Source organism: Bidens hawaiensis, unplaced genomic scaffold (genome assembly GCF_021521415.1).
Source record: "Bidens hawaiensis isolate Kalapana, Puna unplaced genomic scaffold, B.hawaiensis_p1.1 tig00003956_1, whole genome shotgun sequence".
Lineage (NCBI taxonomy): Eukaryota > Viridiplantae > Streptophyta > Magnoliopsida > Asterales > Asteraceae > Bidens > Bidens hawaiensis.
The window spans coordinates 926995-999083 of record NW_027491227.1 but is presented as its reverse complement, the minus strand read 5'-3'; the positions used below and the strand labels follow the sequence as shown (position 1 = coordinate 999083).

At 37.5% G+C, this 72089-nt stretch overlaps 1 protein-coding gene across 1 annotated transcript; it reads left to right on the top strand.

Annotated features, from left to right (window-relative positions):
- The first annotated feature begins 21420 nt into the window (after nt 1-21420).
- On the top strand, nt 21421-26617 carry LOC143624694 (putative serine/threonine-protein kinase PBL12). Its single transcript, XM_077095260.1, has 4 exons — nt 21421-21526; nt 21897-23053; nt 25678-26124; nt 26201-26617. Exons 2-4 carry the CDS (start codon nt 21899-21901, stop codon nt 26450-26452), a joined length of 1854 nt encoding a protein of 617 aa, XP_076951375.1. The 5' UTR covers nt 21421-21526; nt 21897-21898; the 3' UTR covers nt 26453-26617.
- The last annotated feature ends 45472 nt before the right edge of the window (nt 26618-72089 follow it).

Here is a 72089-nt window from a genome sequence, read left to right as displayed (position 1 = left end):
AGGAGGTGTATGTGACTCAACCTCCAGGCTTTGAGGATCCTCAGTATCCTAACAGGAACAAAGCTCTGTATGGATTACATTAAGCTCCAAGATCTTGGTACGATGAGTTATCAAACCACCTGATTGTAAATGGTTTTCAATGGGGAGCCATTGACAAGACCCTCTTCTACAAGAAAAGAGGAAAAGATTTACTCCTACTACAAGTGTATGTAGATGATATTATTTTTGGTTCAACCAATGAACATATGTGTCTTGAGTGTGAAGAAGTGATGAAGTCCAAGTATTGCATGAGCTTAATGGGAGAAATGAACTTCTTTCTTATATTGCAATTTCAACAAAAGAATGATGGAATTTTTATTTGCCAATCAAAGTATGTGCAAAACATTTTAAACAAGTTCAAGTGCCAAGACTTGAAGACGGCTTCTACTCCAATGGATACTCATGAAAAGATGGTAGCAGATGAAAAGGGGGAGCATGTTGATGAACATGAATACAAAGTAAAGATTGGATCATTGATGTACCTGACTGCTTCTAGGCATGATATCATGTTTGTTGTGCGTGTGTGTGTGTGCAAGATTTCAATCAATTCCAAAGGTGTCTCACATGACTGCAGTCAAGAGGATCTTTAGATATTTGAAAGGGAAACCTGATTTGGGGATATGGTATCCAAAGAACCATGCTTTTTTGATCTGCTTGCTTACACTGATAGGACTATGATGGCTGCAACATGAGTAGAAAGTCTACATCAGGAGGATGTCAATTCTTGGGAGACAGGCTAGTGTCATGGCAATGCAAGAAGCAAACAACTGTGTCATTCTCAACTGCTGAAGCTGAGTACATTGATGCATCTACCTGCTGTGCACAAGTTCTTTGGATTCAGAATTAACTGCTGGATTATGGTCTGAATTACTTAAACACTCATATTTTCATTGATAATATTGCTGCTTTATTTAATGTTAAGAACCCAGTCCAACACTCAAAGACCAAGTACGTTGAAATTAGACATCATTTTATTAGAGATTGCAATGAAAAAGGTCTTACTGAAATGAAAAGAGTTGACACTAGTGACAACTTGGCTGACCTATTCACCAAGCCACTAGATAAGACTAGATTCCACTTTCTTCTGAAATCCTTGGGAATGATTAACTCTGAAGAAGTCTGATTAATGACGTGTCCTCATTGTACTAACTGACTATCTTTAGGAAGGTCTTGTTGAGTGATTTTATGTTTGATGTGTGAATCTGTGTTTGATCTTAACTGATATGTGCTTTAAATGACAATTTGTGTAACTTGGGAGTCTTTGATGCTAAGATTGGGCCGAATCCAACATGCATATATTTTACATAGTTATATAGATATCGAAAATTTCAAATAAAAACTCAAAGACTAAACAAATCAAATCTTTCTATTTTTGTATTGGATCCACAATGACCTATGGATCCTTAGGATTGAGATATTCTTTTAGATCATGTAGTTTCCCTGAATCGAGACAGGTATCACAACTCTTTCTACCCATCCTGCATATTGTCCTTTTTTCCGTATTCGTATTGTAATAGAAACTTAAATTATTATTAGTTATAAGACGAGATTTTACGAAAAAATTGTTCGTAGGTTTGTGGAGAGAACAAATCCTTTTTTCAATACTCACACTTCATATGTTTTGATGTCAGCAAATGTGTGTGATATCAGGATAAGTGTGTGTACTTATGGTTTGAAATGATCTATTTGTGTGCTTATCTGATGTCTTGATTATGTGGATAATCTGAAATGATGATATGATTAGGATTGGATAGACTATGCATAATATGTCTTGGATGTACATTATGTGAAGTCTGCTTGTGTTGATAGTGTCATGCATGTTATGATTTTCCTTAAATATGTTACTTTCTGTTTGTGTCAAAGTATGTATTTGTGTTAAAATTTCATGCTCAATGAATAACTTTAAAGAAAATTTTTCTGAAAACATTTTTGACAAAACAAAGCAAGTTGTAATGGTGTTGAGATATGATAAGATTATTCAGTTCAAAGCTTTGTAGAAGCTTAAAAGTTTTTCAATGAAAATTGATCCAACCTTATGGGAAATGATAGTACATTGGTTATTTATGACAATCATACGGATTTAGTTGGCTAAAAGACTATTAGTGCAGTCATTGATATGTATGGTTGCTTTCCATGATGTGTAAAAGCTGAGGTGATATAAACATAAAGCAACTGCAAAGCTTAATGTGGAGATACATTTTTTAATATACATGTTTCAAGATAAATCTCTCCGAATGATAGGCAGAAAAGTGATTATCCAGTCATACACGAGCCTGTTGGTATTTGGTCAACCAAAAATGAAACATATTATGAATATGACAAAGAACAAAAATGAGCAAAATGATAATAAATCAACCAAAAGTTGATAAAAGTTCAAAAGTTTTTAAGTATTATCAAACAAAGAGGGTTTAAACTAGAACTACAAAGGTGGGGGCATAAATTAAGTCCTATCACATCTTGAATGAAAGGCCTGTAATTCCGGATGGCATGTAAGTCCAACGTTCAACCTCACGAGTTTGAAAAAGTATATCAAAAATTCTAAATAAGTTCTATCATAAAAAAAATTTTGACCAAATATCAGGGGGTTGAAGTCAAATTGGGGTGATCTGGAGAAAGCCAAATAAGCCTTGAGAAGAGATATGGGACATCATAGCACAATAAGTGTTATCCATTTCCGATTTATGCAATTAATTGAACCTTAAGCATATCACAAATGCAATGTAATTCATGCTAAGTCTAGACCTGCTATTAACATGCCTAATATGTCATAATAATGCTGAGAATGAAGTATTGAAAGGTAACTTAATCAATATGATCCCATGTTGAGATCTTTTCATAAAAGAGTAAAATATTTGAAAGGATATAACTGAAATTTGATCTCATTAAGCACCATTTGCTCTTAAACTTTGAACCTAAATGATAAAACTGTTTGAAATTTGATTTAAGTCAAAAGTGTTGCATTTTAACCTTGAATATGTCTGAATATGTTTTCCTAGCAAGTTTTGATGTTTTTGAAGTTTCAAGCAAACTTAGATGTTTTGTTTGAATTTTTAACTCATTCGAGCAAGCTTGATGCTTTTCTGTACTTAAGAGAATTATTCATATATTATCGAGTAGACTTTGATGATTTTATACTTTCGAGTAATCTTGGATGTTATGAAAGTTGTTTTTATCTAGCATACTTGATGATTATGTGATACATGTATGAATATGCTTTAAATACTTGTTTCGAGTAAACTTGGTTGTTTTACTCATTATAAGTTTTTGTCTAGCATACTTCATTAATTTATGTGTTATTTTCTAAAATTACAAGTGTTTTCGGGTAAACTTTGTTTATCGGGAATACTTCATGCTTCGAGCATACTTGTTTATTAATATAATATTCCACGTGTTCTCCAGCATACTTGTTAATTTCAGAAAATCTCTAGCAAACTTTACTTTTCGGGTACACTTTGTGTTTTTGTAAGGCCCCGTTACCGGTGCCCTACATTTGGAGTTGGATTTACTCATAAACGCCGTTCTTAATATCAGAGTTAATTAAAACATTCGCGAAACATTAAAACATTCATAAAACATTACATATAAATCCATAACTTTGTCATAATAAAACATATTGTCTTTCAATTCAAATATAAATACTAAAACGTCTTTAAGTCTTCAGATGCCAGACTCTTATTCTTCTGTCATGTGTCCTCATCAAGCGAGCTGCCTCATCTTACTCATCTGCGTGCATACTAAAAGTCAGCTACGCTGAGTGAGTTCTAGTTAATCATACAATATACAATACATTCATTACTACATACTTTCTCACATACTTCATATTCTCATGCCTCATTCAAAGTGTATATATATATATATATATATACTTACCTTCTTACTTTATTAAAATTTCTACTTTCCATTATTCTATTCTACCTCAGATATTACTAGGATCCGGTACCTTTTTCTGCCTTGAGTATTATTAGGGCTCAGTCCCTTTCTGCCTTGAGTGTTATTAGGGCTCAGTCCCTTCTGCCTTGAGTATTATTAGGGCTCAGTCCCTTTCTGCCTTGAGTATTATTAGGGCTCAGTCCCTTTCTTCTGTACCTAGCTATCTCCTACGTTCATTCATAACATACGTACATACCATTCATACATTATACACACATTATATCCATAATCATAACATGCCAATACGTGCAATATCCGAAGATCGTTCACGCACCGACAAGCAATCATTCACATCTTTCACATAATACATATATGGCATACACTTATCTCATAAGATAAGGGTATTAACTAGTCACATAGAGTATGCACACAGCCCCGAAAACATAACAAGGAATGGGGCTAGAACTCACCTGAATGAGGCTACGTTCACCATTTATGGTTATTCCTCTCTTGAGTTGTGCACGACTAACTATATAACAATCACACGTATCAATTAACTATTACTACTCATATCGTCTTTCTAGTCTTAATTATTACCCTCAATGAACGGGGGTCCGGCGGCAGCGCCCCTGGCAGCGGGGTCTAGGGACGGCAGCCCCTAGCAGGGTCCAAGGGGCAGAGCCCCTGGCTGGTGTCGAGCTGTTCTTGACATTATGTTAAACTTCTAATTCATTCTTGACATTAAATCATGCTTTTTCTAAGTCTAGGGACTGTTTTGACTTAATGTTAAACTTCTAAATCGTTACATTATTCTTAACGAATTGGGTTGTCATACGAACTGGTTCTTGTAACGAATTGAACCCTCTAACGAACTGGACTCTTAACAAATCAGTCCATAGCAAACCAGTCCAGGTAACGAATCGGTCCATCTAATTCGTTATCTTCTTCTAACGAACTGGCTATACGAATCAAGGGTATTCGTTACCCTTTTCCCTTAACGAATCGGATACCAACTAGAGCTGGTTCGTTATGCTTCCTTAGACGAATCAGTTAGCGAATCACCTTTAATTCGCTAAATTCCCGTTAGCGAACTAGGGTTAGGTCAGGGAATGTCAGAACATTCCCTGAAATCTCTTACCTCGTATCCCCCTTTTCCGGCACCGCCTTTCCGGCGTTGTCGCCGGAAAACCGCGGATTCACCAGAAAAACGAGTTTTAACTCATTTTCACCGTTTTTCGTCCCGTTCGATCCAGATCTGAGATAGGGTTATCCCTAAGCTCATCTTAGGCTCGGTTTATACCCGATTCCATCTGTATCTCGTGACTTAAACGGTTTAACGGTATCAGCTCGTCATTTCGTGACCATATCTAACGGGTTTAAGCTCATACAATATTATACTTTCATTACCTCGGGTCGGTGCTCGGTTTCCTTCTTGGTTTTGGCTTAGGCCAGGAGAGAACTAGAGAGAGAGCTTAAGTGTGTGTTTTGGTGGTGTATGGAATATGTGTGAAATGAATGATTAAATGGGAATTATGACTTATATAATTATGGATCATGGGCTTAAGCCCATGGTCTTTCCTTCTTTCTTTTATAACCCAAGTCCATAGCCCAACACTAGCCCAACTCATGTTCTATTTATCTAAACCGATAACGACCCGCAATAAAATAGACGAACTTTATATTATTATTATGATCAAAAGTAGGATGTTACAGTTTTCGGGTACACTTTTTGTTTATAGCACACTTGTATATCAAAGGATAACAAGTCTTCTCTAGCACACTTTGCATTCTTGAAGTACTTTTTAGCATACTTTTTGCTTTTGGGCAAACTTAAATGAATATTTGTTAACCTTTACTTTTTATAAGTATAATCGGGCAAGGTTTGTGAAATTCAGATATTCAAGCAAGGTTGATAATTAGAAATATCTCTAAGTTATTATTTTTGGATTCTTTATTGATTCCTTGAAAGGTTGCATATTTGATGATTTATACTTGATTATTTAACTTGTGATTTATTTCTCGAGCAATCTTGTATATTCAAGTAAGCTTCTTTCATTTATTCACTTAGTTTATTTTTAATTACATTACAATATCTTCACAAACTTTTGAATGAGAAAGCTTTGTAAATGAACTTTACCTAGCAAACCTTGTAAAGGAACTTTACCTAGCAAGGTCTGCAAAATATGTTTTAACGAGCAAGATTTTAAAAGGGAAGATATTTTTTACTTAGATATTTTGGCAGTCTTCTCACACTAAAGGACAAGATTCTTTTAAAACCCACTTTCAAAATGCAAAGGGTACACTATATAATGGGGACTTAGAAAATTTTACCCTTCACTTTTCTCCCTATTCCCACTATTGCATTATTGCCAGTTTGGACATTCTAGAATTTCAATCGCTTACTCTTAAATCCTAACCTAAAATTGTCAGCCCACTAATTCCGACTAGGTAAGCTTCAAATGATAGTTTTCAGACACTCATTATACGGAATTAGGGCTTTAATTTCATATTCACTAACATCTCTGATTTTGTGTAGGTTATCAATTTGTTGAAGAATAGGTTCTTAATGACATTCTTTTATTTCTTCTTCAAATTATGACTTAAAACATGTCAAAGTTGTGAACTTTATGACTAATTTTCACTTTGAATGTGTTTTTGTTTTTGTTTTTTTTTTGTTTGTACAGTTATGGAGTACCCATTTGAAAAGAAACACAACATGTGTGCTTTACTCCAAGTGACAGATAACAACCGACCGGTGGAACTCATGATAAGATGGCTACAACGGTCAAATCTCAGATTTTCATTAACAGAAAGCCCAGTCATCTACAGAAATCATCAACTAGATTTCTGGCATTCGGCATAATTAATTGATGATGAAGGAGGTAGGCGTATTGAGACTACCGTTGCAAGGCATGAAATAGTTATTACTAAACAACTTATCATAGCAAGTCTACAACTGCATGATGATAATGATAACCCGATACATTTTTCCACCAATCGTTTGTTGAGGATATTCCAGGAAACAATGGTAAATCAAGGGGATGTCCATGACAGGCAGTTCAAAAAGGTGTTGAAAAGGCTGCCAGAAGGAATGATGATATTGTGACTAATTGGATGCAGAGAGAAATGATCTCTAGATTTTTGACAGATAAAGAAATTGAAGATCAGCGAATTTTGTTAGAAGAGGTTGAGCTGAAAAAGAAATTGAATGAAGAACAGGGGGACTTAGAACAAGAAGTAATTGAGGGGCTAATTAAACTTAAACAAACTGAGGAGGCTGACAAGTCTCTAGCCATAGTCCTTTATCAATTCAAGAATACCCTTACACCTCAGAAAACAAAATCACCTGAGCCTGCTGAAACTGCCAATATGCCTGAATCTGAAAACACTAAAAGGCAAGTAATCCCAGATGAAGAAATTGTGTTGACTGTGACCCAAACTCTGGCCAAGAAGTGGGCTCAACAATTCACGAATGAGTTTACTAAGAATCCAGATAGTTGGGATCGTGGAGATGAAGAAAAGTATGCAAAGAAATATCAAAGGAAAAGGAAGAGGGATGATAAAAATGTAAAATCAGATAAACCCATTTCATAGAAAAAGTAAAGTCCTATTCATTCCATACCTCTTCATGTGATCTTGCCTGATGAAGTTAAAGTCGAACCTGAAGTCAATGAACCTAAAATCAATGCTCTTGATGATTTTTCTGATGATGATGATGATACTGTAGATACCCCATATATTAACATGACTAATGAACACAGGGAAAACATTCAAGATATGTTGAATGAGGCAAAAAGAATGATCCTAAAATTTTGAGTTTGATTAATCATGGCTACAAGTTTGAAACACTGGCTCCTATGACATATGAGGAGTTGCGGATGTTACTTGATGAGGAAGCTGAGGACTTGAAGAAAAAGATGATAAAGAATAATAAGGATACTCAGAAGTTCGGGATTATTTGAAAATTCATGGTTTCTCGGAGAAACAACTGAGTTACATGAAATTTGAAGAGCCGGGAAATTCTTACAAAGTGACTGTTGATGCTGTAAAGCAAGATGAATGGGAGATAATGGTGAAGAAGTCAGCTGATCAAAAGGATAAACTTGAAAAACTGTATAGCAAATATGGGGAAAATGTAAGTATTTGATTGATCATGGTATATCAATTGAAGTGGTGGATAGTCTGAATAAGCAACAAGTTGAAACACACTTCAAGAGGATATCAAGGAAAGTAGATTTTGAAAAAGCCATAAAGAGACCAAGACTGATGACTCTGGCTGAAAAAGAAAGGATGCAATGGGAGCATGAACAGGTGAAATTATTTGACAGGTTAATGGAGGCTAGAGGTAAGGGAGAAGAAACAAAGAATTTAAGAAGGGAGGAAAAACTATCACTGTATGAGTCTGAGAAAGCTACATTTAATAAAGAAAAATCAAAACCAAAGATTTCTCAGACTCCTATTCTTGTTACTATGAAGGACGAACCAGTTGAGCCATGGGAGGATGAAAATTAAATTAAAACCTTGAAAGGTTTGATGCATAGTAAGGGCATGGCTGAAGGAGTTTCTGATAATCTGGGTAAAAGTCAATTAAAAGAACTATTTTATTCTGAAAAAGAAGAGTGGGAGAAGCTGGAAGCTGAACAGAGGAGGTTATTGCAATTTCAGTGTGCATCCACGGGTGAACCAATTGCAACACAAAGATCTATCCCTACTAGTCCAACTGATGAAGAAATTATGGGCATGATTACTACAATGTCCAAGGAAGGAGAAAATTATTTGAATTTGGTCATGTTGCACAAAGAGAATATCATTGAAATGTTTGAGAAGTCTGGGCATGTGAGAAGGCCAATCACCAAAAAGAAATATACTCAAATGCCTTCCACTGTAAGTGTCCCAATCCCAACCCCTAGAGCCTCACAACAAAGACAAAAAAGGCCACCATCTGAAGTGGACCTACCAAAAAAAGCTATATTTTGATGCAAGGACTGAATATTTGAAAGTTATAATGAATAGTGGTGATTTGAAACATATTGAATTTAAAGATGACTTCATGGACTTCAAAAGGGAACAATTGGCTAATATGGCAACTCTGAGCCTATATGATTATCAAAACAGGCAGAGTTTTGCAAGAAGGCAACAACATGAACTATCTAAACATCTCAAAGACCTAGCAAGAAAAGGGTTCTAGATGCTGAACAAGAAGAGGAAATTGGAACTGTCCGAGTTTGAAAGGAAGAAGAGGCAGAGGAAAATGATGGATATAATGTACACTGAGGCAACATACAAGCCAAAAACCAAACATCACAATCCTCTTGCCAATATGAAGGAAAGTCTAAGCATGAGGCGGCATATGACAAGGCCTAATCATGAAGTCGAAAGGAATGGAATGATTTCTCAAATTGTCTTTGAACCTAAAGATGAATCCTTCATTCTTATAAACATAGATGGGCTGGCCCTGGGCATCATAATGGAAGACACTGACCTTGAATTTCTGCATGTAGAAGATCTGGAGGATATAATCAGATGGACTCTGCCCTCCCAACATCCTCACCACAGGCAATTATTCTTATTCAAAGAAAAGGCCACAACAGTAAGATTGGATAGAAGAATGGAAGCTTCAATTTCCAGAAGATGAAGATGCAACTTATAGATTAGGCTTGATTTATAATTTCCTTGTGACAGAATTATAAGTTGTAATCTTTTTCAATTTGATATGTAACTTCATCTTTTGAAAATTTGATATGTATTTTGACAAGTGTATGTAACCTAATAGGTGTTTTGGTACAGCTGAGGATGTTCCAATCTAGGGGGAGATTCAAGGGATGAAGAAAAGACCAAAGGAAGATTAGAATCTTCTCAACCTCTCTAAAAATGGCTAAGTATGGAAACCGAGAAAACTCCCAACAAGCTTATACTAAAGTCTAGCAAGGTATTTTGCTTTCCCAACATGGTTATCTTCTGGAATTCCTCTTAAGTGATAAAACGAGCAAGGTTCACTTTTTCTAGCAAGGTTGCTCTTCAAAGTCAAGCAAGGTTTGTTTCATAGCAAACTCTTGACTAAACCAAGCTAAAACCAAGTCTTTTGAAAGATCTAGCAAGGTATAATCATAATAAACAGTGGTCCCAACAAGCTTGAAGGAAGTTGATAAAGAAATTACTTGAACTTCTATCGAGCAAGGTTCAACTCAAAGCAAGCTACTGTGTTACCAGCACACTTGGATGTGTTCAATAAGTTAAGTTAACAAAAGGTTGAAGGGATATCTAAAGAACAAATTTGCTCGTAGGACTTTATCGAGCAAAGTTTGATATAATCAAGAGGATTGAAGTCTGCTAGATGAACATTTTCTAAGGAAAATATTCCAAGTAAAGCTTGCCCGGAGAACTGTTCCCCAGCACACTTTATGGTTACCAGGTCTACTCACTAAAGACAAAAGATGCAAAGCTTGCTCGAAGACCTGTTTACACTTAGAATGTTTTTGTAATACGTTTGAATATGTAATGTCTCAATCATTAGGGTTTCTAGAAGGAATGTCAGGTGTCAGGGCAGGCCTATAAATGGAATAATTTAGGGCACGCCTATGACAACTTTTTGACCTCATGACAGACACACACCTGATATTGTGATTTGACGGTTGACTCATTCCTGTACAGATATCTACCAAAAATCCAAACATTCCACCTTGAAACCCTAATTGACTTTCATTGTATCCGTCATAATATATATGGAAATCTTTTGAGTTACATTGTGTGTTTGTTACCTTTTTGTTTGTCTAGCAACATTTAGAGTGTTATTGATTCCGCCTTTAATATTCTATTGTTCTTACCAAAAATAGTAAGTCGTTAACCTTCTTGTCGACACTTATGTGTGGGTTACGACAGTGAGTGATTGAGATATTGAGTGAGCTATCCAGAGGGACCGACATTCTTCAAGCCAAAGGGCATCTTCTTGTAGCAGAAGATTCCCTTTTCGGTGTGGAATGTGGTCTTCTCTTTGTATTCAACCTTCATTAAGATCTGGTGGTAACCCTTGTAAGCATCTTAGAAGCATTTGTATTGGAAGCCTATAAGGGAATCTACCTTCTAGTCGATCTCTAATGGGGGTAGCTATCTTTGGGACAAGCTTTGTTAAGATCCTTGAAATCCACACACATTCGCCAAGATCCATCAGATTTTTTAGCCATAACGGGGTTAGCTATCCAAGCATGGTATCTTACCTCTCGGAGTATGTTTACTTTTACAAGCTTGTCCACCTCGTTGCAAACAGCTAAACTTCTTTCAGCAGCCAGGCTTCTCTTTTTTTAAGCATATGGTTTATGTGTGGGTGAGATGTTTAACGAATATTCAGCATATACCCTTGGAACCCCTGTCATGTCGGTTGGACACCATGTAAAAGCATCTTTGCTTTTTTGTAACAATGTTATAAGCTTACTCAAAGTTTTATGGGGAAGCTTACTATTGACTTTGATGGTTTGTTCAAAGTAAGCTGGATTGATGCTTATTTCATGGATAATGTCATCTTCCATGTCTTCATTGAGCTCCCATGATTCTTCTGTGGCAGCAATGAGTAAAGCTTCTTATGTTGGTATCATCGTAGCTATTCCTCCCATGATGGGGAATTATATCATGCCATGGGTTGTGGACACTACTGCATCGAAAGTTGTGATTCCAATTCTTCCAATGAGTATATTACAATTAGATGGGTACCTAAACACTGTGAAGGTAAGCTTCTCAACTCGAGAGAGGTCTCCATATCTCAACCTAACATCTAATTTGAGCTTCCCAAGGGGAACTACCTTCTCTCCAGTGAAACTCTTAGTCTATGGGGAAGCCATTAAGCTCAGCTTCTACAACGACCAGATTTATGACTTTGTTGTGAGGGTTGGTCAGAGGGAAGCATATGCTCTGTTGGTTTCATTCAAGAATTCGTTGCCTTTTGTAGATCTCTTGTGGAGTTTTAGTTAGCACCAAGAATATTAGCTTATCTTTCCCTTGTCGTTTTTTATATCGTGAAGAACTGCTTCTGTCATCTAACCTTATATGCATGTGGTACTTCTGAGGGTGCTTCTCAACAAAGGACTGGAACCGGGGCTTCTTCCCTTCTGAGGGGTAGCTTCTCTAGTTTCTATGGTCATGTTTCCTTGTCTCTGGTTGTCCAAGGCTTCCTCCCCCCATGGTAAACTTTTGTTATTTCGAAAGCATCTTTCATGGTTTGGGGAATGTTTTCGTAAAACCTTCTTACCAGCTTCTTGGCCTTTATGGTGTTCATGTAGCCAGACACATGCATCTTTTCTGAAACACCACTATAAATTGAGCATTCTTTCTTGTATCTATCCATGAAGACTCTAAGGTCTTCGTGTTCTTTCTCACTGATTTGGTGTAGGACATCTGTGTTCTTTCTCATGCATATTTTCTGAAGCACCACTATAATTTGAGCACCTTCTTCGTGTTCTTTCTCACTCTGCGTTTTTCCATCTTTCCACAGTAGTTGCTCCAGTAAAGATCTGAAGGTGATATTCGGGATTTCTGTTCCATCATAGGTCATAACATTAGTCGGCTTCTTGATTTTTGTTTGGAACACAAAGTTTTCTATCTGTTCGGAGAAGCATGACAAGGTTGGCGTATTGTAAGGTTGATAAGGTGCCAAGTGTGCCAAGTCGCATGTGTTAGTAGCGATGATACTTGGGGCTTGGGTTACCACAGGATGGTTGATGGCTGGGAAGCCTTGAGAAGCTTGGAACACAAAGCTTCCTGGCCATGGCTAACCATATTGAGACATCATCAAAGCAGCAATCTGAGGGTATATCATAAAAGGAAACATGAGACCTGGCTATAGGTATGCTTGAGGCATTGAGCATGTAGCTTCTACCAAAGGTGTTGTTATCATACTTGTAGCCAGAGGGAATGCCATTAAAGCTTCTGCCAGGGAGGTACTTATCGGGGGAGCTACTACAGCGGGTGAGCTTTGGAAAAGTTGTTCCATGGTGAATTATCCCATTCCGTTAGGGGTTATGGGTTAAGCTGTGAGGCTTACCATTTCCATGGGAGAGCTTGTGTTCCCGTACTTGTTGGGAATTATATTTTAGACCGACGCATCGAATCGTTACTCACTTATAATAAGAAATTAAAGAAAGACAACAAGATATTATAACAAGTAATTGAAGCATTTGACGGGTGAAATATTATATTATATTTTATTCCTTTGGTCTTATCCAAGTGGCGGTGGAGTGAAGACCAAGGCACAAGACTAGTATAAATACATGATTTAGGTCATTTGTTTAGGTCATGTGTGCATTGTGAGATTTATTAATGTATTAGGAGAGTTTGCCCCCGTGGAAGAGATCTCCCCGGGTGGTCGTTCCTTTGTATGTATGAATGTATGTATGAGTGTTCTTCATGACAATCATTCGGTTAATGAAATCATACATCTATCTATTGTGTTTCGATTACATACAATTGGTTATCCTACTTTATTGATTATTGTTAATCGAAACGATCTCTCCACATCCGTCCATTATTATCGTTCAAGAGTGAATACGTGTTACGATCCTAACCCAGATCCGAGCTCCACCGATAATACCGATTATTCACGCTTCCGCACAGGGACTCGGTTCTCACAATTGGTATCAGAGCGGGGTTACCGAATCGTTCAGACTAACCGCTGAACTGATTCATTTCGCTCTTGAATCCACCATGGACGTTAAACGATGAAGTTCGTTGAAATTATTTTTGGGGGTTTTGAAATTATTTGATGATTTGGAGAAAAGTGTGTGGATTGATGTTTAGGTTGATGACTTGTTTGGAGATCTAACATCAATTTCATGTATATTTGGTCAGAACGGTCCAGATCTGATGTAACAGTGTTATTTGGCTCGTTTTGGGGCAACACTGTTCATTTGATGATTTCCAGATCTGAAAAGGTTGATTATGATATGAAGATAGGTTTCTTTGATTTCGAGATAGCGTGGATATTGCTACAATGATTAATTTCAGATTATGATACCTGTTTCCAGATCTGAAAATTAGGGTTTATGTGTGCTCGTTATTGTTTATGTTATTTGTGCTGCTCGAACTGTACATGATTTGGCAGACAAACATTGCCACTGGTACAAACTGGTATGGAGAATGTACAAGTCAGAAATGAACATGTACTAGAGGCAATATCATTATGGTTTGTTGCAGCAGATGCAAAGTGAATATTCAAGCAGGTTCTGCAAGGGCAAATCAGTAACTGATTATGCAGAAATGAAGTTTTGGTGTCTCGATCATACTATGATCATATAAGGCTGAACTCGGGTATGGAAAATGACTAAGTGTTGCTACGAGCACCGGAGGTGTTTTTCCCAAGCACATCTTTGTTTGGCTCAAGTACAGGTTATTTCGAGCACATCAAATTCGAGCACACTTTGTGAAACCCAGAGCATATCCTTTGTCTCTCAAGAAAACTATCTTCTTTAAGTCTCGAGCACACTTTGTTATTTATTCGAGCAGACTCTTTTTCGAGCATACTTTGTTTTGTCATTGAACAATTATGCTTGTGAAGAGAAAACTCAAGTTTGTGTCGAGCACACCCTTGTTCCCGAGCACACTTTTACTCCCGAGCATGCTTGGAGCTAAGTGAAGAAAATGAAAAAGCACTAAGTAATCAGAGCACACTTTTGTTTCCGAGCACTAATAATCCGAGCACACTTTTGCTTTTCGGGTACACTTTGTGCTAGGAAAGTGCTTCCGAGTACACTTTGTGCTAGTTGAAAATTGAAAAATCACAAGTGTTTTGCTTTCCGGGTACACTTTGTGCTAGGAAAGTGCTTCCGGGTACACTTTGTGCTAGGAAAGAGCTCCCAGCACACTCTGTGCTAGGAAAATGCTCCCAAGCACACTCTGTGCTAGGAAAGTGCTCCCAAGCACACTTTGTGCTAGGAAAGTGATCCTAAGCACACTGTGTGCTAGGAAACAGAGTTTGTGAAATATTTCAAAGATTTGAAGAAACTTTTGAGATTTTTGGTACCGTTGACCGTTTGACCAAGCTGTTCTCTACGGAAGATATATACTCAAGGGTATTTTGGTAATTTTTCTCCAATCATCAACAAGCTTATGGAATTCAAACCTCATCCAATTTCACGACTTCATCAAAAGCTTTACAAGAACATGTGTTGACCATGCTTAAGGATTTAATCACTTTTAGTGTCAACCAACATATGAATATGTTTATTTTCAGATTTTTACAATCTTGATAAGGATGATCAAGATTGCTTAACCCACACTTGATTTGAAGACATATTTATTAAAGACAATTTCAACGAAATTGGGGGAGTAAAAATCTTTGAATTTCATTGCAAATGGTTAGCTTCAAATCAAGTGAAAGACTCAAGTTAAGAATTGAAGATTATTTGATGATCACAATGAGTTTATTTCTTTTTGTGATAACCTTGTTACTTGAAGTAGATCTTTGAAGTTCAAAGCCTCGTTCATATGCCCATACAACTATATCCAAAATTGATATAAGAGTGATGATTTGAAATGAACAACAGGAGAAGCTTAACGTGAGGGGGAGAATTTCAACGAAAGACAACGAGTTATGAGGTGATCATAGAAGAAATTCTTTGGCATTGGTCTAAGGGGGAGATTGTTGGGACTTATATTTTAGACCGACGCATCGAATTAATCTGTGGGTGAAAAATATATTATTTGGTCTCAACCAAGGATGGATGGCTTGAAGACCAAGTCATGCTAGACTAGTATAAATAGATGTTTTTATTCATTTGTCTAGTATGAGTGACTGTATTGTGTATGTGTGAGATTTAGGGTTTTATCCCTTTGAGAGAGTCACCGCCTCCAGGATGAGCTCTCCTGGTAGCGGCTGATATTTCTTAATCGATTGTATGTATGTATGAGTGGTTCATCTTTATGAGAATCATTCGACTAATATTATCATACTACCATTTTTATCTTTTGTGTTTTGATTACAATTGTTCATCCTATTATTGATTGTTAATCAAATCAGGCTCTCTCCCAATACACCTCATCCGTCCAAATATCTTTCAAGAGTGAATACGAGTGAGATTCAATCCTAACCCTAGATCCGAGCTCCACACCGTTGTTTAATACAGATTATTCACGCTTCCGCAACGGGGCTCGGTTCTCACAGTACTCCCCTATCTGCGAGCTGCTGGGTCCATGAGTATCTCTTCTCGACGTAGAAGGTGTGCTTGTGTTTAATGGACGAGGCATGTGAGAGAGTGTGACCTCAGGTTCCTTGTTATAATCTAACCTTATCCTCTTCCCTTGCTCGCTCATCCTGAGCATAACTTTTCATCAGCTCCCTGAGCTGAAGGAAGTTCTGTTTAACAACCTTTGGCATCATATCTATTCATTCCACTGGTAGGAAAAAATCACTCATTGGGGAGAATGTTCCGCTTCTAGACAAGGGTGGTGTTTGGAACTCAAAGGATTATGATGACATGACTAAATGTCTGCTCAATTCCGGCGAACTATAGCAAACATTATCCTCCGGATAGGAGTTGTTTTCCGGTCAATCATCGTTCATAGGAGCGCCTTGATTAGGATTACTCTTTTCAGCCATAACAGGATAATACTTGAGAACAATAAAGCTAAAGCTACCAGAATTGTTTTTCTAAGTAGCGCTAGCCCCATGGTGGGTACCACTTGTTGCTGCAACGAGCGTAGTAAAAAATGATAGTATGACAATTCAAGAATGTGATCCTATTGAAGCTTGTTGTTCCTGTAAATAATCAAAGAAAAGCACGATCGGTTAGTCTCACCGCATGAGGGGGTCTCCTGTGATCAATCTCCGACATGAGAATAAGTAATATGGTCTTTAAGTTGATAAGTATGAACAGAGATTCTTGAAAGAATATAGTGAATGAGAATTAATAATACATTTGGTGGAGTGTCCTATATTTAGGCAGTTTGGAAGCTTCTCCAAGGAAGTTGAAGCTTCTTAAGTAGAAAAGGTCAGCTCTCCTTTCAGCTCATGCAAACTAGACATATATGTCATTTCCGTGTAACATGCGCTCAACTTTTATTTTGTCTTGTAGTTGCTATTACTTTAAGGCATGCTTCAACTTTTGATCAGTTGTGACTTTTTCTGACATTACTGTAGCATGAGCTTCTTGGTCAACTTAGAAATCTTGCTGGGCAAGTGTCAAGCTTCCCAATTTAGCAGCTTATGTTTGATGCTCTTTTATTCCTAAGCTTCCTAGCTTGTGAGTTGTTTCTCTATTGCTAAGCTTATGGATGGGTAAGGGTACCCCACGTCATCAATAACTATTTTAAGATAATACTATTTCATTCAATTATCTTTTATATATATATATATATATATATGCACCACATAATTTTGGGTGTAATATCCACCGTTCACAATTAATTTCCGTCGCCATATCATACCGTTAAACAATTTGGTCTCATGTTGCTTACAACACTATGGTTGTAACTAAGGCAATTCAAATAGCTCGAAGGTCGCTCTGAATCAATTCGGTTTTAGATGAGTCGAGTCGGCTCGCTCTGTTTAGCTCGGTTTAGTTAAGTCCAAATTTATGTTTGATATCCTAGGCTTTTCTTATTCTTTATGTCTCACATTTTACATCCCACAATGTCTCAGCTGAATTATTAATAACTAGTATTTCTACTCAGCGTGTTGCGCCAAGACATATGGCAAAACCTCAACGATGAAACCTGGTCATTGGTAAAACCCGAGTATTACGACGATAAGTCAACACGAATTCAGTCCGTACCAGATGCGTTCGTTACGATATAGAGCCCTTTACGATAAACCCTTTTAATTAACTAATTTGAACGTTAAAACCCAAAAAATTAATTCATCAAATTAACATATAAAAACATTAACATATAAGAAAACAAAATATTTGAGACAATGTTTATTTGGTTGAAACCCGGACAATGGTAAAACCCAAACGTTGTCGGTCTAGTGCATTGAGCCGGTAACTTGACATACAAAATCTATGAGTAGTTAGCGGTTTTTATACTTACAAAATAACTCTTATGAAGTCGACCCACTAAGACACGAACATGTGATAACCCGAACCTCCACTAAGACACGAACATGTGATAATCCGAACCAAATCCGTTCACGCCTAAAACTCATTGACACCCAAACCTATACCCATTACACCAAAATATGGTAGCATTGTTACCCATAACCGACTTACAACTAAAAAAGTAATCAAAATCTTGCGATAAACCATAAAATTCGAATTCGAAGAATAATATAATCCTTTTAACATTTGCAAAAACTCAAAACACATGACATATACAAACACAAAATTACAAATTGCAAAAATAGCTTTGGCTAAACATTGCACATGGAATAAGAATCGCAAACACCAAAATTACAACACACAAAAGGCAAAAACGCATAACGAAAAACAAAGGGAGGCTCAGATAAGTTTCTAAACTACCATCATGGCCTTTTAACGTATATCATCACCAACATATAGAGACGGCAGCTATGGAGGCTCAGATGAGACCAACCTCATTATCATAACCTTAATTAGTCAGATCCAGACTCAGATCATCACAGTCACATTCTTACCATCATCACAGAGACAAAAGAAGGCACAGCACAAAGTGAGGTGGTAGGGCAGCACACAAATGGCCGGTGACCGGCACCGGTCTCCGCCGTCGCCTAGGGTCTAAAATGAAACCCGGCAACAGTCAAATTCGGAGCCACGGAGAAGATATGAACAACTATGGTTGTCTTCCGCCGCCGCTGCCATAGACGGCCGGAAAGCCGCCGGCAACAGTGGGGCAACAACTTTTTTCTCTCACTCTCTCTCTCTCTCTACGAAAGGTAAAACGGCCGTAGTTTTGCCGACCCAAGTGGACGATAATCTGCAGAAGCCGATGTTCAATTGCATCTGATCTTTGATAAGAGAGAGAGAGAGATATCATTATTTCTTTAAATATAGAGAAATCATAATGAAGAGAGAATGCAAAGTGGACAGCTGTAAAGAGTGAGGTACGTGTAAGCCGTAGAGCACACTGGAAAAGGTACAACTTACAATACGATATATACAAACTTCTTAATCGCCATTTGGAAGAAACAGTGATCATGTGAGATGATCAGAAGTTGGAAAATAATATATATAATAATAATAATAATTAGTAATAGTAATAGTAATTGATTTGGTGGCGATTGACCTAGTTTGTTTTTTCATTAATTAACTAATTTGGTGAACTCGTATAATTTTCACTGCTAATGTGTATTAATATGAAGACTGGTTCGTTTTATTCAATTGTTGGAACTTCCATGCTCGTTTTCAATGAAGGCTATTTGAATAGCCCGAAGCCCGCTCGAAATTATCTCCCTCAAAATCAACTGTAACGAAGTCGGCTGAAATCAGTTTGGCTCATGAACAACAAATCAGTTTGGCTCATGAACAACCCTGATTCTAACCTAGTCTAGTTGTTGGTGGTCTCGATCCAGTTTCGTCTTCTGGCCAGGCCAACTCCTCTAGATGTTAGTCAAGATGTTTCTTACCGGTGTAGTTTACCGTTTATGATCTTTTTTTTTTGTGTCAAAACCTTTTTAGTTTTAAACTGGTTCGGTCCGTAATCCGTGAAAGGGATGTTGAGTGCATTGTGCTCTTAATTATTTTAGAATTCAAAAATCTTTTTTCGATTTTATCACCACCTTTTTTTTCGAGCTTCTAAACATTTTATTTATTGAAAAGAGTGCTGCTAGTAAATGACTGTTACAAATCGATAATAGTAAATTTTATAAGCAAATGACTGTCATGTCCGACCACTAATCCAAAGGTCCTTCTCTTCAATGTTCATCGTCATATGATTCACCACGGTCTTCTACGCTAAATCGTTATTGAACTTATTTATTATTAAGATCTAACTAGCTAGTAAAACAATTAATGTTAGAAGACCTTTCTAATAGTTTAATTTAATCCAAAGATCAAAAGTTAAAAGTAGAAGAAATATAACTTAAAAAATATGAACACTTCATATTACAAGAGGGAGAAAATATGTGCCATCTGAGATTAAAGAATTAGTAAGCAAAGGTTGGTTTAAATTAGGGCTGTGAAACGGTTTAGAACCGAATCAAACTGGACCGAAATGGAACTGAACTGGAACCATTAAATTCTAAATATAAGTACCGGAACCGGACCGTAATTTAACGGTTCCAGTTCGGTTCAGATTCGAGTTAAACAGTTCTTATGTAAACGGTTCTTGCCGGAACCGGTTTTCAATTAAACATCTAAATACAAACTATTAGATGGTGGTAGAAATAGGCTACAATCCTGAAAATCAAACATTATCGTATCACACATTATATTTTAATGGAGGGGATTGAGAATAGATTAGACTGACTCAAATATTACAGAAAACAAGTATATCTTAAAACAAATTTAGGGCAGTTGAAGATGATTATGTTAAGGGATTGTATATATCCGGGAAAATAAGAACGAGGATGTTCGCTAGTACATGGAAGTTGAAAAGCCTACTAAATATATAAGATTTTAAATATAATCTTCAAAGTTTAAACTTAACGTGGTTCTAGCGGTTCTATAACTGGAGCCGCCGGTTCTAACCGGAACCGAACCGGAAACCATTTTCACCTAAATTTATGAACCGGAACCAGACCTGAAATACAATAATACGGTTCGGATCTAACGGTTCGGTTCCGGTTCCCTGGTTCGAACACGCAAATTGCTCACCCTAGTTGAAATGGACAAATGATATGGGTCAAAGAAAAAACTAAATGTATGTAATTTTCTTCGACTAGCTTCACAAGGGAACAAAATATGAAAGCATGGGACCCAAAATTTATTCAATTCCTATCAAGTTTTATTGCATTGGTTTTTGAGTGGCGGGGTTTTTGAGTGGCGGTTTTTCCTTTAAGTAGTATAAAGTAATAAATGCATGTTGATCTCTTCTTATTCATGAATAGCTCCCAATGAAAATTCTAGAAGAAAAGAAAAGTAAAGAGGGAACTAAAAAAAAACTATTTAGTGGTAGCTGCTACTAAAACGAAGAAAGAAACTGCATTAAAAATGTATTTCGTCAAAAAAGTTTAGGAGTAGTAGGAACGACCCCTTAACCCAAGGGCGAAGCTTCCACCCCACCCACCCCCTGTTTTTTTGTGCGGTAGTGTAAATCGACCCTTTTCCGTCCTAAATTTTGTATACGTAGTGTAAATTTACCTGTTTTATACCGAAAAGTTGAGGCCAGCCTCCCCTAGTTCATGATTTTTATAATACATTTTGAGTCCCCCACCCCCGACGAACTCGCCCAAGCTTCGCCACTGCCTCAAACTTTGCTAAACCAGTCATGTCGGCTCCACAAGAGAACAGAATATGAAAGCATGTTACACAAAAGTTATTCAATTATTGATTATAGAGGAGTGGTAGGGAAATTATTCCTTTATAGACATTATTGTGAAGGAGTAGAAGCTGCAGTATTAGCATCTTGAGTGCCAACTACCTAATGGATTTAAAAAAGACGAAATCTACATAAAAGAGTTCACGCATTCTTTAAGATCTAATACACCATCAAGACGCTAGCCCTCAATCGACATTCAAGAGTTTCGGCCAATTCCAAGCAGACCGCGTTTAAAGAAAGCGAGGTTTTTATCTTTTTGCATCCATTTTTGGTGGGTAAAGGGTTCTAGGTATCTTCGAGTATCAAGAATAAATTTTTAGTTTTAGCTTTTAATGAGTATTTTCTGCTAGTGTATTTCCTCTCCTCTTAAAAATTACTTTGACACTAAAATCAACATAATAGCTTTTCATCTACAACCGAAATTAAGAAATTTGTTTCAAGATTCATGTTAATTCGTTATAGATGAAGTTTCTTTCATGGGCCTGACAAAATTTATGTGCTCATAAACTAACCAAATTCAAGTTATAGCTTCCTTCATAAATGTTTATAGTTTATACATGGCAACCAGATTGAAAGTTCAATTATCTTCATCTAGTTATTATCCATCCTTACAGAGATGGAAGGAGCACAACACATAAAAATTCCACTTGAAGAGATAAAATTAGCAACCAACTACTTTAGTGATGAAAATTTCATCGCAAGGGGTGGATTTGGAAAGGTCTATATAGGCAATCTCACTACATATGGGCATCAAAATATTGTCGCCGTGAAGAGACTAGATCGCAGAATGGGACAAGGGGACCGCGAGTTCTTGATGGAAATTCAAATGCTCTCATGTTATAAGCACAAAAACCTCATCTCTCTTGTTGGATTTTGTGAAGAAGGTGAAGAAAAAATTCTTGTTTATGAGCATGCAAAACACGGAAGTCTTGACCAACATCTAAGTGACGAAAAGCTGTCATGGGTACAACGTCTCAAAATAAGCCTTGGCGCAGCTCGTGCTCTTAGTTACCTTCATAACGGAGTTGGACCCCAACATAGGGTATTGCATCGCGACATAAAGAGTTCAAACATCCTCCTAGATGAAAATTGGGAAGCAAAAGTATCTGATTTTGGATTGTCAAGAATAGGACCTTCTAATGTTGAGTTCACATATCTGGTGACTAATGCTTGTGGTACCTTTGGCTATGTTGATCCCCAATATGTAAAAACCGGCATTATAACTAAGGAATCTGATGTGTATTCATTCGGGGTGGTGTTATTTGAGATATTGAGTGGAAGGCATGCATGTACTGATACATATCAAGATGAACGTCGGTTTCTTGCTTCACTTGCCCAACAATCTTATGAGCGAGACCAATTATATGATATAATCCTTCGTAGTATCAAGAATGAAATGAAGGTTGATTCACTGAAAGTTTTCTCTATGGTTGCAAATCAGTGCTTGAACGAAAATCGTATTGAGCGGCAAACAATGGTCGAGGTGGTCGAGAAGCTTGAAAAGGCATTGGAACTTCAAGTGTGTTCTGTGAGAGATATTAACACTAACAAAACGACCAGATTTATTCGGATGGGAACTTGGGGAAGACAAAGTGGAGGTCCTCAAAATTACTGGTCTTTTGAACTTGAGCAAGGTCAAAAGCTGCAAAAGATAACCATTGATCATGGTGATGGTGTGATATACTCTCTCATGTTCACCACTAAAGTTGGGGGTGCATTAAAAACTTCTAACAAATTTGGTGGTTGGAATGGTGGAGAAACAATTTCTCAGGTGAACATATATATCTTACCATTCATATATATATATATATGATAAGAATCCTAAAATAACTTTTTAAAACTGAAAACTTTAAGAAATATTTTGAACCATAAAAAAACTCTTTCAAAAAAGATATTAAAAAAATTATAAAACAAGATAAAACGAAAATCTTAAAAAAGTAATAAAAACCAAAACATTTATCTAGCATCTTGGTTTCAAAAAAAAACTTGGTTTTGCTACATTATACATATATGTATATTATCATTTAATCTCTAGTACCATAATATACACATATACACATTATCATGTATCTTAATTGTATATATGTGTATAAAAATAACATGTATATATACATATATGTATATACTTGTTTATAAGTATTGTACATATATGTATAATTTAGCAAAACTGATTTTTTTATGAAACCGGCATCATAGGTTAAATATCTTTTTGTTATATTAAAATACAAGCATGTGTAAGATATTTATTTTGCATTACCCATCACATTATAAGTATGTGTTGGTTTATGTAGATATATTAACTGAGAAAAAATATGTACTGATGGCTATGAATAAAATCACATGTTGATGGATATTTATATATTGAGTTAAAAAAGTTATAGTGTATGAATAAATTGTATTTGTGTAGTATAAAAAATCAAGAAAGTAAAAAATATTTTACAAAAATAGATGATTTCTTTATATTTTTTGAAAATATTTTAGTTTGATTAGTTATGATAATTGCAAAGAGAAATTAATGTATTTATTAGTTGTATTAATTGAAAAAAGAAGATTTTTAATGTTGCAATTAAAACATTTTCATTTATTTTTAAACATTTAACACATATAATAAACTAGTGGTCCATGTTGAGGTCTCGCATTTCTCGCATTAAAATGACTTCTCGCCTGAATCATTCTATACACACGCGCGCGCGCACGCACACACACACACACATAGTGACAGGTTTAAAAAGGAATCATTAAAAAGTGGAGAACTGAAAACCATGTCTTTTTCATGTAAAAAAACCATACAAAACATACATTTTTACATAATACTTTTTAGAGCTCTTGCATATAAACACACGTAGAAGCTTTTTCATAAAAATATAAAAAGTTCCAAAAAAAAACAGCTAAAAAAAGGCAAAAAGTATTTTTTTTACAAAATTATAATTTTTGTATTGAAATGTCTTCTACATGTATTTATAAGCAAAAACCCCAAAAACTTTTATCCCAAAACTAACTTTTTACATGTGAAATCGAGTTTTGTATTATTTGTTACATGTAAAAGGCATGGTTTTCTAGTTTTCCATTGAATCCTCCCATGTATATATATGGCAGGTTCAAAAGAGAACTAAAAAAATATGGAACTGAGCTACTCTTCATTTAACATGTAAAAAAGTAATATAAAACTCGATTTCACATTAAAAAAATTAGTTTTAGCATAACCTTTTGTGGAAGTTTTGTTTATAAATACATGTAGAAGACATTTTAATAAAAAAAATTAAAAACAAGTTACATGAAAATATTTTTTTAAAATTTTTGAAAACGACTTCTACATGTGTTTATGTGTAAAATGTTCTAAAAAAATTATGCAAAAATGTGTTTTTACATGAAAAATTAATTTTTAGAGCTCTTTTTTGAACATGTCCATGCATGTGTGTACTAGACGATATAACATATTGTTATACCGTATTACGGGGGTTGTTTTATCTTATTTGTTTATAGTATTTATTTATTTTTAGAATTTTTTTTATTGTATAAAAGTTAATAAATGAGATGTTATAACCCGGTTTAAAAGCTATATTGGTAGATGAGACCCAAGACCTGTTTATTTTTTTTTACTATAAAATTGGTTTTTTAAATAAATCAGATATTAATTTTGGGTATATATCCCTACTTTATTGGATTTTTAAATCAAATATTTGTTGAAATTAGTTTTTAATTTAATGAGATGTTATAACACGTTTAATAAATATTTGGGTTTAATAAGACCCATACCCGTGAATTTGGATCAAATGCATAAGAAGCCTCCATTTAAAAATCAAGAAAATCTGGTGACTCCAAAAAGGGGGAGCGACCATATCGCGACACCTAGGATTTTTGGGTTTTCGTTTATAGATATTATATATATATATATATATATATATATATATTAAAAACCAACATTTACCTTACTCACAAAAAACACTATTTATCATTCCCTTAAATTTGAGCCAGAAAATTTTTTTCTTTCTTTTTATTTTAACATGTTATACCTTAAATTTGAGCCACATAATCCTAAGTTTTATTTTAACATTGTTTTCTCTATAAATATCTTTTACATATTTTGTTTTTCACTTAAAATTTTGAAATATAGTGTTTTCTTAAATATCATTTTTTTTTTCATCAAGGAAACTTAAATTTTTATAAAGACAAATTTTATTAACTTTATCTTGTTCCCATCGTGGCACTTGGGTTTATGTTTATTAACGTTTCCGTTGCAACCCGCAGGGAAGTTTACTAGTTTTACTATTATTTTGTAATGTAATTACTTGTAATTACTCGTTAAGGTTTTCCGTTGTGTTTATACCTATTAGGCTTAACGAGAAGAGATCTATCACCAAAACTTGACATGGTATTTAAAATTTTTTTGATCAGGTGACATTTGACTTGGACGAGGAAATAGTTTGTATTAATGGAAGCATTGGTACTCGAGGTTGTTACACCATAATTTCGTCATTGTCTTTTGAAACGAATAAGAGGACCCATGGACCTTTTGGTCGAGCATCAAATTTTGTGTTCTCCGTGCCATGGAACAAAGGTTCATTACTTGGATTTTATGGCATTGCTGGCTATTATATTGATGGGATTGGTGTGTATGTGAAAGCCCATGAGGAAATCATGAGGGTTGGAACATGGGGAAAAACTCTAGGAAGTCCTCAAAATAAATGGTCTTTCGAACTTGAGAAAAATCATCATTTGAAGAAGATAACCATTGATCATGGCGATCTAATATACTCTCTGGCGTTCACCACACAATATAGAGGGTTGATATACAGTTCTAGTAAAATCGGTGGTTGGAACGGTGGAGATAAACTTTCTGAGGTGAATAGACAAATTAGTGCAGACAGTATATCATAAAGTTTATGTGTTTGAATCTAATCTTTTTTTAAATTTTTAGGTTTTGTTTGACTGGGATGAAGATATTAATGGCATTAGTGGAACAGTTGCAAAGTCAAGGGGAAATGATCCAGGCAACGTCATAATTTCATCAATAACATTCGTGACGAATAAGAAAATTCATGGTCCATTTGGTACTGTAAGAGGGATGCCTTTTACACTACCATGGGGTGACGGTTCATTTTCTGGATTTTACGGCCTTTGCGGGTTTTATGTTGATAGCATTGGTGTCTATTTGAAGGCTACGAAGTAAGATATCGAAAAATACACCTATGCAGATATGGTCTTTAGAATATCTAATGTATTATTTTGTTGGCTGCTTTCTTTCGTTGATAGTGATGATGTTGAAGATATTCTCATGTTGTTTTACTATAAATTGCACTTAATCTTCCTCAGCGTGGAGCACCGAAGGATGACAATACATTTTTTCTGTTTTTAATTTTTATTTTTTTGTACCGTAAAACCATATCTCAAACGAACCAGGTCGAGTTCACATGTTTTCCTATGTCAGTGACGATCTTTATGTTATGATTTTAGACGATTAATACTTTGACCCTTCCATCCATGTCACCCGTAATATCAAAGTGTGACACCCGCCCCCAAATTGGCCCCAACATGTGTGTCGCGTGTTGGAGTTACACAAAGCACATAATAAAGTGAGATTAAAGCACCTGACATCTTAATCGTTAATTCAACAAAAGCTAAGTTTGAATAGACAAATATTACAAACATCAATTCATCATGTTTATCTCTAATATTTATATAATATTTGGAACCTAAATTAGATTTCAAGTAATAATCTTCTCATGGCCTCATCATATAAATATTTTTAACATTACTAAAATGCCCTCAGATAAGTCACATTCCTTGACATTTTTATGGGTGAAAAGTTTTGTTTTAGTTTTGCAAAATTCTAGTGATAAATAATTTATCAACTTATCATAATCATAGTTAATTGTCAAATCATCTTCAATATTTAAATGCTCAACCTCTTGAATCCATAAGTTGACTTTGTCATTAGCTTCATCTAACAAAAAAAAAAGTGTGTGTATATCTTCTAGGGATCTCTTTCATGGCCTCTTTCAGACTATCTGTATCAAAATCATTCTTGTTATTTGTACACTTTCTGACCAACAACACAAGCTTTAGTATGCTTATCATTCAGACACAACACAATACAATACAAGTCTTATCAAAACTACAAAACTTATACAAATTAAATGGGCCATAAAAACAATAGATGGTGGACTGAACAAAATCATTCTTTATCATATAGAAATCATCAATCAATCCTCACATCAACTTCAATTTCTGAACTGAACATGAATTGAAACTAACAAAGTGTTTAAATGTACATGTGTATTTTGTTCTAAGTGTTTTTTGTTATGAGTGTTAAGGTTTTCATTTTGAGTGTTTAAAGTTTTGTTGTGAGTGTTTAAATTTTTGTTATGAGTGTTTTAAGTTTTGTACATTTTGAGTGTTAAAAGTATTGTCTATTGACTGTTTAAAGTTTTGTTCTGAGTGCTAATTTGTTTTGGTCAGAAAATTTGTTTTGAGTGTCTTAAGTAATTGTTGCAAACGTTTAAAGTGTGTAATTCGTTTTTTTTTCAAATATTTGTTAAGTACTTAGATTTTTGTTCTTAACACTTAAAATGTGTTTTGGTTAGAAATTTGTTTCTGAGTGTCTTAGTATTTTGTTAGGAACGTTTAAAATGTGTAGTTCATTTTAGTTAGAAATTTGTTATGAGTTTCTTAAATTTTTGAATAGAACGTTTAGAGTATTTAATTCGTATTGGTCAGAAATTTGTTCCGAGAGTCTTATATTTTTGTCTGAGCTTTTTAAATGAACAGTGCTTAATTCGTATTGGCTCATAAACTTGTTTTGAACATTTTTCAAACTATGTTTCAAAACCTGCACATATTATCTCTGTTTGCAATCGTATTATTCAGTTGGCCCAACTCTAATTAGATTCTGAACTGAGTATTATTCTGCAGTTTCATAATTGGTTGATGATTATACAGTCTTCTACACATCAATTCAATTGATTAAATCATCAATTTTTTATGCGATTTGAAGAATCTTAATGTTCAACGACGTTCTATTTTGATTTTGGTTTTAACTTATTTCGTATTTTAGGCTCTAATTTGGGTTCATAAATTGGTTGAGATAGAAAATGAAGTTCAAAAATTGGATTACACTCGATGAATTTGATGTGAAATTAGTTTTGGGTTACTAATTCGACATTTACAGTTTCCATCGTGATCAATTGAAATCGTCGTTCAAAAACTCGCGTACGTAATATATAATCAATCATCCCTAAATGCGTGTATGTGTGTGTAGGGGAAAGTTAACGTACAAATGAAATTAACGTGCTAATTGTGAGAATCAAATAGAGTAATTATATATACAAGTAGAGTTGTAACATCCTAAAATTTATAATGTTGAATAAAGAAAGTTACGTTTTGTGATTTCGCGTTATTAATTAATTAATATCGAGTAAAGAACGGATCATGGACTTAGATTAATTGAGATGGGTTAAATGAGAATGGGCCTTAGGTCCATGGGCTTTAAGGGATATAAATATCCCCTAAACCCTAAACCATCATTCATTTCCATCTTATTCTCTAACACACTCCAAAACACACACGACCCGAACCAAGATCCAAAGACGAGGACCCGAGCTTGTTGGTGCTAGATCGTTGTGACGAACCAAAGCAGCAAGACCAGCTCGTGTTCGTAGTTCGACTCATTTACGGTACGTTTATATCGAGAACTTGTTCGTTTAGGTTTGGATTAGTATAGAAATGATAGATCTGTGTTTGTATGGTAAAAACGAATCCAACAAAGCTAAACTTACTGAAAATGGTTATGATTTGATGGGTTAATCGATTGATAAAAGAACCCGTAACCTATATGCCTAAATCGCACCCTTTAAACATCGATGTTAGGTCGATTTGATGGTTGGGGTTTGTAGGCGCTGGTCAGACGATTCCGTGGATACCTAAATCGAGTTATTTGGTTAAGAAACGAAGATGATTAAGGGATTTAAGAACGAACAGTACCGCAGCTGGACAACTTCGCCTGCAAGCTAAGTTCACCAGATGAACTTCGCCTGCAAAGCCAAGTTCGCCTGATGACAACTTCGCCTAATGCTAAGTTCGCCTAAGGTTAACTTCGCCTAAAGCTAAGTTCGCCTGATGACAACTTCGCCTAAAGCTAAGTTCGCCTAAGGTTAACTTCGCCTAAAGCTAAGTTCGCCTGATGACAACTTCGCCTAAAGCTAAGTTCGCCTAAGGTTAACTTCGCCTAAAGCTAAGTTCGCCTGATGACAACTTCGCCTAAAGCTAAGTTCGCCTAAGGTTTAACTTCGCCTAAAGCTAAGTTCGCCTAAGGTTTAACTTCGCCTAAAGTCAAGTTCGATTAGAAAACAAATTAAAAACCTAATGAAAAATGTGTTAAGACAGTTAATGTAAATAAAATTTTTCCAAGCTGACCTGGCAGCTCGACCCTAGCCAGGGGCTCTGCCCCTTGGACCCTGCTAGGGGCTGCCTGTGACACCCGGTAAATTTCTCAATCCTATAAACTAAGTAATCAACCTAATAATTAGGTGATTGTAAATATTAAGCGCGCTATGTTAGAATCAGCGCGGGCACGTTATGTGCGCCCTGCGCGAGCGCGCCATATTAGTCAGCACGGGCATGTTATGTGCGCCCTGCGCGAGCGCGCTATGTTAGAATCGGCGCGGGTATTTGTTATGAGCACCCTGCGCGAGCGCACCATGTTAAGAACCTGCGTGGGCATATGTTATATGCGCCATGCGCGAGTGTATTGGTTTTATGTTTCTATAACTTAATGTTGTCTAATGGGTTGACCGTCTCGCATGATGCTAAGGCGGGTGCATCCCAAATCGTTTATGCGCGTGCGGAAGGGGAACTAACCTTCCCGCATGGCGGGAACATTGAGAACTAGTTTGTCTGAAGCTCCAAGATGGAATTGACTTCAACATGACTGATCACTATGTTGAAATACCAAGACCACCTGGAGAATCTACAAATGAAACTCAATGTCCCTGACTGCGAGAAGGTCACGCACCTACCCGCAGCAAAGAAATGTCCTTCACGCAGAAAGCTATGCGCACAAAGTAATACGCGCAGAACACTTAGTCTATTCTCCAGTTGTAAGGAGATTACTCCCGCCCAAAAAGAAACGGTAGCGTGTTTCAGAGATTTTCCACTCTTTACTGTACACTGACAAAGTACCTGAAAAAGCACACTGTAACATGAAAAGTCAACTGTCAGCCACCCTACTCCCACCAACCACAAACCTGCATGTCCTGTCCAAATCAAATCAAAATCTTTTATCCACTACTCCACTCTTAAATAAATAATAATAATTTCCATACTTTATCATCATTACACCTAGATATGAAGAGATTACAATCCCCTAAAGCAAGGGATTGTGTTCCCTTGAGTTTGCCTATAAATATGTAACCTAAATTATCACCCAAAACACACTTCAAACTTCTCTCTTAAGAACTGCAACTTGCACTAATCATCTCCCAAGCATCCGTTGTTTTCGTTTCCGATCCTGTTACCAGACCTTCAATTCCGAGGCCAACACCAAGAAAATCCGAATCTCGATTAATCCCTTAACAAGAACCACAGGTGAGTCTCACAGCCCCTATTCTCGCTGTTTTCACTGTTTTTAAACTGTTTTCGGGGCGAGTGACACGTACTTAAATAATGTTTTATCATGGTATACTTACAAGCTATGCAAGCGATTATGTGTTTAAATTATATTTCATGATGAGCAATGCGAACGGTTATCTAAGGTTTTCGATGTATGTGCGCTAGAACTCGAGTAAGTGATCACTTTACCATTGGAACTCTAAGGGTAGGGACTGCTGGTTTGATCCACCCACTCGTAGGGGTCGCACCTCTTTGCATGGACGAGTGCCTAGTATGGTCATGGGGCAGTACTATGGGTTTGAGCCCGCTCGTAGGGGTCGCGCCTCTTTGCATGGACGAGCGCCTTGTTTTCCGGCACAACGTTCGCGCGTAACCCGCGGGACGGAATTATTGATTAGCTCGTAGGGGCAGCGCCTCTTTGCATAGACGAGCACGGTTTTTCAGAAATGTCCACGCGTAAACCGCGGGACGGCATTATATTATTTAGCTCGTAGTGGCAGCGCCACTTTGCATGGACGAGCACACTTCCAGTAATGATCGCGCGTAGCCGCTGAACGACTTTTATCAGAAATATGTGTCAGATCTATGTTTTCATACGGATTCCCAAGTATATGTTTAGACATGAAATCAGAAATGTGTTTCAATATGATTTTATCAAGACTATGATGCAATGCGATTTATATAGTTACTAAAACTTGTGAACTCACTCAGTTTATACTGATTCAAATGTTTTTACGTGTCTTTCAGGAGATAACTAGGTAGCGCATGGAGTCACACTTAGAGCACCTCACGCTGAACATCTAAAACTAGCTTTTTGGAAGATTTTAGTTCTATCCCTTCGATGCGCGTGGTTGTTCCCGCCGCGCAAGGGGATATGGCGTGGAAATCTTCAACAGTTTTATACTTGGATGTTTTTATGAAATTTTTAAACAATGTAATGTATTTGTATTAAACATTTCATGCGCAATGAAAATCTTACTATAAATGTTTGCAATGGCCCGTGCTTAATTATCAATCCCCACTCGCGCGCGCCCAGCTGTTTCCGCCGCTCAGGGCCGGGTGTGACAGATTGGTATCAGAGCACTGGTTATAGCGAACTAGGAAAAGAAGTTTTAACCTAGACTATAACCGTTGGGGGAAATCGCATGAAATATTTTCAAAAGAAACTATACACACACTTAGGAACACGGGTCACACAGTGTCTAGTAAATAATGATAATATTATGTGCTCAGAATACATGCGCTAAGATTGATATGTTTTCACTCTTTTAAAGCGAGAATGCCTCCAACTAAAGCCAAGGGAATTACCATGACACCCGAGGAACTCGCGGAAATAATCGCGCAAGCAATCGCAACACATGAGGCCAGCAAGGCCGAATCAAGTCAGGGTCGTCAGAATGAGACCCCAGAACCCGAATCAGGAGCCTTGGACAAAGGATGCTCCTACAAGACATTCATGGCCTGTAAGCCTTGGCCATTCAAGGGTACCGAAGGGGCCATTGGGCTCTACAACTGGATTGACAAGATGGAGACAGTTCTCTCCATTAGCGGATGTAGTGAGAACCAGAAGGTCCTTTACGCGACCTGCATGTTCCAAGAGGCAGCTTCGTCTTGGTGGAAGCTTCAAACGAAAACATTGGGGCGAGAAGTTGCTCTCCACAAGACCTGGGAGGAACTGAAGGAGATGTTGATGAGAAAGTTCTGCTCTCGCGCAGAAATTCAGAACCTACAACAGGAATTCTGGAACCACACCATGGTAGGAACGGATATCGACGCCTACAACAACCGGTTCAACGAGCTTTGCCAGTTGGTGCCAGACATGGCAAACACGGAGGAAAAGAAGATCGAGAGGTATATCTTTGGGTTACCTCCTGTTGTTAGGGTTCCGCTCAACGCCGCAGCGCCTCCAACCTTTGATGAGGCGGTAGCGCGGGCCATCACCCTTACAAGGGATACGGTCCGTGCGGGTATGTTAACTACGCGCGGAATCGAGCAGCGAACCTCTGATCCCAAGAGGAAGTGGAACTCTCACCACCGAGGGTCCGACTCCAAGCAACCACCGTTCAAGAAGCAGGAGAGCGTAAGGGCTTACGCGATCCAAGCCGCGGAGCCATCAAGGAAAGGATACAGCGGGCCTCGCCCATGGTGCAACAAATGCAAGTATCACCACGAGGGTGAATGCGCAAGAATCGAATGTGCCAAATGTGGCAGACCAGGGCACAAGACGATGAATTGCCGTGTCAGAGAAGCTGGAGCGAGCGACAACTGCTACGCATGCGGGAAGCCAGGGCATTTTAGTCGGGATTGCCCGCAAAAGGGAAACCAAGCTCGCGGGAGAGCTTTTGTGATCGGCGCAGGCGAAGCTAAAGAAGAGCCGAATGTGGTAACCGGTACGTTTTTGCTTAACGGACATTTTGCATCTGTCTTATTTGATACTGGCGCTGACCTAAGTTTTATATCCGCTGAGTTTAAAGACTCCCTAGGCCTAGCAACCAGTAGGCTAGACACACCTTATACTATAGAACTAGCCAATGGTAGGCAGTTATGCGCAAACGAAAGAACTGAACAATGTGTAATAGTCATGGGAGGTCACGGGTTCAATATTAACTTGTTGCCAATAGACTTGGGAAGTTTTGACATTGTGATAGGTATGGATTGGTTAGTCGAGAACCACGCGGAAGTTATTTGCCATGAGAAGCAGGTTCGGGTCCCACTGTTGAACGGAGAAACCTTGGTGATTCAAGGGGAAAGAAGGGGAGTTGCGACGAAACTAATTTCGTGCCTAAAGGCGCACAAGTGCCTAAGGAAAGGGTGCTACGCCTTCCTGGCGCATGTAGTAGAGAAGAAAGGAGATGAGCGAAGAATTGAAGACTTACCAGTAGTGCGCGAATTTCCAGAAGTTTTTCCTGAAGATTTGCCCGGATTACCGCCGCCGCGACAAGTCGAGTTTCGTATTGATTTGGTCCCAGGAGCTGCGCCAGTAGCTCGAGCGCCTTATCGACTAGCTCCATCTGAGATGCAAGAGCTATCCAATCAGTTACAGGAACTATTGGATAAGGGTTTCATACGCCCAAGCTTTTCACCTTGGGGAGCTCCAGTACTGTTTGTTAAGAAGAAGGATGGTTCGTTCAGAATGTGTATTGACTACAGGGAGCTGAATAAGCTGACAGTCAAAAATCGGTACCCCTTACCGAGGATTGACGACTTATTTGACCAGTTGCAAGGATCCAGTTATTATTCGAAGATAGATCTACGGTCCGGATACCACCAACTTAGGGTCCATGAGGAAGATGTGCCGAAAACAGCCTTCCGAACTAGATACGGCCATTATGAGTTCTTAGTGATGCCTTTCGGGCTAACTAATGCGCCGGCTGTATTCATGGATCTGATGAACCGCGTGTGCAAACCATACTTGGACAAGTTTGTGATTGTATTTATAGATGATATTCTGATTTATTCTCGGACCAAGGCCGAGCATCAGCAACACCTGAGATTGATTTTGGAATTGTTGAGGGAAGAAAAGTTGTATGCGAAGTTTTCCAAGTGCGAGTTTTGGCTTAGAGAAGTTCACTTTCTTGGTCACGTTGTAAACGAGAAAGGAATACACGTTGATCCTTCCAAAGTCAAGGCCATCGAAAACTGGGAAGCGCCAAAAACCCCAACTGAGGTGAGGCAATTCCTAGGACTAGCTGGCTACTATCGACGCTTCATTGAGAACTTCTCCAAGATAGCTCTACCTCTGACCGCGCTAACTCAGAAAGACAAGAAGTTTGTTTGGGGCGAAAATCAGGAAGCAGCGTTTCAAATGTTGAAACAGAAGTTATGTAGTGCGCCAATTTTGTCTCTGCCCGAGGGGACGGACGACATCGTCGTTTACTGCGACGCTTCACATCAGGGACTCGGATGTGTCCTTATGCAGCGAGACAAAGTCATAGCGTATGCCTCGCGCCAACTCAAGACCAATGAAAAGAACTACACAACGCATGATCTGGAACTTGGAGCGGTTATCTTCGCGCTAAAGATTTGGCGCCATTACCTCTATGGTACAAAGTGTATAATCTTTACGGATCACAAGAGCCTTCAACATATATTTGATCAAAAGGATTTAAACATGAGGCAACGAAGATGGGTTGAATTGTTGAACGATTATGATTGTGAAATAAAGTATCACCCTGGAAAGGCGAATGTGGTGGCAGACGCGCTAAGCAGGAAGGAGCGAATAAAAACACTACGAGTCAAGGCTCTAAGGCTGACCATTCGCGCAGATCTCTTTACCAGCATCCGAGACGCTCAGCAAGAAGCTTTGAAACCAGAGTTTGCTAAAAACGAATCCCTTGGGGGTATGATTAAGAATTTGGAACTTAAGAACGGCAATCTATATTTCGCTAACCGCATATGGGTCCCTCTCAAGGGAGGATTGCGCGAGCGAGTATTAAACGAGGCTCACAAGACGCGGTATTCCGTACATCCTGGCGCAGACAAGATGTACCAAGATGTTAAAGCGCTGTATTGGTGGCCCAATCTTAAAGGCGCCATCGCGACGTATGTCAGTAAGTGCCTGACGTGTTCAAAAGTAAAGGCTGAATATCAGAAGACGTCGGGGTTACTTCAGCAGCCAGAAATTCCCATGTGGAAGTGGGAACAAATCTCTATGGACTTCATCACCAAACTGCCAAGGACACCTGGGGGTTATGACACGATCTGGGTTATTGTAGATCGGCTAACTAATTCAGCGCACTTCCTGCCGATCAAGGAAACCGATAAGATGGAAAAGTTAGCCCGACTGTATATTCGAGAAGTAGTTTCAAAACATGGAGTCCCAGTGTCCATCATTTCTGATAGAGATAGTCGGTTCACATCAAGGTTTTGGAGATCGTTACAAGGGGCTTTAGGTACTCGTCTTGACATGAGTACGGCATATCATCCCCAAACGGATGGGCAAAGCGAGCGAACAATCCAGACATTGGAAGATATGCTGCGCGCGTGCGCAATCGATTTCGGTGGTAGCTGGGATACTCATCTCCCATTGGTTGAATTTTCTTACAACAACAGTTATCACACAAGCATCAAGGCTGCGCCGTTCGAAGCTTTGTATGGGCGCAAGTGTAGATCCCCACTGTGCTGGGCTGAAGTGGGTGACAAGCAAATGACTGGTCCAGAATTGATCCAAGAAACAACAGACAAGATTTTTCAGATAAGGGATCGCCTTAAGACAGCGCGCGATAGACAGAAGAGCTACGCAGATGTGCGAAGGAAACCATTGGAATTTCAAGTAGGGGATAAAGTACTTTTGAAAGTCTCTCCATGGAAAGGAGTCCCCCGTTTCGGCAAGCGAGGAAAGTTGAATCCGCGCTTCATCGGACCATTTGAGATCCTGGAAAGGATCGGTCCGGTTGCTTATAAACTCCGTTTACCCGCCGAACTCAGTGGAGTTCATGATACGTTTCATGTGTCCAACCTCAAAAAGTGTTTATCTGATGAAACGTTGATTTTACCGTTGGAAGAGATTCACATCGACAAACAACTGCACTTCGTAGAAGAGCCTATAGCCGTAACCGATTGGAAAGAACAAAAGTTGCGCAGAAGTCGAATCAAGTTAGTAAAGGTTCAATGGAACTCAAGGCGTGGGCCTGAATTCACTTGGGAAAGAGAAGATCAAATGCGCCAGAAATACCCACACCTCTTTCAGAACATGGCTTCTGCCAGCAACGTCTCCTAAATTTCGGGACGAAATTCGCTTAACAGGGGGAGAATGTGACACCCGGTAAATTTCTCAATCCTATAAACTAAGTAATCAACCTAATAATTAGGTGATTGTAAATATTAAGCGCGCTATGTTAGAATCAGCGCGGGCACGTTATGTGCGCCCTGCGCGAGCGCGCCATATTAGTCAGCACGGGCATGTTATGTGCGCCCTGCGCGAGCGCGCTATGTTAGAATCGGCGCGGGTATTTGTTATGAGCACCCTGCGCGAGCGCACCATGTTAAGAACCTGCCTGGGCATATGTTATATGCGCCATGCGCGAGTGTATTGGTTTTATGTTTCTATAACTTAATGTTGTCTAATGGGTTGACCGTCTCGCATGATGCTAAGGCGGGTGCATCCCAAATCGTTTATGCGCGTGCGGAAGGGGAACTAACCTTCCCGCATGGCGGGAACATTGAGAACTAGTTTGTCTGAAGTTCCAAGATGGAATTGACTTCAACATGACTGATCACTATGTTGAAATACCAAGACCACCTGGAGAATCTACAAATGAAACTCAATGTCCCTGACTGCGAGAAGGTCACGCACCTACCCGCAGCAAAGAAATGTCCTTCACGCAGAAAGCTATGCGCACAAAGTAATACGCGCAGAACACTTAGTCTATTCTCCAGTTGTAAGGAGATTACTCCCGCCCAAAAAGAAACGGTAGCGTGTTTCAGAGATTTTCCACTCTTTACTGTACACTGACAAAGTACCTGAAAAAGCACACTGTAACATGAAAAGTCAACTGTCAGCCACCCTACTCCCACCAACCACAGACCTGCATGTCCTGTCCAAATCAAATCAAAATCTTTTATCCACTACTCCACTCTTAAATAAATAATAATAATTTCCATACTTTATCATCATTACACCTAGATATGAAGAGATTACAATCCCCTAAAGCAAGGGATTGTGTTCCCTTGAGTTTGCCTATAAATATGTAACCTAAATTATCACCCAAAACACACTTCAAACTTCTCTCTTAAGAACTGCAACTTGCACTAATCATCTCCCAAGCATCCGTTGTTTTCGTTTCCGATCCTGTTACCAGACCTTCAATTCCGAGGCCAACACCAAGAAAACCCGAATCTCGATTAATCCCTTAACAAGAACCACAGGTGAGTCTCACAGCCCCTATTCTCGCTGTTTTCACTGTTTTTAAACTGTTTTCGGGGCGAGGGACACGTACTTAAATAATGTTTTATCATGGTATACTTACAAGCTATGCAAGCGATTATGTGTTTAAATTATATTTCATGATGAGCAATGCGAACGGTTATCTAAGGTTTTCGATGTATGTGCGCTAGAACTCGAGTAAGTGATCACTTTACCATTGGAACTCTAAGGGTAGGGACTGCTGGTTTGATCCACCCACTCGTAGGGGTCGCACCTCTTTGCATGGACGAGTGCCTAGTATGGTCATGGGGCAGTACTATGGGTTTGAGCCCGCTCGTAGGGGTCGCGCCTCTTTGCATGGACGAGCGCCTTGTTTTCCGGCACAACGTTCGCGCGTAACCCGCGGGACGGAATTTTTGATTAGCTCGTAGGGGCAGCGCCTCTTTGCATAGACGAGCACGGTTTTTCAGAAATGTCCACGCGTAAACCGCGGGACGGCATTATATTATTTAGCTCGTAGTGGCAGCGCCACTTTGCATGGACGAGCACACTTCCAGTAATGATCGCGCGTAGCCGCTGAACGACTTTTATCAGAAATATGTGTCAGATCTATGTTTTCATACGGATTCCCAAGTATATGTTGAGACATGAAATCAGAAATGTGTTTCAATATGATTTTATCAAGACTATGATGCAATGCGATTTATATAGTTACTAAAACTTGTGAACTCACTCAGTTTATACTGATTCAAATGTTTTTACGTGTCTTTCAGGAGATAACTAGGTAGCGCATGGAGTCACACTTAGAGCACCTCACGCTGAACATCTAAAACTAGCTTTTTGGAAGATTTTAGTTCTATCCCTTCGATGCGCGTGGTTGTTCCCGCCGCGCAAGGGGATATGGCGTGGAAATCTTCAACAGTTTTATACTTGGATGTTTTTACGAAATTTTTAAACAATGTAATGTATTTGTATTAAACATTTCATGCGCAATGAAAATCTTACTATAAATGTTTGCAATGGCCCATGCTTAATTATCAATCCCCACTCGCGCGCGCCCGACTGTTTCCGCCGCTCAGGGCCGGGTGTGACACTGCCGCCCCTAGACCTCGCTTCCAGGGGCGCTGCCCCCGGACCCCCGTTCGTTGTGGGTAGTAATTAAGACTAGAAAGATGATATGAGTAGTGATAGTTAATTGATATGTATACTTGTTATACAGTCAGCCGTGCACAACTGAAGAAAGGGATTACGATTAACGGTGAACGTAACCGTGTTCAGGTGAGTTTCTAGCCCCAATTATGTGTTATGTTTTCGGGGCTGTGTGCATACTCAATATGTTTGTTAATACGCTTATCCTAAGAGATAAGTGTATGCCTTATGTGAATGATGTGATATGTGTGAATGATGGCTTGACGGTACGTGAACGATCTTCGGATATTGCACGTACTGTCAGGTTGTAACGCTAAGTATAAGGCAAGTATGATATGTATACTTATGTGTATGAATGTGATAAAGTTAACAAAAGAAGGAAAGGGTGGTTGTATGGTAACGAAGAGGGAATCGAACCCTACTAATATTCGAGAACTAGGGAACCGAACCCTACTAATATTCGAGGAAAGAGGGTATCGATCCCTAACAATACTCGAGGAAGGAGGGTACCGAGCCCTAATAATACTCGAGGAAGGAGGGTACCGAGCCCTAATAATACTCGAGGAAGGAGGGTACCGAGCCCTAATAATACTCAAGGAAGAGGGTACCGAGCCCTAATAATACTCGAGGAAGGTAGGGCGTAATGCTCTTTATAACGTAAGATATGAAAGTAAGTTAATACAAAAGAAAGTATGAAAGTATGAATGAAAGAAAATAAGTTTTTGTGTATTGTATAGTGTATGATTAACTAGAACTCACTCAGCGTAGCTGACTTTTAGTATGCACACAGGTGAGTAGGATGAGGCAGCTCGCTTGAGGAGACACGTGGCACTGAATAAGAGGCTGGCATCGGAAGACTCAAGACGTTTAAGTTTAATGTTTCGTTTATTTTGAAAGACAAAATGATGTTTTAAGACAAGACGTGTTTTGTTATGAAAAGTTTTATGAAAGCTTTTATATTCCGCGAATGTTTTAATTAACTCTGATATTTAGAACTGCGTTTATGAGTAAATCCAACACGAAAGTAGGGCTACCGGTAACGGGGCCTTACAAGAGTAATTATGTAAACATCATAGAGTAATTACGTAATTATTCTACGATCTAATTACATAATTACGCTACTTGTATATTTAATTATTCTACTTGATTCTCACAATTAGCACGTTAATTTCATTTGTATTTTATCCAAACCTTATATATATATATATATATATATATATATATATATATATATATATATATATATATATATATATGATAAGGATCCTAAGAGAACCCTTTGCAAAATGAGAACTTTAAGAATCATTTCGGACCACTAAAAACACATTTAAAAAAAAATCATAACACAAAAAATAACAAAAATTTTTAAAAAGTAAAAAAAAAAACAAAATTCTTATATTTCATTCTGGTTTCATTAAAAAAACGTCGTATTATACTCATATGTATAATTTTATTTATCTTTAGTTACGTAATATACACATATGTAAATTATTATTTATCTTAAATTATACATATGTGTATAAAAAACATGTAAATGTACATATATGTATATATATTATACATATGTGTATATAATTTAGCTAAACCGAATTTTTTTATCAAAACAGGGGTGATAAAATAAGAATTTTGGTTTTTTTACTTTTTTCATTTTTGTGTTTTTTTATTTTATGATTTTTTTTATTTTTGGGTTTTTGTGGTTCAAAATGGTTTTCATAGTTCTCAATTTCAAAAAAGTTCTCTCATGATCCTGATCCCCCCCCCCACACACACACACGTATATATATATAAAGTAGAGTAATTATGTAAATTACATCGTAGAATAATTACGTAATTATTCTTTGATGTAATTATGTAAAGCCCCAGTCCCGGTGCCCTACTTTAGCGTTGGATTTACTTATAAACACAGTTCTAAATATCATAGTGAATTAAAACTTTCACGGAAACATTAAACTTTAACCTATTACAAAATCATTCAGATCTTTCCATAACAATCAAATTCTTGTATTTAAACATAATATGAAAGTCATACTAAAACATCATAACATTTTTCTCAAGATGTCAGCCTCTTCGGTCAATGCCATGTGCCTTCATTCAAGATAGCTCCCTTAGCCTATCTACCTACGTGCATACTAAAAGTCAGCGCTGAGTGAGTTCTAGTTAATCATGCAACATACATTACATTCACATACTACCTACTTAACCTACTTTACTTTCTTTTCTACATACGTAAGTATCTACCTTCATTCTTACTTTCATACTTTCGTTCTTTCCTACTTTCATACTTTCATATTTTATCTTACTTTCACATATATACTTATCCGACATTCTGTTATCTTACTTTCAACAATATATTACAAAATCATAACATTCTTGTTTAAAACATTCAAATTGTCTTACTTAAAACATCACAAATAAATCATCATATTTTTATTCTTTAGATGTCATCCGCTCAGTCCATACCATGTGCCATCCTCAAGCCAGCTCTTTTAATCTATTTACCTGCGTGCATACTAAAAGTCAGCTATGCTTAGTGAGTTCTAGTTAATCAGGCAACATACATTTCATACACTTACTTACTCATACGCATCCGAAGATACATATTATACACTTGACATTTTTACCTTTCTTTCGTACCTTCATACTTTCATACATACATTCCTTATTACTTTCATACTGCATACATAGCTATCTTTACCATCTCAAATATTAATAGGTTTGATCCCTTCCGTCTCAAATATTATAAGGGTCTGGTCCCTTCTACCTCAGATATTGTTAGGGATTGGTCCCTTCTGTCTCAAATATTATTATGGTCCGGTCACGTCTATCTCAAATATTATTAGGGTCTGGTTCCTTCTGTCTCAGATATTATTAGGGTCTGGTCCCTTCTATCTCATATATTATTAGGGTCTAGTCCCTTTTGTCTCAGATATTATTAGAATCTGGTCACTTCTATCTCAGATATTATTAGGGTCTGGTCCCTTCTTTCCATACACCTTACATACATTTCTTTACATATACATGTATTATGTACATTCATACATAATCTTAACCTCATACATATATCATTCATACACATTCATATATCATACACTTAACCAATGTTGTAAAAGTAGGTCTACAAGGCCGAGTACTCTCCGAGTACTCGCTACAAGGTATGGTGCCGAGGGGAGTTTCTTTAACTCCGCCTAGTTGCTAAAAATTGTTCGTAGGTGGTCAACGTCAGCCAGAAATACATCTAGTCGGTTAATTTGGGCCTATTTTAACTTAAAAATACAACATAATTCTTTATTTCTATAGTATTAAAGAACGAATATCATTTTTTTTAATTAATGATTAACAATTTTTAAAATAATTTAGTATTTAAAAATGTATTTCTCTTCTTTATATTAATATTCACTTATTTTGTTATAAATATTAGTAAACTTATGATATTTGAAATATATATATTACCCAAAAAGTAATTTTCCTTATATTTATCATGTCCGAGTACTCTCCGAGTACTCCCCGAGTACTCCGAGTACTCCCTCCAAGGGGCCGGCCGCCTAGGGACCGCCTAGAGACTTTTGCAACATTGCACTTAACACTTAAGGTAGGTGTATTAACCAATCACATTGAACATGCACACAGCCCCAAAAACATAACAAGGAAATAGGGCTAGAAACTCACCTGAATTCGGTTCCTTTTAAAATTAGTCGTGATACCCTTCCTTAGCTGTGCATGGCTGGTTGTGTAACGAGGAACATATGTTTAACTACTACTCTCGTGCTCTTACGTATCTATTCTAGCCTCTTGTTTCTTTCTAGGTCTTTATCATTTTTAAACATTACCATTTGTTACAAATAAATCCTTTATTCTTAACTTATAAATCGCATAACTTCATATTCACTGTTTATGTACTTATATGCCGCATATCCTTCTTTTATCTGAAATTTCACTAAAGCCCCGTATATGTTTCTGGCATATAAGTTTCCAACGGATAAGTCTAACGTATAAGTCTACATATGCGTTGTATATGTTGTATAACATATGCGCCGTATATGTTGTGCAGCTCATCTAAGGCCGCAAGTTAATGATTTTACAAATACATTTTGTATCATGGACATGTTGGACCTAAACTTGGTCACATTTCATGTTTCAAACCAATAAGATCGAACACTCGTTTAAACCCGTTTTAACGTCTACACTAAGTTGTATTCGGTTAAGATATGGTTTCACTTAGAAGTTGTTTATATGAGTTTATTTTCTGTTTTCACACTTTTGGATAAATCAAAACCGAACTTGATCTAATATCGAGTATCAGACCAATTGAATCGAACACTCGCTTAACTTGTAAAGTTAGTGGTTTCATTTTCTGATTCATGCACCATGCAACGAACCGATCCCAATACTCGATTAGAGTTATATATATATATATCTTATAAAACCTATATTATAGAAGATTGTTTCAAAAAAATGTCGAGTTTTAAATTTATAAAATTGATTTTTTATCTTAACTAAACCACACACAAATAGGCAAGTGTATCAATTATATATATAGTAAAGTATGTGTAAGAACCAAGTATCGATTCACGTACACACTTGATTGATTTCTACTAGTAAATCGTTGTATTTATTCTAACCGGAAGTAAACATCATAGTGGTTTTGGTTTGACAAGTAAGTTTTAAAAGAAATTTAAGATATAAATTAAAGACAATATTTTTGGGTTTTTATATATTTAAAGAGATGATCAAGGATGAAAGTGTATCATCTTGGTTAAAACTCCTCTTAACTTGGTTTAATAATTAATTGGTAAACATGTGATATGAGCTTGCTTTAGTGATTAAATGTGGAAATAACACCTTATTCCTAAGTCATGTTATTTCATAATAATTAAAAAGAGATATGCATAACTTCATGATCACCACTAAAACATTATATTATGTAAGCAAATGGTTTATTTTAAGTATTCATGAGATAACCTACTTTAAAGATGAGACGGTCTCTTAAAATACTAAGTGAATTGTCCTTGATATTTTAGTAAAAATATCCTTTTTATTACACTAAATATACCAATTAAGATCAGTTAAGTTGTAAAGGATCAGTCTTGAATTACCAAATATTAACCCACAAAACTCTTGAACAATTATAGAACTCATGTAATAACCAACCAAGAGTTGTTTAAAATAGGTTATGTTGCACACACACTTGACAAGTAATTAACCGATTTTAGTGGTGAATGTAAACAATCCGTTTTCACAATATTGTCAATCATTCCAATTTTAAGATGACCAATTACTATTAAAACTTCATTTGTTCCATGTTCATATTAGGATTTATGTTTTTTTTCTCAACCAAACCCTTACAAGAATGGCAGTTCCTCGGCTTATCATCGAGCTCGGTACTTGGTGTCTCTTATACAGTTTATAGCCAAGGCCTCACAAGACTAGCAATTCCTCAACTTATCGTAAAGCTCGGCACTTGGGGTATCTTTTAAAAGTATTTTAAAATTCCTCGTCAAGTGATAATTACAACATAACCTTTTCTTATTATAAACCAATCACATATTTAACCAATATTATTAAACTTCAATTAAGATTCATTATCATCCAAGATGATACTATGCAAGTTTAGTAAATAAATTTACCTTATTGTATATTTAATTAACCACTTTAAGCTAATCCGGGAGGTGATAATGATCAGGTTGTTGCGGTGGCAGCACGTAAGCGTAAAGCTAAAGGTAAAGCGATTGCGATGGCTAAACCGGAGAAGAATAGAACCTGTAGAGATTCTGGTGTTTAGATACAAGAGCCACTACCAAGTGTTCCAAGGGTTGTGGTGTCTACTTTTGTTAATGTATCTACTCCACCAACACCGGTGATTACTACTTCATAGAGTACACCATTGGTATCTCTTATGACAATGGCATCAACAGATTCGTGTTTCACGTCGATTCCTCAACCAATGATATCTTCAATGTTGTTTCCTCAACAAGTCCTGGCTACAACTAGTACTGCAGTTCATGTACAACAGATGCAGAGACCAGACATTTTAAATTATGTCTTTCAACAGACCTGCTGGTCCTATGCAAGTTATTCATTCGAATTTTTATAGATTTACGGCACAACAACAGATGTTCTAGATGATGAACTTGATACATCTTCAGGAAACTCATATGGCAGCTGACACGTAGTTTCAAGAGCAAATGTGGGCTGATCAATGGCAGATTGTGAGACATTTTCATTATGTTTAGAATGAGAAGTGGGAGTTAAAAGCCCTGGTTACCTCTTAGGGGGAGAGGTTGAACAAACATGATGACCTTATCCTTCAACTAAAATGTAAAGATGATATGATGACGTCATAGAAGAACCAAGTGAATTCAACTCTAAAACACCAAGAGTTTATCTTGTTGCACTTGCAACAGGAAGTCAATTTGGTTAGTCCATATTCAATGTGCAAATGATAGATGATGGTGATGCTCATCAATGGAAAAAGGCCAAACTCCATATGTGCCTCAAAATGCCAATTTTAAAAATGCATATCAAGCTTTGTTTTCAATGTTCATTGAGTCCTACAATGCTTTTGTTGCCAAGAATCTGATTCACACAAACGTTGTTCAAGAGGACTTAGAACAAACTGATGCAGATGATCTTGAAGATATGGACTTAAAATGGCAGACAACAATGTTTCTTTAAGAAGTAAGAGGTTTTATAACAGAACTGGGTGATCCTCGTTCATAGTCCCAAATGAAAGAATTGGCTTTAATAAATCCAAAGCAATTTGTGATAACTATCAGCAACCTGGTCACTTTGCCAGAGAATGAAACTGGCCTAGTGTAACGATTCCGGCAAAATCAGGTATACCCTAACCGGTATATACTATTTACGTGTTATTTAATAATGAATATATGAATTATAATGCGTTTATAAGAGTATGTATGATTCACAGTACGGATTATACTCGATTATACAGTTAATCGTATTGGAAATACGATTAACCGATTAACGGTTATTGAAGCCCGAACGAATCGAGGATTACATTATAGACGAGATATATGATATTTAGTGATGTTTACGAAGTATTAAAGCTTCGGGATAAGTGAATTAAAGCACAGAAAAAGAATTTTCGATTTAATGGTACGTCGGTACGTTAAACGAAACCTTTAATACCAAACCGAGCAAGAGACGATCGATCAAGCCGAAAAAGATGCGCAATTATTAATAATATGATGTTTTAAGTTAATAAATGTCATGGTTTAAGTTTTTTTTTAAAGTTTTTAAATCGGTTTTATATAAATTTCATTTTTTTAGCCGAAAACGACCGTTTTAGCCTCGTTTTAAGCTGAATTAAACATTTAACCGAAAAACGAACTGAACCAGATTATCCAAAACATTATCCGGATTTCCAAAATCCAAATGAATGGCTAGAAATGGAGAAGTGGGTCCCAACCCCACCTCCCCTTCCCTTGACCGATCGGCAGGGGTATAAACCCCTTGCCTCTTACTTTTTTTTTTATTTTACAACAAGCATTGCAATATCCTTCTTCTCTCTCCACATTATCACTCAAAAACCCAGATTTGTAGCAAGAAAAACACAAGGTAAATGCATATTGTGATGGCTAAATCTTAGTTTTAGTTCCATATTTTGAGTTTATAATGCAAAGATGAGGTTTTATCTTCAAAAGGGGTGAAAACCCGAGCTATAAACCGATCTTGCTTGACCAAGGGATGTATTTATGATATACAAATGATCTTGGTCTAAGAATGAGTTCAAACGAACTAAAAACGAAATTTTACGGTTTAAATCTTTGTTTTTAAATCATAACCGAACCCATGAAAGAAATGGCTTGATTGTGGGTGTAACTTGCTTGGTGTGGTGTTATTGTGCTTGTAGGTGTTGTATCTAGTTGTTAACAAAGGCTAGAAAGCAAGATCTTTGCGATTTGAAGCTAAAAACACAAGGTAGTTCGGTTTTTATATAGTGTATGTGATATGGACAGATTGTGGTAAATTTAGAGTTAGGCCACGAAATTTCACAGAGATGATCTACACATGAAAATATGAGTTCTGTGAAAATTTGGCAATTTTTAGACAAATGATGAATATTTGGTGAATTTAATGCTCGGTTTTGGCTAAAAATGGTGAAAAATATTTAAATATCATGATAAATTCTGGAAATTTCAAGATAATCTTTTTATAACATGTAAAAGTCACACACAAAATTTTAGGTCAGTTGGAGAAGTATAAGTATGTTTTTCGGTTAAACGAGTTCTAGGGTGTTCTAGCTCGGTTTTAGTGAAAATGGCATGTAAAATGAGATTTTGGTTCTGGAAAAATTATAGGAGACTATGTGGATGGCAGGGGTCATCCAAGAGAAATTTGGGATTTTTCTAAGGTCGTTTGGTATTTACGACATATTTAGTGTTTAAATGGTGTTTAAAAATAGATAAATAAATTTTAAATATAAAAATTAATTCTGGAAATATTTTTTTAAAATTCCCCACTGTTAAAAAGTGATTTGCGCAAAATTTCAAGATCCGAGATTAAACGGATAATTATTTGTGCTAAAAAAACAAACTTTTAAAGTTTAAAACGCGTAAACCGGTAAAGTTCGCCTAAACGAGCTGACTGGTGTATAAAAACCCTAAAAATGAACTATTTTCATATAACTGAGTTAAACAGGTAAAAATAAATCATCCGAAAATAATTCGGATGATTTGGGTAATTTTATCCGATTTAACAGTTTCCGGTACACTAAAGAAGGAAACGGGTCCCGCGGCCAATCGGGGCGTCTAAACCGAGCTCTAATTTCACAACTTTAATTAAATTATCAGTCAACAACTATTTTCGGGTCGTGTGTGACCAAACTCATTTTTGAAACGTAAAAACGGATAACCGTGCAAGGCACGCAAAACGGGGAAAACGAACTAATAGTAATTTTGACTATTGAACTCTAAACGATATCACAATCTGAGTCCGGAGAAGTTTTTCTGGGTTAACATTGCCCACAGAACGGGTACAGTACTGGGTTAACAGTGTCCCCAGATGTACCGGTTAATACGGTTAAAGTTATATTAATAGTGATTGTATAGTAACGAACTTAGGGATCGTATTACAGATCCGGATTAGTAGCTTGTGTACTGTGTTACCTACTTGCTTGCGATAAGGTGAGTTTCACGAGCCCCTTTTTTGAATTGTTTTTAAATATTTTCTTGGGGCGGAAAGCATGTTACTATTAAAATGTTTAAGTACATACTGAACGCATGGATTTGCGTGTATTTATATATATTTTATTGTACGGGAATCGTACGGAAATGTAATAAGATGGTGATTGTCTGAGTTGCAAACATTGTAAGGCCCCGTAACACGAGTGATTAGCTAAAAGCCGTTAGAGTGTGAATAGTACTATTGGTCTGACAAACCCAACTGGTCCGGCATGGATTTGCTGATGTTTCCCAGCCAGTTGCACATGTCTATTTTGTTGTTATTTATTTTGCTATGTAATGTTAGGCATAGCGGTTTGGGGCAGGTTCGTGGGCGGAGTATGCCACGGGGTTGTATGTGGATAGTCAGAGGTTTCACTTGTGGGCTCAACATAATTACATCGCTAATATATGATTATTATAATGATTTGTCACTGTTTATTTAAATTAGTGAAACTCACCAACTATTCGTAGTTGGCCCATTTTCTTTACATGCTTTCTAGGTACCTTCAAACTGGAATAATTGCTACATGCTTGACGATGCGTGTTTTTTTTTGTGGAAGCTTAATGATCTTTTTGTATTAAATATGTTAATGTATTGTTGGTAAAACTTATGTGCGAACGCCTAGACGGTAACTAAACTCGGAACAATGTAATATGGTGTAAATTAATGTAGTAGTGTTTTCCTTATAAGCAATGCTGTTGATATCAGACGTGTCTGTTGCACCCCGTTTATGTTTCCGCTGCGGTTACGGGGTGTTACAGAAGTTGGTATCAGAGCCATTGGTTATAAAGAATTAGTTTGTCTTTAAAAGATACCTAAAATATAACCAGTAGCTCAAGTAATATAGGATCTGAATATCAACTAATAATTTATAGCGACGAGATCTGGATGAACTTGGATGGACAAGTGAGTTATTATGGTCCGGAACATAATAACAGACTTGTCCGCACGAGGGAATTCAGGGGAAGTCACGGGGAACATTAATAGGTAAAATCGGCAACATATGTGTAAGTATATGATAATATTTTTATGTGACAAAGTTGTATAAATATGTGTATATTAATTATGATTTACATTATGGAAGGAACTCTATGTCTGCTAACTTGTGTACAGGTAAGGATGTCGAGATCACGAAGTCTGTCAGTGGAGGAGGACCCGGAGGAGACCAGTTCCGGGAACTCTAGGAGCTTACGCCTAGTATCCAGCACTGAGCCTAGTGAGACTAGCCGTAGGAGTACTAGCCTGTCCTCCCCTACTAGGGTTGCCAGATCCCCCACCCCACCCGCACCACAGGCCACCCCTACCACTCCCAGACCCGGATCCCGCCTCACGGCGCGGATCAGTGTCCCCTGTGTCCCACCTACCTCTACCCCACCCAGACCTACCTTCCACAGGGGCGAGTCCTCCCGCCCCCAGCCCGAGCCTGTGCCTCCACCCGTGTGGGGTACCCCTAGGCCGGAGAGGGATGAGCGTCCCTCCTCCGAGGCTGCATGGATCCGAGTGCTCACTGAGCAGGTGGTTGAGCACACCATCGCCTTGACGGTGGGGATCCAGAGGAGGAGGTACTTGGCGGACTGCATACTGGACAGCCAGTATGCGATTGCTCAGCTGAGGAGGGAGGGCGCATACTCCCAGTGGATGATTGACCGGATGGAGACACGGATCCGGGGTTTGCTGGCGGTGTTGGTGGCGATGGTGGCAGTGATGGTTGGTTGGTATACCACCATGCTTAGTTGTGTTAGGGTGGTAGTAGTCAGGGTCCGCTTTTTGATACTCTGTGTAAGCAGTTAGTGGTGATGCTAACATAGAGTGAATTTTGGGTAGTTATAGTACAGCCACTAGCCCATAGGGGGTCTCTTTTGGGGATGTCATTGTAGATACTTTTGGTGTATCATTCAAGCACTGACCCATAGCGGGTTATGTCGAAATGATGCCGATGTAGGACCGATGTATAAAAACTTAATCTATGTGATGATGGCAGGAATGTAATGTGTACTGATGTTTATCTAATATGTACTGATGTTTATTAATGAATGAAATGTGTGTTGTGTATCGAGATTGGAATTTGTATTAATTATATGTATTTTAATTAATGTTGTGTAGAATGGCACCAAAACGGTCAGCCCGAATGTCAGAAGCGGATGTGGACCGTCTGATTGCTCGACAGTTAGAGGCGACGATACCGGATATAGTATCGCACATCGCCGCCAGTATTAACAATACGACCAATCCAGACCCTGCGAGCAATCAAACGACCACCAATAATGATGTGGAACAAAATGTTAACCTTCCACCGAACGGTAACCCGATTCCAAGTAATGACGCACCGCCTAAGGTGGTCGTTACAGAAAGTAATGGCCCTATACCTAGTGTAGAAACAAACCGCACTGAACCGACTCCTGCAACAAAGGGATGTTCAATCAAAGATTTTATGTTGTGCAAGCCCCTAGAATTTAGGGGGTCTGAGGGACCAAATGGGTTGGTTAAGTGGATTGAAAAAATAGAATCTGTTGTGAACATCAGCAACTGCCCTGAGGATTACGTTGTTAAGTATGCTACCTGCACGTTCACGGACCATGCCTTGACATGGTGGAACACAATAGTGCAAACTCACGGTCAGGCAGCGATAAACCGCATGACCTGGGCAGAGCTCAAGGCCCTTGTACTGGAACATTTCTGCCCGAAAAACGAATTGCAGAAGTTAGAAAACGAATTGTGGAACCTGGAGATGCAGGGGGCAGACCACTTGGGTTATACAAACCGATTTAATGAGTTGTCACGATTGGTGCCATGGTTGGTCACCCCAGAGTCAAAGAGGGTTGAGCTTTATATATGGGGACTAACTCCAGTAGTAAGGAGTATAGTCAACTCTGGGGGACACAAGACGTTTGAGGGTGCGGTGACGCAAGCTGGTATCGTCACATACGATTTCGTGAGGAGTGGGTCACTGAAGGTGGCAGGAGAGTCTGTTGGGGGAAAGCGAGGTACGTATGACAATAGGATCCAGGAGAAGCAGCAAAATAAACGTGCTCGGCCCGCTGCCCAGAACTACGCCATGACTAGTTCAGGCGGAAGGCAAGAATCGCAGAAAGGGACGTTCCCTAAGTGTGGGAAATGCGGTTACCAGCATGGTGGCGAGTGCAAGGGAGTAGTGTGCCACCGGTGTGGCAGGAATGGGCACTACGCACCGAGTTGTAGGACAAACCTAAACAATCTTAACCGACAATCGCAACCTATCCGTGCGCAGCCACTTAGGACCCAACCAGCCCGACAACAAAACCCACAAGGAAACCAAATGATGACCACCAGCCGTGCTTGCTTTGAATGCGGCAGCACAGATCACTTCAAGAGATACTGTCCGAAACTGAACCAGGGAGGAAATGGGAGGCAAACCGTGGGTCAGGCATCGTCGTCCAATCCGGCGAGAGGCCGAGCATTTGTGATGGGGGCGAACGAAGCACGCCAGGACCCCAGCGTAGTGACAGGTACATTCCTCGTCTCTGATCTTTACATTTCTGTATTATTTGATACGGGCGCCGATAGAAGTTTTGTCTTCGTTAAGTTCCTATCGATAGCAAACCTTCCGATTAGTGAAACCATAGAACCTTATACCGTAGAAGTCGCTAACGGTAAAACCATGATAGTTAATCAGATAGTTCGGAATTGCCCTTTTATTCTGAACGATCAATCCTTCCTGATTGACTTATTACCGGTAGAATTAGGTAGTTTTGACGTGATAGTGGCAATGAATTGGTTAGCACGTAACAAAGTGGAAATAAACTGTGAAAAGAAAATCGTCAAGATCCGGGTGTCGGATGACGAAGAGGTGTTAGTGCAAGGAGAGAAGTCGGGCACAATGATACCATTTATATCCCACCTCAAGGTGTTAAAATATATACGCCAGGGATGCGTGGCGTATATAGCGAGCTTGACGGCCACAGATACTGAGGAGAAACGGGTGGAAGATATCCCGGTGGTACGCGAATTTCCACAAGTTTACCCAGAAGAACTTCCTGGATTACCGCCAACCCGACAGGTCGAATTCAGAATCGATTTAATACCTCAAGCTGGCCCTGTTGCTAAAGCACCCTACCGACTTGCACCGTCCGAGATGCAAGAATTATCCAATCAGTTGCAAGAATTGTTGGATAAAGGATTTATACGTCCTAGTCATTCCCCGTGGGGTGCACCTGTATTATTCGTGAAAAAGAAGGACGGGAGCCTTAGAATGTGCATTATTTACAGGGAGTTGAACAAATTAACAATCAAAAATAGGTACCCTCTTCCCCGAATTGATGATCTGTTTGACCAGCTGCAAGGTGCGAGCTATTTCTCAAAAATCGATCTTAGATCGGGATACCATCAGGTTAGAATTCAGGAAGAAGATATCCCAAAAACCGCATTCCGGACTCGCTACGGCCATTACGAGTTCTTAGTTATGCCATTCGGACTAACAAATGCGCCGGCAGTGTTTATGGACCTCATGAATCGAGTCTGTAAACCCTACCTCGACAAATTCGTCATCGTGTTTATTGACGATATTTTGATCTACTCGAAAAGTAAAGAAGAGCACGAGCAACACTTAAGAATAATTTTAGAGCTTCTGAATCAGGAGAAGTTGTATGCAAAATTCTCCAAATGTAACTTCTGGTTACAAGAAGTGCAATTCCTCGGTCACGTTGTAAACCATCAAGGAATACACGTTGATCCGAGTAAGGTTGAAGCAATTAAGAATTGCCAAGCGCCTAAATCGGCAAAGGAAATCCGCCAATTCTTAGGCTTAGCTGGATATTATCGTCGATTTATAGAGAACTTTTCCATCATCGCCCAACCATTAACTCTCCTGACTCAAAAGGATCGAAAGTATGAATGGGGAGAAGAGCAGGAAACGGCGTTTCAAACGTTAAAGCAAAAATTGTGCCAAGCGCCGATTTTAAGTCTCCCCGATGCAGACGATGGTTTTGTCGCGTATTGTGACGCATCGCGTAGAGGGTGAGGATGCGTGTTGATGCAGAATAATAAGGTTATAGCCTATGCTTCCCGACAGTTAAAAGTACATGAGAAAAATTACACTACTCATGACTTTGAACTGGGAGCGGTTATCTTCGCACTTAAAATCTGGAGACATTATCTCTACGGTACGAAGTGCACCATCTTCACCGATCATAAAAGTTTGCAGCACATATTCGATCAGAAAGAACTGAATATGAGGCAACGAAGATGGGTCGAGTTGTTAAGCGATTATGACTGTGTCATCCGTTATCACCCCGGCAAGGCTAACGTCGTAGCCGATGCCTTGAGTAGGAAAGATCGGGTTAAGCCATTGCGAGTGCGAGCGCTGGGGATGATAGTCCAGTCGAACCTTTCGGACCTGATTCGAGTCGCTCAACGTGAGGCGTTGAAAGAGGAACAATTGGAAAAGGAGGGACTTTACGGCAATGAGAAGAATTTCGAACAGCGCGTGGACGAAATTCTCTATTTCAAAAATCGGGTTTGGATCCCGACCCTCCATGACCTTCGTGAATTAATCATGGACGAATCGCATACATCGAAATATTCCATACATCCGGGATCGGATAAGATGTACAAGGATGTGAAGGAGTTCTACTGGTGGCCGGGTATGAAAAAGGATATAGCAACGTATGTCGGTAAGTGTACGACTTGTGCGAGAGTTAAGGCGGAGCACCAGAAACCCTCGGGGATGTTACAACAACCGGAAATTACCGAATGGAAGTGGGAGCAAATCACGATGGATTTTGTGACACATCTCCCTAAGACGTCCCGAGGACATGATGCAATTTGGGTAATCGTGGATCGATTAACCAAATCGGCACATTTTATCCCGATTAGGAATAATTATAACACTGAGAGACTTGCGCAGATTTATATAAATGAAATTGTGTCTCGTCATGGGATACCCATCTCAATCATCTCCGATCGGGATAGCCATTTCACCTCCAATCTTTGGCAAGCTGTGCAAGAAGCGCTAGGAACGCGTATTGATCTAAGCACAGCTTACCACCCTCAGACCGATGGTCAGTCTGAGAGGACCATCCAAACCCTGGAGGATTTGCTTCGTGCATGCGTACTGGATTTTAAGAGAAATTGGGATCAACATCTCCCACTTGTTGAATTTTCCTATAATAACAGTTACCATAGCAGTATAAAGGCAGCGCCTTACGAAGCATTGTATGGCCGGAAGTGCCGATCACCACTCTGCTGGACTAAGTGGGCGACACCCAGGTTATTAGATCAGACCTGGTCCAGGAAACGACCAGCAAAATCCTTGAAATTAGGAACAATCTGAAGGCCACGCGGGATCGGCAGAAGAGTTATGCCGATACTCGTAGAAAACCGTTGTCGTTTGAGAAAGGTGATAAAGTGTATTTGAAGGTATCACCTTGGAAGGGTGTAGTCAGATTTGGAAAGGCGGGGAAGTTAGCCCAGAGATATATTGGACCATTCAATATTACTGCAAAAATCGGTCCCGTAGCATACCGATTAGAACTACCCGATGAACTTAGTGCAGTTCACAACGTGTTTCACGTATCGAACTTGAAAAGAAGTCTGGCGGATGAGACATCGGTGTTACCTTTAGAGGGTGTCCAAATAAGTGATAAGCTCAATTTCGTAGAGGAACCCATAGAAATAGTAGACGGGAAAATCAGGCAACTTAGACACAATAAGATTTCGTTGGTCAAAGTTAGATGGAATTCGTAACGAGGCCCAGAATATACATGGGAACGAAAGGACGAATTCCGGAAGAAATATCCCTACCTATTTCCTCATAAGGAAGTAGTCGACGCGTAAAATTTCGAGGACGAAATTTTTTTTTTACGGGGGGGAGAATGTAACGATTCCAGCAAAATCAGGTATACCCTAACCGGTATATACTATTTACGTGTTATTTAATAATGAATATATGAATTATAATGCGTTTATACGATTATGTATGATTCACAGTACGGATTATACTCGATTATACAGTTAATCGTATTGGAAATACGATTAACCGATTAACGGTTATTGAAGCCCGAACGAATCGAGGATTACATTATAGACGAGATATATGATATTTAGTGATGTTTACGAAGTATTAAAGCTTCGGGATAAGTGAATTAAAACACAGAAAAAGAATTTTCGATTTAATGGTACGTCGGTACGTTAAACGAAACCTTTAATACCAAACCGAGCAAGAGACGATCGATCAAGCCGAAAAAGATGCGCAATTATTAATAATATGATGTTTTAAGTTAATAAATGTCATGGTTTAAGTTTTTTTTTTAAGTTTTTAAATCGGTTTTATATAAATTTCATTTTTTAAGCCGAAAACGACCGTTTTAGCCTCGTTTTAAGCTGAATTAAACATTTAACCGAAAAACGAACTGAACCAGATTATCCAAAACATTATCCGGATTTCCAAAATCGAAATGAATGGCTAGAAATGGAGAAGTGGGTCCCAACCCCACCTCCCCTTCCCTTGACCTATCGGCAGGGGTATAAACCCCTTGCCTCTTACTTTTTTTTTTATTTTACAACAAGCATTGCAATATCCTTCTTCTCTCTCCACATTATCACTCAAAAACCCAGATTTGTAGCAAGAAAAACACAAGGTAAATGCATATTGTGATGGCTAAATCTTAGTTTTAGTTCCATATTTTGAGTTTATAATGCAAAGATGAGGTTTTATCTTCAAAAGGGGTGAAAACCCGAGCTATAAACATATCTTGCTTGACCAAGGGATGTATTTATGATATACAAATGATCTTGGTCTAAGAATGTGTTCAAACGAACTAAAAACGAAATTTTACGGTTTAAATCTTTGTTTTTAAATCATAACCGAACCCATGAAAGAAATGGCTTGATTGTGGGTGTAACTTGCTTGGTGTGGTGTTATTGTGCTTTTAGGTGTTGTATCTAGTTGTTAACAAAGGCTAGAAAGCAAGATCTTTGCGATTTGAAGCTAAAAACACAAGGTAGTTCGGTTTTTATATAGTGTATGTGATCTGGACAGATTGTGGTAAATTTAGAGTTAGGCTACAAAATTCCAAATAGATGATCTACACATGAAAATATGAATTCTGTGAAAATTTGGCAATTTTTGGACAAAGGATGAATATTTGGTGAATTTAATGCTCGTTTTGGCTAAAAATGGTGAAAAATATTTAAATATCATTATAAATTCTGTAAAATTCAAGATAAGCTTTTTATAACATTTAAAAGTTACACACAAAAGTTTAGGTCAGTTGGAGAAGTCTAAGTAGGTTTTTCGGTTAAACGAGTTCTAGGGTTTTCTAGCTCGGTTTTAGTGAAAATGGCATTTAAAAAAGGATTTTGGTTCTGGAAATATTACACGGGACTATGTGGATGGCAGGGGTCATCCAGGAAAAATTTGGGATTTTTCTAAGGTCGTTTGATATTTACGACATATTTAGTGTTTAAATGGTGTTTAAAAATAGATAAATAAATTTTAAATATAAAAATTAATTCTGGAAATATTTTTATAAAATTCCTCACTGTCAAAAAGTGATTTTTGCAAAATTTCAAGATCCGAGATTAAACGGATAATTATTTGTGCTAAAAAAACAAACTTTTAAAGTTTAAAACGCGTAAACCGGTAAAGTTCGCCTAAACGAGCTGACTGGTGTATAAAAACCCTAAAAATGAACTATTTTCATATAACTGAGTTAAACAGGTAAAAATAAATCATCCGAAAATAATTCGGATGATTTGGGTAATTTTATCCGATTTAACAGTTTCCGGTACACTAAAGACGGAAACGGGTCTCGCGGCTAATCGGGGCGTCTAAACCGAGCTCTAATTTCACAGCTTTAATTAAATTATCAGTCAACAACTATTTTCGGGTCGTGTGTGACCAAACTCATTTTTGAAACGTAAAAACGGATAACCGTGCTAGGCACGCAAAACGGGGAAAACGAACTAATAGTAATTTTGACTATTGAACTCTAAACGATATCACAATCTGAGTCCGGAGAAGTGTTTCTAGGTTAACATTGCCCCCGGAACGGGTACAGTACTGGGTTAACAGTGTCCCCAGATGTACCGGTTAACACGGTTAAAGTTATATTAATAGTGATTGTATAGTAACGAACTTAGGGATCGTATTACAGATCCGGATTACTAGCTTGCGTACTGTGTTACCTACTTGCTTGCGATAAGGTGAGTTTCACGAGCCCCTTTTTTTGAATTGTTTATAAATATTTTCTGGGGGCGGAAAGCATGTTACTATTAAAATGTTTAAGTACATACTGAAAGCATGGATTTGCGTGTATTTATATATTTTTTATTGTACTGGAATCGTACGGCAATGTACTAAGATGGTGATTGTCTGAGTTGCTAACATTGTAAGGCCCCGTAACACGAGTGATTAGCTAAAAGCCGGTAGAGTGTGAATAGTACTATTGGTCTGACAAACCCAACTGGTCCGGCATGGATTTGCTGATGTTTCCCAGCCAGTTGCACATGTCTATTTTGTTGTTATTTATTTTGCTATGTAATGTTAGGCATAGCGGTTTGGGGCATGTTCGTGGGCGGAGTCTGCCACAGGGTTGTATGTGGATAGTCAGAGGTTTCACTTGTGGGCTCAGCATAATTACATCGCTAATATATGATTATTATAATGATTTGTCACTGTTTATTTAAATTAGTGAAACTCACCAACTATTCGTAGTTGACCCGTTTTCTTTACATGCTTTCTAGGTACCCTCAAACTGGAATAATTGCTACATGCTTGACGATGCGTGTTTTTTTTTGTGGAAGCTTAATGATCTTTTTGTATTAAATATGTTAATGTACTGTTGGTAAAACTTATGTGCTAACGCCTAGACGGTAACTAAACTCGGAACAATGTAATATGATGTAAATTAATGTAGTAGTGTTTTCTTTATAAGCAATGCTGTTGATATCAGACGTGTCTGTTGCACCCCGTTTATGTTTCCGCTGCGGTTACAGGGTGTTACACCTAGAAAGTTCCACAATCAAAATCATTACTACCAATAAAGAAACCCGTTTCAGAATCACAACCAAAACCAATTTCCTTAGCAGAGACAGTATCAAAACATTTTCCAACAAAAGCAGCTAAATAATCAATAAATCATCTCTAAAGATTTAGTTTGGAGGTAGCTCCCCTACTCCAAGATGTAAAAAATATAAAATATAGTCGTTAAGCAACTCGGCCCATCGGCGTTGTCTCATGTTTAGTTCTTTTTGATCAAAGATGTGTAGGAGACTCTTTTGGTCAGTAAACACTACACATTTGGTACCACAGAGATAGTGGCTCCAAATATTCAAAGCAAATACAACGGCACCAAGTTAGAGATCGTGCGTCGTATAATTCTTTTCGTGAACCTTGAGTTGTCTAGAAGCATATGCGATAACCTTGCCTCATTGCATGGGGACACAACCGAGGTCTTGGTTAGAAGCATCACAGAAGACGATGAAGTCTTCATTTCCTTTGGGAAGAGCAAGCATTGCAAGCATGTCCTTTAGGTTTTAAAAGGCTTCTTCTTGCTTTGACCCCCACACATAGGGTTTACCCTTGTGTGTTAAGGCGGTGAGGGGCAACGCAATCTTTGAAAAGTTCCGAATGAAACGAAGGTAATATCTCACCAACCCGAGAAAAGATCGGACTTTGCTGGGAGAAGTCGGTGTTTTCCAATTATTGACGGCTTCAATCTTTGTGGGATCAAGATAAATACTCTTGTCGTTGAAAATATGACCCAAGAATTGAACTTCTTTAAGCCAAAACTCGCACTTAGAAAACTTGGCGTACAACGGTTCCTTCAGAAGAAGGTCAAGAATGGCATGAAGGTGCTCTTCTTGATCATTTTCGGATTTCGAGTAGATCAATATATCATCGATGAAAACAATTACGAACTTGTCCAAGCAGGGTTTACAGACACGGTTCATAAGATCTATGAAAACTGCGGGTGCATTGGTTAGCCCAAAAGTCATAACACGAATTCGTAATGCCCATATCAAGTACGGAATTAGGTCTTGGGGATGTCATCTTCATTAACGCGAAGTTGATGATAACCCGAACGGAGATCGATCTTCGAGAAGCATGCTACTCCTTGAAGTTGATCGAAAAGATCATCTATGCGAGGAAGCGGAAACACTTCTTGACGGTAAGTTTGTTGAGTTCACGATAATCAATGCACATGCGGAATGAACCATCTTTCTTCTTGACGAACAACACAGGTGCGCCCTATGGAGAAGAACTCGGGCGAATAAAATCCTTATCCGAGAGTTCTTGTAGTTGACTCGAAAGCTCTTGCATTTCGGATGGTGCAAGACGACAAGGTGCTTTATCAAAAGGATTAGCCCCATGTACAGGATCAATACGGAATTCGAGTTAGCGAATATGAGGGAGTCCAGAGATGTCATCGGGAAAGACGTCAAGAAAATAACGCACTACCGGGATATCAGACGTCTTCTTTTCTTTATGCTCTTTCTCCAGTACGAGAGCTATGAACGCAACATACATCTTACGCAAATAACATTGAGCTTGAAAACACGACATGAGGATAAGCTTGGATGTAGGCGTATTACCAAAAACATTAAGAATACGACCATTTTTAGAGGTATACGAAGAAATTTCTCAAAGTATACGACTTCAACATGATTTAGAGTGAGCCAATCCATTCCAACAATAACGTCGAAACTACCCATTTTTATAGGAATGAGATCGATACGGAACCTGACTTTATTCAGTGTTTTGACACAATCCCGAATTACCGAATCAATTACAATAGAGTTCCTATTGGCTACTTCAACGGAGAAAGGCTTTGATAAATTATCCTGAGGCTTAGCAATAATATACACAAAATCCAAAAAAATAAAACTCTTATCGGCACCCATATCAAATAATACCGAAGCAAAATGATCATTAATAAGGAATGTACCATTCATCGCATCGACTGAGCTTTGAGCTTTCTTAACATTCATAATAAGAGTATGTCCATTAGAACCTCGGGTGTTTGGGCAACTTGATTCAATGGAGGGGCTTGGATAGCAGGGGCTTGAGTTGACGTAGACGCCATGAGTTGAGGCACTTGGGGAACATAAAACCTTGAATAACTTGGGGTTGATAGGTTTGAACTTAATAAGCTTGGGTATTGTAGTAAGGTGAGGGTATAACTTGGGCTTGGTGATCATGGGTGGCATAGTAGGGTGTAGGCACAATTTGTGCTTGATGAGTTTGGCAAGCTGAGGACACATATTGCGGATATGGTTAGGATCTCCACAGTTGTAGCAAGAACGAGTGGTAGCTATAGTGGGTTGAGCATACGGTGTGGTAGCGGATCTATGAGCAGACGGCGTAGACCGTTGTGGGACGGTTTGCATACCCAGCAGCACACACAAAGTGTTAGCAAGGTGACCCTAACGATTGCATTGGGTGTAAATACGACATGGGGATTGGGCAGGATGATGGCGGTTACACTTAGCACATAACGGGTGAGGTCCGGTGTAGGGTCTCTTGTTGGGGGCATTTTGGTTTTGTTGAGATTGGTGATTGAATTGATTAACAACATAGTTTTGATCGCTGGCTTTACGTTTTTTGTTGTTTTTTTTTTGTTGTAGCGATAAGCGGTATTGTTGTTTTGAGCGAGTTTAGGTTCGGCTTTAGCATCAGTTGAGGATTCAGTTTTGGTCTTGTACAGGGTAGGCTTGGAGTCCTTTCGAGACAAGTTTCCATCCCTAACCTGATCATAGGTGAGGGAAGCAGCTAGGTCCATAGCCTCACCAATAGAAGGAGGGTCACGACTAACCACCGCATCACGGAAGATCGTTGGTAGGTCGAGAATGTATTTTCACATGTCGTGTGACATGGGGGTTAAAAGGTGAGGTATTATCCAGCTGAATTACCAAAAACGGTTGGAGTAGGTAAAGTTATTACCACCAATTTGCTTGAGTTCCCAAAACCCGGTCTCAAGCCTTTGCAATTCATGTTCCGGATAAAATTCTTCCTTCACGGTCTCCTTTCTTTCTTCCCAAGGCATGGCCACAACCAACTCGGTTCCTTGGTTAGCTTTGAAAGCATTCCACCAAATGAGAGCTCGATCTTCGAAGACGCTCGAGGCGAACTTAGTTCGTTTGCCGTCTGGACTTTCACAATGGATGAATGCGATTTCCATTTTATTAACCATTAAAGGAGTTTTGTGGCATTTTCTTCACTATAGAACTGGGTAGGTTTAGCACTCAAGAAGTTTTTGAAGTCAATGTTGTTTGGAGTTGCAGATGTAGCAGAACCATTTTAGTTGAGGCTTTGGATCTGAGTCACGATAGTAGGCATAGCAGCAGCAAATTCTTTAGCGATCCTACCAGCCAGTCGGCGGTCATGAGAACCAGAACGACGTTGATGACGACGATGGTTTCTTAGAGAAGACATTCTATGAGGAGCAAAGGTATATGGTTGTAAAATAAAGGGTAAGATGCCAATAAGTCAAATTTACAATCAACAAACGAAACATATTTTGTGTGTTGGCCTCCCTTGAGCTTTCCATGGCAGTTTAAATGGCCCAATGAATTAATGAATTATAAAAGAAATTGAGTTGGACGGCCCATGAGCATTCCATGGCATTTTAAATGTACCAACTAAATAAAGAATTATCAAAGCGAAAGAGTTGGACGGCCCATGGGCGTTCCATGGCCTTTAACTGTATCAACTAAATAACAAATTAACGAGATAAAAGTATGAGTAGTTAGAGCATCTCATGAACCATCACGTATGATTAAGCTCCAACAAAACATATAATTCAAAAAAGTTGAGGAATGGAAAGTTGGAGTGCCCATGGGTTCCATAGATTTTTCACCCGATTGACCATTTTTAAAAAATAATAACGCAATATTCGGAATTACAGAATTTAGCCACATGCCACTATGAATTCGGTTTGTAAATAAGGAAAGCAACCGTTAATTTTGTTACGTTTGACCGCATAAGGTGTTGTTCGTATGACAATTGGGTTCTCAGAACCATTTTACCAAGACCCAACTCATAGTTCTCCCCCCTACCAGTTACTACAGGAACTTGTCATACTACCTAGCCTTAAGGTGATAGAGTAAATACAAAACTAGGTAATTCTTAAGGAATTTCCCAACAATAAAAGGCAATCTACTAATTTAAATCAATAAAAATGTTTTGAGGATGAAGCATAGCCTCGTAGTTGTGTCTGTGCATGATAATGTAAATAAGCAAGTAATATATTAATTAACTAGGTAAGTTGTAAACAAGTAAATAGAACACATAAGGTAATCAAATAAGCACGCAAGGGGTCCTAAGCATGTTACTAGGGCACCACTAATGACCTAACTTAAAACCTTCAGCTTTTATACCAATCTGTCATACCCCAACTTACAGCGGAAAAGTCGAGGTGCGAACCGTTGGGTCACAGCTCACAAGGTACTATCATGTAGTTTAAAATGTGACAATATCTAATTAATCATTTTAAATAACCAAATAATTCATTACTAAAAAGGAAATTGATTACATATTCAAATTCTGCCTCATGGACATTACATATAAAATAAAAAATACATAAAAACATAATCAAAATTACAAGTGAATCCAATATAGTCTTTGCAGCTTGATTACTTGTAGCTTCAGCCACTCGATCTCCTTTTTTCCTCTGTTATCTTTTCCAGCCTCACTGTAGTAACTCTTTGCTAGAACATGGAAATCTCCACGTGGAAAAGAAGGTCCTCTCATAGGTCCCATTGCCTTATATCATTCAAATCATCCACATGTAGAATTCCAGCTCTGAGTCATGTTCAATAATGCCCAAAGCTAGACCTTCAGAGTTTCTCAGGATCATGTTGTTAGTCTTTTTTTTATTGTTGGTCCTTGTAATGTTTCTATTCTTCTGCACCTCTGAGTTTAGTCTATGCATTTTTCTCTTCATGTTGATGCATTCTTTCATAGTTGCATAAGGGTTCCCAAATTTCTTTGTTTTATCAAAAGAAAAGTTGGACAATATTATCTCACTTAGTCTCTTTTGCCTATTCTTCTTTTCAGCTTCAGAATATTCTTACTTTCTCTTTTTGTATAACAAAGTAAATCCAGCTCTAAATTGATCTTTAAGATACTTTGATGAGTCATTTCTTTGTGAACCAGCAGACCTGTTTCTCTGTTGATAGTCATATAAGTGCAATTTTTCCATTTCACTCAGCTGCTCCTTGTTAAATTCTCTAAAATCATCTCTGAAAAATTATTGTCTTCAAAGTACCATTACTCACAATCACCTTTTAGGTAATTGTTTTAGAATCAAAGAATAATTCTTTTGGTAAGTCCACATTGGTAGCTGGACGTTGTTCTCTTTGATGCACTGACCTTGTTGTTGGAATAGGCACTCTTGAAGTAGATGCCCTTGAATTTAAAGGTATTTATGGTTGGGACATTATGACATGTCCTTTGGCTTCATAAATCTTACGTATCTCTTATCTGGTCTTCATCAACAAGGTGATATAGTCTTCACCCTCTCTTGACAGAATTTTAATCATCTCCATTGTCTCCTTGTCAAGTTCTTGTGGAGTTTGTTGAGGCTCATTTTGCACATGTATTTCAAGGATAGATTGGAGATGAAAGGGTTGTGGAGAAATTGAATAGGGAGGATTAGATATGACATTTTCAAGTACTTCATGGTAAAGTCTTGATTCTCTTTCAGATATTTCCCTAAGCTGGGATTTCCCCAAATTATCAAATACACCCTTGGGCATTCCTTTTGTCATCAGAATTTCTCTACAAATGTTTATCTTCTTCTCAGAATCCCAAGGTCCTACATCTTCAGATGCATGAAGTCTTTGCATAATGTCAGCTTGAGGAGTAGATGAGGACGTTGTCTTCACTTCATCAGTTTTCTTTTGTTGTCTCATCTCCTTATATTTCTTCAATTCCAATTCATACAAATATTTCTTTTGAGTTTTTGATAGTTTATTGAGGTCTGCATGAGCACCTCTTGTTTTCATTAATCTTTCCCATAAGTCTTCTTGTTGAGCATTCAACACATCTTTGTTTTTCTCAGCCTTCTCCCTCTTCTCTTTCTTGTCATTCTCTTTATTTTCTCTCACCACCTTTTCTTTTTCTGCTTTGTCTTTTTCAGCTATATCCTTCTTTTGCTTTGCAGTTACTTTTTCTTCTTCATGTGTTCTTTTGGACAACTAATTAAATTTGGCCTTAACCTCTTTCCTGCTCATTCTTTCAACCTTATCAAATGGAAATCCATTATCTGCCAGGTATCCAGCCCATATCTTCTCAGAACTTTGTTTTTCCAGTCTAACTCTTCCTTAGCTCTTAATTCATCTCTTCTTCTCACTTCTTCTTCTTTTACTTTAAGGGCTTTACTGAGCTTCACTATATCTTCAAAGTTCATTTTATCAAATGATTTTGATCATAGTTGCATCTCTTGAGGGAATCAATGTTCATTTTTATTATTCTCTTATTTTCATTTATCCTCTTTCTTTCAGCTTCACTCTTCTTACTCACTAGATTTTCAAGGTCTTCATTATTCAATTCCTTGATCACATCAAATTCCATGCCATAGTTTAACAAGGCAATGATTCTAGGATCTTGTCTTTTTAATTCTTCCAACCTTGCCTCAATTTTTTCAAATTTGTCGTTCAGTTAAATATATTCGAATCATGTTCATCCTCTTGTTCCTTTTCATCCCCTTCATCATCATCTTGTTCAGAAATGTCTTCCAATGCCCTAATTTGTGGTTTTGGAAGTCAACATTGTCATTTTTCTCTATATTTTCAGGTCTAGTCATTTGTAGAGGAATAGCATAAATATATTCTTCAACTTTCCTTTCTTTATCCCCTTTTCATGTGTTTTCGCTTTCTAGACCTTTTAGGTTCAGGAATATTTTAGCCATACCTCTTCCTCTTCCTGGCGTATTTCACCAAATCCACTAGCCATTCCCTCTCTTCAGCTTTTATTCTCTCCGACAAGTTTGATATAACATCTTCAATTACTGTCTTGGCTATTTCTTCTTGTATTTTTTTTCATCAAGATTAGTAACCAGATGTTTTTATGCCACATTTTCATTATAGATTGGCTTAGTTATTGTATCATCAATGTTTTCATCAATCATCTTCTTATCTTGTTGAAAATTTTGTACCACAATAGCAAGAGATTTCTCTACTTCTTCATCATTTTAAGTTTCAATAAAGTTTCAAGAACTTCCTGGTCAACCTATTCTTCTCCATCATGTCTCAATTTATTCTGAATATCAATTTGTTCCAACATAACTCTCTGCTCCTCCATCTCTTTTTCAGTCAACATATGGTTCAACACCTCTCTATCAAACATATTCTTTAACAATTGATCATGTAACAGTTTTGCTTTCAAAGCAGATTCATCCTTTTCAAGAATGTGATCATTGAAGCTTGACAATTTCATGTTTAAGGGTTGTAAATGGCTTTCATATTCTGCAACAGCTTTGCCTTTATTCTTACTCCTTTCTTCATCATCACTGACAGGCTTAGAAGGACAACCTGCCTTATGACTTGTGACATACGTGACAAAACGAGGTATACCTTATTTATTACGTAGCGAGTAAACGATGAATCGGTTAACTCGTAGTGTTTAAACGAGTAACCGACTGATACTAATTATGACCCGTATATATACTGAGGGGTTATACATGAGTTATACATATATTATAGTGGCTAACATATTGATATTTAGGCCCGATACGTTTAAAACCATTTAAACGAAAAAGGTTTCGTTTATTGATATGCTATGAGTTTAAACGCAATCGTTAACATCAAAACGAGCATTGTAGCATCCGTCAAGCCGAATAAGATTTATAAAACACTTATATAACATTTTCTAAGAAATCCATGAAAATATTTTGGGTTTTTACAACCTTTTAATATGTTTTATTTATTTTGCAAAAATGAATAAAAAACGACCATTTTCGCGCTATTTCTCGCACCCGATTTAATTTTCTCGCGAAAAACCAAACCCGAATTAAATTTTGGATCGAGATTTATGCGTGGCACGGAAAGCGAGGCACTAATGGGCCAAAGGGAGGCCCAAATGCCCCCCCCCCCCTTTACTTGCGGCCGCAAATGGGGACGCACCCCCTTTGTTTCTAGTTTGTTGTTTAATATAGAATACATAGATATTTTGCATACCAACTTCTAACAACTCAATTCTCTGCTGATTTCCTTCATCTTCCAGCCCAAAAACTTTGAGGTAACATCAATTTTCATAAGATTTCATGTTTGATTAACTAAGTTTAAACATGGAAAATTAAGTCTTGATTAGTTTTAAACATATTTAACCATTCAAAAACCATAAAAATCAACTAAATCATGTTTTGATGTTAAACATGTTTACAAAGCAGAAACATACAGATTTTTGACCAAAACGACGGATTAGAACATGAATACGACGTTTTTACGGTTCGATAGTTCGGTTTGAAACCAAAACCGAAACCCTAATTAACAAGGTTGTTGTATGGATGATTTAGGCTTGGTTTGATGTTATATGATATGTAGATACACTGACTTTGCGACCCAATACCCGGAGAGTCGTTAAAACCACCGAAAGCTATCGAAAACCGACAAGGGATTACCGTATTACTCGTTTAGGGGTTGTTTGTGCTTCAATTGTGACGTACTTTTTGTTAGGTTGTGAAACTTTTCCGAGAAATTACGTATCACAAAGTAAGTCCCTGTTAAAATTTGGTAATTTTACGATAAACGAAGAATATTTGGAGAATTTATTACCGTTTATTGGAGTTTATTCGGGAAAAATATTTAAACTTCATGGGAAATTATGAAATTTGGTTTGGAACCCATAAATGTTATGCGACAATCACAAAGTTTGGGGACATTTGGAGATGTCTAAGTATTTTTGTGAAATTGTGTATTAATCGAGTTTTAACAGCCGAAAAACACGCAAAAAGGCATTTTGGCCAAAGAATAAAATTCTGGAGTTTTTTTAGGAGCTATTTCATGGTATTGTGACCACATGGAAAAATTATTGTATTTTTCGGATGTCGTTTGGTATAAACGGGCTATTTATTACTTAATTATAACACATTAAATGAATTTTTATAAATAGATAATTAATCATAAAATTTCTAAAAATATTTTTATAAAATTCTCCATATTTTACTTTATTTTTACAAAAATTTTCATAATTTATATATAAGTGAATAATTAGTTATGATTAATCAAAAATTTAAATTATATTTGTTTTAACGAAACCGGCAGTTTGTGCTTAACGAACTGGTTGGTATGTCAAAACATCAAAAGTGGTCAAATATCATAGTTTCGGATGAATTTAATAAAAACGAATTTTTTACGAGATTTCCGGACAATTCAGGTGTATTGTACGCGTTTTGTACAATCAAACCCGTATGAAAACGGAAACGAACCTTGCGATCAATCCAGATACCGAAACCTTAAAATTCTTTCATAAATCAAATCATTTTATCAATCAATATGTTTACTTAAGTTTATGTGATCTTGCCTATTCCCGAAACGCGTAAACGATCAACTTGGCTAGGCTCGGAAAATGGTGAAACTGAGCCAAATCTGGTTTTGAACATTTCATAGTATACAACGTCACAATCTAAGACTATGGTCATGTTCTGGGCCTAACAGCTATACACAGACTTGTTATACAGCCCGATTTAGCTTAAACACTATACTAGTATTAATAGTACGATACCGGTTATAGGATTCAAGCAATAATCGAGACACATTACTTACTGACACGTATTACCAGCTTGAACTACGCTAAGGTGAGTTTCACGACCTCACTTTGTAAACTGTTTTACGAACTTTTGGGGTTGAAAGCATGTTTACATATACTTATATACTTGAAAACGTGTGATGATTTGAATTATCTAAGTAATAACACTTGAAAGTCCCCACAAACACAAGTGATTAACTTTGTGCCGGTGACGTGTGGATAGTACTATCGGTTTTACAAACCCAACTGACAGGGCCGGAGAGGTATGCCGGAACATGTTAACTCAGTTGCACATTGTCATTAAACTTGTTACATTCTGCTATGTGGTGTTAGACATAGTACATACTTGGGGCAAAGTGGCTGTTAAATGCCAACGGGAGTGCATGAGCAGGGGGTGGCCATGTGTTTTAGCTCGTTTCGGTTTCACTTGTGGCTTAGTATAAAAACATCATACACATACATACGTACATACTTACTTACTGTGAACTTTACGAACTCATATACTGATTTTGTTCGTACTCGTGAAACTTGAAACTCACCAACTAGACGTAGTTGACCCTTTCTAACATGCTTTTCAGGTGAACCCAAGTTGGAATAATTTGCCTATGTGCTCGATGCTAGAAGGGAAGTGAATCGCTGTGAATAGATACAAGTACATACTAATGAATAAGAAACTGAGAACTGGTTATGTGATTTTCATCTAGTTTGTAAACTTAGTACCTATGATGTAAATTAGTTTGTTGAATTTCTTTATAAACAATGTGGTTGATACCTGTATTATCTGTTACATTCACGTTTTACTCTTCCGCAACTACCTAGTCGAGGTGTGACATGATTGAAGGTGGCATCTCATCAATTTCTATAAACAAATCCTCCAGTTATTGATCATTACCATCCTTTTCATTTTCCACAATCACATCAGATCCAACACCTTTTCCACAGCATCCTCAACATCTGTATCTGCAGCCTCTATTTCAGCCTCTGAGTCTATAATAGTATCACAAGAATCAACATCTGTCTCAGCCACATCTGTGTCAGCATTTAAACTGCAGACATTTCTTCATTAGCACCCATAACATCATCCACTTTTACATCATCTTCCACAGCTTCTTGAACAATATTTTCAGTAACCTCATGCTCAATCACAACTTTTTCATATGAATCTTCATATATATTTTCAATCAAGTTTAGTGCATTCGAGATCTACCCATATTCATCACTTTCCTCATACATCATGCCAATTATCTTTATTGAGTCTGAATCTCGAATATTTCCCCATGTTTTGGTGCATCTGAGGTCTTCTCAACCTCAAAGCCCTGTGTTTTTAGGGTTTGAATTTCCTTCAATTCTTTGGCAAGTATATCCCCCAGCTCCTTGTTTCTTGCCTTTAACTGTGAATTCTCATTACAAGGTTAAAACTTTTGGTTAAAAGTGATAGGTAAGAGGATAGGGATGATGATTGGGGTGGTGAAAGGTTAAAGGCTTCAGGTTCAAATATTTGGGGAGTGGGTGATTGAATTGGATGGTCAGGGCTTTGGATAATTGGAGAGTGTTGGTGTGGTAATGGGTTTTGGGTTTGGAGAAGTAATGTATGTGTTTGGCTTTGGTTTGGGGCTGATGGTGGTGAAGAATGTTCTGATTGGTCAAAGTTTGGGGATTGGGATTGGATGGGAAATTTTGGGTGATTGATTTGGGAGGTTTCAAGGTGTTCAGGTATGTAAGGTTCATCAACTGTAGGTTCAGAAAGTGGATCAATGATTGTTTCAGGTTTGTAGGGTTCATGGGTTTGGTCTTGTACTGGTGAGTGTGGTGGTGAGGGAATATATGGTTCATGAATATGATTAGGGGAGTTTGGTGGTGTAATTTCATTATTGGATTAACGTCTATGTAGGCTTCCATTGACATTCAAGGATGCCTCCTTAGGATTCCAACAAATTCAAATGGAACCATGATATGAAGAGTATACCACATTCATGACCCCCACATGTATATATTGTTATAATTATATGTCGTATGGTTTGAAAAATGCAGATGCAACCTATCAAAGGTTAGTCAACATGATGTTTAAAGAGAAACTAGGGGATGCGATGGAAGCCTACATAGACGATATGGTGGTAAAATAAAGAAAAGTTAGGGATCATCTTCAAGATCTTCTGGAATCCTTTGACATCCTGGACAAGTATAACATGAAGCTTCACCCTTCAAAGTGTCATTTTGGGGTAGAAGCAGGAAATTTTTGGGGTATATGGTCACAAAAAGATGAATATAAGCAATTCCATAACACATCAAATCCATCATAAATCTAAAAGCCCAGACAAATGTTAAGGGCGTCCAAAGACTAACGGGTAGGAACACATCCCTATATAGATTCATCTCACGATCCTCATATATATGTATATATTCGAAGTGAATAACGAATGACTATTGATTTGTACCCATTCGTTAACTAAAATCTAACAAATAAGTGACTATTCTTTATGTTTTAACGTATGAGTTTATTCGTTAACTAGGTTAGTGAATGAGCATACGAATAAATGGTCATTCGCGTATTTAAGCATAACTAATGAGCCTATTCGTAGGGTTCCGTGCCAAGTATACAACATATATAAACCAAGATTAAACGAATGAATCCTCATTTGTTCAATATTGTTACCAAGAAAAGTGAGTTACCCAAGAGACACTCTGCCAAAATTTTTCATTAACCCTAAACCTCGTTAAATAGATTGTAGAGTGTACCTATTATGTTCTGCAGGTAATGGCAAGTACAACGATGTGTTGATTTTCAGTTTTCGTCTAGATTTAAGGGTTTAATTAGATGAAAATATTAACAGACATAAAATTGACTAATTAACCTTTGAATCATATCAGTTAAATCAAATAGATTGTTAGGGTTTGTAGTCGATATCATTCCAATCAGTTTGCTATAAAATTTAATGTATAAAACTGATGTTTGAGCTTATTTGTAAAGTTAAAATTGTTAAACGTACTTAAACCCGATATAAAGTAATAATATCAAAATCAAGAGTTGAGTTGTTCTACAAAGTGCAACAAAAATGAGAAGTGTGAGAAGACATAATTAATTGACATATGTCAAGTAGGGACCAAAGGAAAAAAGATATAAAAGTAATAGTACATATTTTCTCTCTTCACATGCAAGTCATATGTTAATTTCCTCATCATTTATAAACGTCTATAACTTTTTCATATGATATATTTTTAAAGTTAAAATTCACCATAATAACAAGAGTTTTTTTATCTTTAATATGAGTATGATTTTGTTATATAAAAATATAAAAAAAATATTTCATTATGTCTTTTTTCGTCATTGTGTCTTTCTGTTTGTCAATGTGTTTTTTTTCGCCATTGTGTCTTTCAACTAATCATTATGTTTTTCTAAATACTAATAACACCATTGTGTAATAATATGTAAATATAATGAAAAATACCAACGAATTATCTAATACATAAAACACAATGATGAATACATATTACATAATAACCTGAAACGTAAAACACAATAATGAATACATATAACACAATGGCCTGAAACGTAAGACACAATGGAAAATACATATAACGCAATGACCTGAAACGTAAATCACAATGGAATCTACATATTACACAATGACTTAAATGTAAAACACAATGAACATAATACTATTTGTCTCAACTTAAGTGAATGTTGATCACAATGACTAAAACACAATGGTAAGTAGAAAGACAAATGTTGAACATAAAGACACAATGATGTAATCTTTGTTTTAATTTTTATCTTTAGTATGAGTATCAGTTGAAAAACACAATAACCAAAATTTATAGCACAATGCATAGAAAAACTCAATTAAAAAACACAATGAACAACCAAATAATACAATAAAAAACCCACTAACTTTTTTTTATTTTTATATAACAATATGATATTCATATTAAAGAAAAAAACGCTTGTTATTATGGTAAAAAAAATTATTAAAAAAATGCCGTATGAAAAAATTATAGAAGTTTTAAAATGATGGAGGAATTGGCATGTGTCTTGCATGTGGAGAGAGAAATTTATCATAAGTGAGATATTAATTTCATGTCATTTTCATCAATTTTTATTCTTAAATTAATCTCCACCATCCAAATTTAAGATCAATGGATTACATTCCTTCTCACCCTTCTCAGTTTTGTTATAGTTTGTATTTTAACTTTACCCTCAAAATCAATATCCAGTTTTTTGTAATGTTCATTATATTTTAACGTTTGAGCTATTTCAATTGTGAAGGGTAGTTTTTTAGA

Coding starts and splice junctions, on each gene's coding strand:
- LOC143624694 (XM_077095260.1), top strand. CDS start 21,899: ATGGAAGGAGCACAACACATAAAAATTCCACTTGAAGAGATAAAATTA. Junction 23,054..25,677: donor GTGGAGAAACAATTTCTCAG/GTGAACATATAT, acceptor TTTTTTGATCAG/GTGACATTTGACTTGGACGA. Junction 26,125..26,200: donor GTGGAGATAAACTTTCTGAG/GTGAATAGACAA, acceptor TTAAATTTTTAG/GTTTTGTTTGACTGGGATGA.